Raw genomic sequence first — 72,089 nt, forward strand, 5'->3', positions numbered from 1 at the left:
TACTTTTCCAGTGAAATTTCCAGTAATTTCGGTTTTCCAAAATTGCTGGAAGACATACACAACTACAGTTACATAGGGACTGGGCCAAAAGGTTACCAAATGGTCGTCAAGTCTGGAGACTTTTTGCGATTTCTTGCTAAATTTGACCAAAAACTTTAGCCTTCAAAACCAACGCTAGCTTGGCGCTAAGGCGATATATCTATTTACCTCAATGCTAGGTTTGGTTTGGTTTGGTTTATTTAATTACGGCAAAGCACAGTAGTGCTATCTGCCTAAGGAGAGGGAAGCCTTCGTGGAGGACTTTTTAAGGGAAACTGACTCGTATACACGTTACACATGGAGAAAACCACGTAAACGCCTATGCAACCAGCCCGTTCGCGGGATTCAAAACTCGGACCGAACTACCAGTGTTCAGCGACTTTACCGCTCGGCCGCTGGTGGGCTTACCTCATTGCTAAAAAAACTTACAAAGTAACCTAATTTTTTCAGCAAACCTTCACATTTTTAGGACTTTCATATTACATTATGTAAGCAATATTGCAATTTACATATAATTTCATTAAAATTATTTACATATGCAGAAAATTCATAACAATATATATGTAATATATATTAGGCCCACCAGCGGTCGAACGGTAAAGTCGCTGAACACTGGTAGTTCGGTCCGAGGTTCGAATCCCGCAAACGGGCTGGCTGCATGGGCGTTTTAGTGGTTTTCCCCATGTGTAACGTGTATACGAGTCAGTTTCCCTTAGAAAGTCCTCTACGAAGGCATCCCTCCCCTTAGGTAGATAGCCCTCGAGGCTTTGCCATAATCACACACACACATGTAATATATATTAAAAATAATTCAAAGGGTATGCAAATATTGCAAACAGGGTAAAAATGTACCTGTATTTCATGGGGTACTTTTCCCCTGTTTTTACTAATTTTTATCGTCGGAAAATCGAGAAGGTAAAATTTTATGAATAATTTTATTTCAGAAGAAAACGGTTACACAAAGCAAGACTCAAAATAACATAATAAATGAAAAGAAGTCATGGATAAACTTCTTGTAACTGTCACAATATTATTTCTTTAAAAGAAACTTCCTTTAAGAACAAATAATTATATTACAATCACAGTATTTGACGCGTATTGATATGTGATGGTAACTGAACCAGACAGAGCGTACTGTGTAGGCTCATTTACATTCATTTACTGTAAAACCTCAGGGCAGCTCATATGAATGAGTCTTGATCACATTTCTTACGAGGAACACTGGAGAAACGAAGGAGCAGAGATGCAAACAAAAAACCCGGATTTCGAAAGATCTAACACATCAACTGTAGGCAAGGTTAAAATGAGCTTTAACGTAAATAATAGAAGTAAGGTGAAATCACGTGTTTAGCAACTTTCTTAAGTGTGGCCTGCACGTGGCAGGTGTGCAGATTCTTTGTTGAGCTGCATATTAACAAAGAATCTGCACAAAATACATTTAAAGCAATAAATGAAAGGAAAAATAAAATGGATGAAATACTACGAGTAATAGAAGAATGCAAATACAAATTTAGTATATTGAATAAAAAATAATTAATTTATCCATAAACTAGCTCCGAGAGAGAAAAATTATGTACAAAACAGAATGAGATATTTATGCGAATATTAAAAAAATTTGTAGAACCTAACGCCAAGGGGGAAAATACGGTACTCTTAAATTCTTTATGAATCGGTTGATTTTGACATAGAATGCAAAAAACAATTGTTGAACATACTAACGCAGAAAGAATCAGCGTAATTTGCATAAACTTGCGGAACTGATTTAGAAGGTTAAATAGAGCCTTTATCTTTAAGTGCAGGAGTGGAAATATATAGACATAATATTTTTATTAACATTAAACAACAGTATGCTTATATTAAATTTATATTCATTAAATAATATTGTATTACATCTACTTTTTATGTTGTGACTGATCTCGCTTCTCTAAAATCAGAGCAAGTCCACGAAACTCATTGTGGCAAGATTGCTCTGTCGTTGGCAACAGCCTTGGGGACTATACAGGTGGCAGTACGACTTTGTTCAATTCCGTCCCCAATTTCGAAGGCGAGCACCCCGGGCTGCGGATTCGAGGGATTTCCACCCCTCTTCCATTACCATCAACTTCTTGAGAGTACTTTCGGCTTGTCGTATATTTAGAGTTTCCACAATGCCACACAGATACTATGCATTTACAATCCTCCCATGCCTTCACTGAAATTCGAACCCGAGTACTTCGATGCCAAACTCAGAGTCACTAACCACTACTCCAGTTCGGCGGCAACTTTATATTTTATGAAGCATTACACATAGCTATTCTATGCCTTTGTAAAATGTAAGAATTCTGTTTTTGAAAAGCAAACGTAATGAGAGTAATTCCGTTAAAACTTGTAGAACATTTAAACTTTGTCTCGGTAAACAATCCTATTACAATTTCTGCATCCTCTGAAGAATTTCTATGAAAAATATGCTAATTAAATAGAATTAATTTAATTCGTGTTTTTAACTGATTAAATTAATAAGAATTTGAGGGTTTTGAATTAAAGAATTCCACACTTCAAAGAAATCAGCAAGCAACTTGAAGTATAGCCCAGGTGGGGCGACTTACAGGTTGTGGAAATTGTCTATACATTTTTTGCCTCTACTATCGAATAGATTTCATAAAAAAAAAAAGTAAGCTGCATTTTGTTTTTCAATTATCCAGTTTTTATATTACTAAATTATTCCTTTTACACCACATCAAAGGAAAGAGAAACATATTTTAAACGTCACTAATGATAATTGAGAGAATACTGGAAAGAGTATAAGACTATGAAAAACATTTTAATGGAAGAAAGTAGGTTTTATAAAGTAACATTTATCAGAGAAGTGTAGGTTTAAAGGAAAATATATATTTCTAGTTATCAAGCAGAATGTGATAGGTAAAAATTCTTCCGAATTCGGTGAATGTTCTGCGCAGTTGCCAGCCCCATATTTGGTTACAGAAAAGTCTGCAAGTGCTTTTTTTCCATGAGAAGTCACTATAGTTGGAAGCAGCCCAGCCATTTATCTTACTATTTCACCATATTAAGTCCATTGTAACTCGGAGCGCATTTAAAAACATAAAAAACAGTCTCCCTTTACCATTAATAAACGTGTAATTATCGTAACCGAAAGTAAGAGACACGCGTCCCTCATTTTAATGTAAAAGATAGAAACATTTGCTCTCAAAAAGCACGTTGAACGTAGAGCCAAGCCAAAAACTAAACCCTAATATCAAACAGATAACCGCCTAAGAAAGGAAAAATTATAGATTATATGTAAGGGGATTAAAAAGAATCAGCTATAAAGGCAAAGGTAGGTAGAGGGTATCAAAATAAAGAGACTTCGGAGTTTGGGTGCAGAAATGGCAATTTGAGGTGGTATAAGAACTGTTAAGCAACAGGTATAAAAAGCCTTCTAATGGAGTAAATCGCCATTCCCTCGCAATTTTCGAGCGGTATGCACCGTTACCCGAACCTCGAAGCTCACAAATAGATAGACATGGAACTCGAATATTCAAAGGAGGTACAAGTTTGGTTTGGTTGGTTTATTTTATTACATTAACAAACACAAGGATTGTCTGTCTAAGGGAGGAATGCCTTCATGGAGAACTTTATAAAAAAACTGGCTTATAGCCACGTTACACGAAAATGTTCATGTAGGCAGCCTATTCCAGGCTCGGCCTTGAGCCCGTGCCGAACTACTAGTGTTGAGCGATTTTACCGCTCGGGCACTGGTGAACTTAAAGGAGGTACAAAGAACGATTCCCGCTTACCTCTTTCTAACAGCTGTTCTGTTTCGGCCCGCAACCCCATGCATATTTGCGAGCCCTGCGTTCATGTTGCGATGTTCACAGCTCGAAACTTGCACGGAGAAGAGGATTTACGCCAGCAGAATGGTCTCAACAGTGCCTTGTACCACTCAAGGCGACGTATCCGCAAGCAAGTTCCTGCTTATCTCAATCTCCTGTGTACGTCTTTACATTTTTATCAGATATGCCGCCCAGACGTTATAGTGGTTAGAGGAGTCAACTGCGATAACAAGGAGCCTACGTTCGAATCTCAGAGAAAATATAGGTGTAATTCCCCATCCCTTCATACGAAGCAAAGTCAGTACACCTATTAGGTGCCTCGATAATAAAGTGACCACAACTTCTGGCCTTAGTAGTGGCCAAGCCGAAATCGGCTTAGGACCCGCCATTGGATTAAAAAAAAAATCTGAAAGTTTTCAGATTTTAAATTACGTCCAAAGGGGCTTTTTTTAACGTTTTGTGTGTTACCTTTACTTATTAAATATCATGTTTTTCGCACTTAAACCATAAATTTCAGTTCAACAGCAATGTCGCAAAATAATTTTAAAATGAGCCTATCTTTAGAATTTCCGATACACAGTTCCGCGCGCTGGAGATAAAAAGGTCCCCCCCCCAATAGATTGCTGCCATTGCTCGCTTTCAAATCGTTGAGTTTGTTACTCAAAAATTCGTTAAATTTTTACAAAATATGAAACCGATAATAAAACAAATTCCAAATTTCAAATTGGAGCTAGCATAATTTTTATATACACTTGTAAATTTTATAAAAATATGTTATTCTTTTTATTGAGATATCCTCTACTGTGTTCACCTGGAACCCTGCCCGTGATAACTGTACTTGCATCGGAGAAAATACCATGACCGTATTATAAATTCTTTAATGAATATTTTAGTTGATTTTACTTGCTATTTTTTACTACTAGATGTAAATTTAGTTGTATGTTGTCCTGATGATATTTGCCATGATAGAGAAAGTCTATTCAGGTATTTCAGTGACCTGATAAGGTGCGGCTGAGATCTCGTGAAGACTAATAATAAGATGGTATAAGAAGAATAAGAGTATACAACAAATACATTAAAGCTTTATGCGGAGTAAGTAGGTTATTCGTAACCGACAATAATGGCTCTTCTACAGAAAGTTCAGAATAAATAAAATGAACAATGCAGAGAGAAAAACAACCTTGTGTCTCCTTTTGTCGAGCGAATGCTTTGTGTGCCAAGCGCACAACATTTTCTGGAGACTTCGTGACAAGCTTAATTCTCAAACTAATTACACATAACTCAGAACAATCGTAATCTTCGACTCGGACAACACAGTGACGCAAAAAAATGGAATGTAAAGAAAAGGAACCGGAACATTTTCCTAGACACTCCGAAGTAATTAGTGACGTCACGTTATTCAACCAACTGCGTAAAATGCGAACTCGAAATTCGGGAATTGTGTCCTACGTTCCAGGAAAACGGGACATTTTTCCTGCTTTTCAAGTAAACTCCTTAATGGTCCTTTCTGTGAAGTCCCAGTCGACATTGTCAATTGGAATTTCGCTCGAAAAGTCGGATCGATTAGGTCTCTCACTGGCCCCTTTTTTGAATGTTTCTCTCTTCTCAGGGAAATCGAATTCTCGTGTCATGTTCAAGGGTCTCGAGTCAATGGAAATTGTATCTGGGTTTCGAGGTAGCTTTAGATCTATGCTGTTGTGATTTAGAATTCGATTATAAGTTCCAAGTATAGGTCAAAAGGAACTTTGAGTATCTGGAAAATGTGATTACTCATTTTTCACCATATTTTAGCAATTGCTTTATTACAATCGAACCCATTCATTCAACATCATTACATACTGACATAGCATTGCTTCACAAATATACATCAATCGATATTGTAATTAAAATATTATATGGAAGATCGATACTATAATCGATCTTCTTTGGGGCATCGAGTTACAATACTCCGCAATAATCAAAGTAGATTTTAAGCCAATCTGGTAAGCGGCCAAAGAAAAATACTGCGCAAAATATTCCAAAACATTTATCAAGGGTAATATAACGAAAGAAGGGGACAATATACCGTATATTCCGGCGTACAACGCGCACATTTTAATTCAAAATATAAGATCGAAATTTACTGGTGCGCGTTATAGGTCGGATGTAAAAATGATAGATTTAAAAATAAGAAAAAGATGAGCGTACAAAAATTATATTTCTACAGGTACCTAAATGCTGTTTGTTTAATAGAAATGACATTCCTTATGAACTTAAAAAATTTTCTTATCTGATAACATAAAAGTTCAACATATTCGTCTTCCGTTATATCTTCAGTTATCCGTTATATATAATTTTCTTTCATCTTCACCGTTTTTCTGTTTTTCTGATCCATTAATAAATAATCGTTAGATATCAAATAAAATAGATAAATCATTTAGCTTGTTAGATATACTACAATTTTATGACTTAATTAAAATTTATATAATTTATTTCGTTAAAATTATAATTAATTTCGGGCTTAATTTATTCCATATTTTTATAATCCACTCACACACTATTTCCAGACTGACATGAAGCATATGTCCCCCTTTTCCTTCCTTGCCTTCGATATTCACTTCAAAATCACGGCTTCAAATGACTATAGAAACAAGAAACATCTAACTGCTAATTCACCGAATTCGTTCGGGTCAGAAGGGAATTAATGTCTCCCTTTTCTCGAAACTCTAGAATAACATTTTTGTGTTCATCTGCATTGAATACAAAGCACCCTCTTATTTACTCCCTCAAGAATTATTTACTCCTTCAAGAATTTCCCCTGCACACATTTCTTCCCGTTATTGCTTTATCAATTCAGTATACCATTGTTCGAAAGCCTTTGGAAAATCTTCGAATGAATCATTTCAAAAGATAAGAGCATCGCACATGTAGCTTTCAGGTTTCTTTGTAACGAAAAGGGTGCGCTTCATACAGCTAATACGAGGGCCATCCAGGAAGTAGATTACGTTTCCGTCTGTGTCCGCTAGGAGCGGGGCTAGCGCGGCCATCTTGGGGTCAGAGCGTTGCGCAGCTCAGTCTGCATCTAGCCGTGCTAGTGAGAGGTTCGTGCTGTGCTCCGTTCAGATACTGTGACGGTTTGAAATGTCTGCGTTAATTGAAAATCCCGCGAGCTGCGAGGTGCGCTCAGTAATAAGGTTTCTGACTGCAAAAAACTGTAAACCGATAGAAATCTATCGGCAGCTTCGTGAAGTGTATGGGGACAACATTATCACTGAAGGTGGAGTGCGTCAGTGGGTCATAAGATTTCAAAATGGCCGAACCAATGTTCACGACGAAGATCGAAGTGGGAGACCCAGCATAGTGACCGCCGAACTTCTCGAAAAAGTCGATGCTAAAGTCCGTGAAAATCGAAATTTCACAATAACGGAACTTTCTTTGAGTTTTCCACAAATTTCGCGAAGTTTGTTGCACGAAATGATCAGCGAAAAGCTTGGTTACCACAAGTTTTGTGCAAGATGGATTCCAAAAATCTTGACAGAGGACCACAAAAATCAGCGAATGGCTGCAGCGTTGAACTTTTTGGACGCTTACCATAAGGATGGTGACTCTTTACTCGATCGCATCGTTACTGGTGACGAAACATGGGTGAAACATGTGAACTGTGAAACGAAATTGCAATCAATGCAGTGGGGGCACACAAGTTCTCCCCAAAAACCCAAGAAATGCATGCAAACAATGTCGGCAAGGAAGATGATGGCGTCGCTACGATAAATGCCTTAATTTGTATGGTGACTATGTAGAAAAGTAGTATTTGAGTGTGGCTTTCATCTGTATATAATAAAATTTGTTTCCTATACTTTGTTTATTTTTTTATTCCAAAACGTAATCTACTTTCTGGATAGCCCTCGTATACCTAAAAACTACAAAATATGGTGTGAAATTATAGGTGCGTGTTATACGCCGGAATATATGGTACATATAACACATTTAAGATATCATTTAAATTTAGACAAAGGAGCAACCTTAGTTTGGGGTAGATTCTGAATACGTCAATACAAATTCTGAATACGTCAATACAAATTCTGAATACGTCAATACAAATTCTGAATACGTCAATACAAATTCTGAATACGTCAATACAAATTCTGAATACGTCAATACAAATTCTGAATACGTCAATACAAATTCTGAATACGTCAATACAAATTCTGAATACGTCAATACAAATTCTGAATACGTCAATACAAATTCTGAATACGTCAATACAAATTCTGAATACGTCAATACAAATTCTGAATACGTCAATACAAATTCTGAATACGTCAATACAAATTCTGAATACGTCAATACAAATTCTGAATACGTCAATACAAATTCTGAATACGTCAATACAAATTCTGAATACGTCAATACAAATTCTGAATACGTCAATACAAATTCTGAATACGTCAATACAAATTCTGAATACGTCAATACAAATTCTGAATACGTCAATACAAATTCTGAATACGTCAATACAAATTCTGAATACGTCAATACAAATTTCGAAATACAGTTTCATCTTCTTCAGGAAAAAAATTTTTTGCTTAATTTTATTCTTTAAAGCAGAGCGTGATTTTTAATTTCCTTTCTTATCCTTTTTTTAATCTTGACTTTTTCTTTTTATATCATTTCTTTTACGGAATAAACAGCGTTTTCTTCACATTACTTCAAAGACATTTAATTCTTTCCTAAGAATCTGTTTTTATAGTCGAGAAATTTATGGCAATTATTTACCATTTAAGTATAACAACTGTCATCCCTATTTAGCTCCTGAGCCCCACCAGTGACCAAACGGTTAAAAGAGTACTGAATGCTGGTAGTTCATCCTAGGTTCGAATTCAAACAAACGCGCTGGTTTCGTGGTTGGTTTTCCTGATTTTCCTCATATGTAAAGTGATTACGAGACAGATTCTCTTTGAAAGTCCTTCATGAAGGCATCCCTGCTCGTAGGCAGATAGCCTTCGAGTACTTTGTAATACCCAAGTAAATAAGCAACCAACACAACTTAAAGAAGGCGCTGTGCCTTATCGTTTTTGGTAGAATTTTATTCAAAAATACAGCGTCTGTGTGTATTTAATTATGGCAAAGCACACTAGGGCTATCTGCCTAAGGGGAGGGATGCCTTCGTGTAGGACTTTCTAAGGGAAACTGGCTCGTATACACGTTACACATGGGGAAAACCACGGAAACACCCATGCAGCCAGCCCGTTCGCGGGATTCGAACCTCAAACCGAACTACCAGTGTTCAGCGACTTTACCGCTCGGCCGCTGGTGGGCCATACAGCGTCTGTTTACATATTTTTAGAAAGATTTCGGAGCCGTTCAATTAAGTTTTAAAATGCGAAGAGTATTTTTTAAATGTTAGATTTGATAGCCTTTTCTCTCCATTATACGTTTGCATTGTGATTTCCATGATAGAGGGGCAGATAAGTCTGCATCGTCATTTCATTTGTATGTTAATAATTGAAGAGCTGATAAGTCTGCATCGTGAGAATCATAAAATTATGATGGTGTGTGATCTCCATTTCTCTTCTACTGCTTTCTAAGAGTCCATCAATAATTTGATTGATAACATTAAACTATGAGACAAAATATACTTCAAAACAATAATTGAATTTAATTAATTTAATATAAAAATATGAAAAATCAAATAAATACCTTATTTTTCCCCTAGTATTCACCCCTCTCTAGCTTGATAGTTACCAACAGTCTGTTTATATATACAGTATACTCTTGATTATCCGGATGCGGATTGTCCACTTTGCATATTATCCGTGCGTGGCTGTACCCATGCACATACACTCAATGTTATGCATGAGAGTGCGTAAATAACAAACACACGCAATTGCAAAGTATGGAGAAAGAGTCTTCCTAACACAGAAATTTGAGATTAATCTAATTATAAAGTGTTCAAGGTAATAACTGAAGCTGTATGGCAAAAAAAAATTGAAAATGTAAAATTCTTCGAAAATGTCGATGGGGAAAACATCGAGAAATGGTGCGATTGGCGATTCGACTGAGACGAGCTTTCAATACTTGAGGGATGCGGATATAGCTTCAAATGTCACAAGAACTGAAGAGGACTAGACTGAAACTGAAAATTCAACAGAAGAAGAAAATAACGACAACTAATTGACAATGAAACTTAGTCACGAGAGAGCAATGATTTCTGTTGAAACTCTTTTGAACTTTGTCGACTAAAGGGGATTCGAATACAATGATAAAATAGCAGTTCAAAAAACAACGCAATGAAATTTCACAATATTTAAATGCTCTGAAAGACAAAATAAAATGACTAATTTTTTTTAAAAATAAACACATACAATTTGCAAGAATTTGGACAGTTTGGATTATCCGTGTTTTCCAGTTATCCGGGACCTGGTTCCCCGACATTATTTTTTTACTGTACGTATAAGAAGAAATACTAGTAACTATCCATCTAAAAAGAAACGTATACAAGGGGGTAGAAATATATATGTAAATACAGTAGATATTTTCATAGCACTTTAAATTAGTTTATGAACTGTTCATAATGTTTTAATGCAAAAGTTCATTTACGATAATTCTTTTGAAAATTATTTGGCCCATATTATACTCTTCTTTCCTCACTGAAAGAGAACTTCCCAATGTAGAATTTTTAACTAAGGCAAAAAGCAACCTTAGTTTGTCACAGATGTTTTCAGGGAAATATTTTTCCGAGAAAAAAAGAAAAAATGCTGCTCACCCTTTTCTTCTGAAGAAAACGGACTTGCATCTGACAGCCTCCAAAATTTCAAAATATACGTAAAACTAAGGTATCTTTTTTTCGAGGGGTCTTATTTTAAATGATTGACTGAAATCAAAACTAAGCTATTTCGATATTTAACCCTTTACTTGGCGATATTTTCTTTCTCACTTGGCAATTTTTATAAACTATTTTGACCTTACTTGGCAAATTTATCTTTTCTTTGACGACATTTCGAATTGCTGATCACAGTAAGCTATGTCATTTCCATGTTTTTGCTTACAAACGGACGGGGCTTCAGCAAATCGATAACAGTATCCGAATAAAATATTAGCGGCAAATCATAATAAGCGGCGTCTATTGTGTATTATATATATTACTTTTTAATTAGAGTACCCTATATTTTAATTTAGAGACTTGAGTAAGAGCTCTGCTTCATTTTGAAGAATTACTTTTGTGAATATCTTCTAATATTAATCACTGTTTTACATAAAGTTCCGTACTTCAGATCCATAAAATAAAATGTTTGTTGCTGAGAGAGCTAAATGCAAAACAAACTGTGAAAGTTTTTCTAGACATGATATCTAAACAACTTGCATAAAAAATGCTTTACCGAGAAGAGAAATTGTTTATTTCAATTACGTACTATTCCATAGTGAACTGTTCAATATTTCCTTGAAACCTTACAGATTTGACTTCCTAGAATTAATGTTTTCATGTTTACTTCATTTTTCTTGTTTCTGGTCTAGAATCATGAAATCGATATCGGTGAATAAATAATGGAGAATATCGATTTGTGGAAATATAAACTATTTTCAGTTAAAATTGAAGTTTCAGCTGATGAGAGATTAACATATTTCCTTGCGTATTTTTCCTTCTTGATTTTTAGTTGCCAGAGTCATAATTTTTTTTTAATTTTTGTTTATTTGTCCCATTTCTCAATGCATTCAAAGAATGAACTGCTCTAAATTTTAAAATGGATTCTTCCACTTAATGATTATTTTCATCTTACCTACAAAGAAAAACCCTCGCAAACTACCTGCGAAGATCACAGCGAATGTTTACCTTCTAAATAATGAAATTTGTGTCAGCCTAATACAAGAGCCTTCCAACACAGTGATGCAAACACGATCTGAGATATTCACCTTCTTGAATTATTTATGGATTTGATGCTTAAAGTGTAGCAGAGACAACAATAAGAACGGGCGAGTTTCAAGTTACAAAGAAGTAGAAATGAAGTATATTATTAGAGAATGTAATATTGATATTATTATAAATTCTTACAAGAATGTAGGTTTCTTTAAAAAAAATCTGAAAGCTTTCAGATTTTACATTACGCCAAAAGGGGCCTTTTTTTTTACGTTTTGTGGGTTACCTTTATTTATTAGCTTCTTCGCACTTAAACCACAAAATTCAGTTCAGCAGCAATATCGCAGAATAAATTTAAAATGAGCATAACTTTAGAATTTCCGATACACAGTCTCACGCGCTGGAGATAAAAATGTTTTCTTTTTCGTACAGAGTTGCCATTGACCGCTTTGAAATCGTTGAGTTTGTTAGTCAAAAATTCGTTAACGTTTTACAAAATATGAAATAGATAATAAAACAAATTCCAGATTCCAAATTTGGGCTTCCAAATGCTCATATTCGTTTGGAAATGTACATTATTCAAAATTGGATGGCTCTAGGTAGCGTTGTTTTATCATAATGCGAGAAGCATACATACATTTTCGCAGACTCTTCATTATTTAATTTCTTTAAATATAATACAGGGCTCTAATATTTGGTGGCAACAATTTGAAAAGGGAACTGACATTTATAATGAAACAACGCAAAATGCCAAAACGAACTTAATAGTCCTTCTGAGCAAATTGCCCGTTTGGCCTTACAATATTAAGAAGGTTACCCATTCCTTATTCATGACTACTTTTCTTTTGTTATTTTCTTACTGTAACCGCGTCCTTCACAAATTAAATTATTCGCATAAGTTTCTCCTCTCGATTTTCATTGGTTAAGATACATTCCGTTTTGTAGAAAACAGTTCATTCAATTTTGTAGAAATTTGTTACACTCCGTTTTGTAGAAATGAATGTAACAAACTAAATGTTTTTTACATTCAGTTTTACAGAAAAACATAGATTGAGCTTTGAAACCAATACATATACTAAGTTATTTCAGTTTGCTAATCAAATTACCAGTTTTATGACAGCGTAGTTTGTACGGAATCATCGCATTTCTTCCATACTGCACGGAACATCGATGTTTATCTGTTTTTTGGACCCGCGGCCACCACGTTTCTCGGCCGCAAGTTTTGAAAGACTACCAAAACGTTGGCAGAAAATCACAGATTTGAGTGGTGATTATTAACCGAACTAAAGGTACTGCTTTTATGCATTTTTTTCCTAACTTTATTAAGAACGTTTTCTGGAGGAAAACTTCAGTTACAACCAGATATTAATTGTAATCTTCTACATGCAACCCAGGTGGTATAATATTTAGTGACACCGACTGCCGTACTGATGGGTCCGCGTTGATATACCGAAGAAGGTTGGATATTTGTAGGTGTATAATGTCTGTGCTGCATTGGGGTGGGGAGGGCACTCAAAATACACGGCAAATCGAAAGTCTTCTCGAGAAGTTTGTGGCAAAGAAAGAAGGTGTGGGAGAATCTCAAATACACGGGATCCTCAAAATTGGAGCGGAAATTCAAAAGTTAGCTAGGGTCAGCAACACCTCAATCCCTGTGGTACAATAAAAGTGCTAGCCTAGCTTCTAGCACCTGTAGTTGTCTACGATTCTATGGCTTGCGAATAACAACAACTATTTCAGAAGTCAAACAACATAAATCAGCGTTATATTTTCAAAATTTTTGCAGGACTAGTTTCGATGATTTTACCGAACCACCATCCTCAGCTGCAAAACCGCAAATTAACAAGATAAAAATTATAATATAACAACAACTATATTATAATTTTTATTTCATTGCTTTGGTAAAGCAATACCCGCCGCTTTGTCATCGCTATTAATAGTATCATTCGGGTGTTGTTATCGAATTGCCGAAACCTCGCGTACTTGTATATGATAACAATGCATCTTTTATTGTGATCAACAAGTCGATTAATGTTATCAAAACTTTAAAGAATAAACTTTTTTAAACTAAAGTAATGTCGCTAAAAATGTCGAAATAGAGCAAAAGATCTCCAAATGACAAACATGTCTCTAAGTGAGGAATTAAGTTGCCAAGCATCTTGAGTTTGATTTAAGACAGCATTAAATTCTTGGAACCACGTCTCAGGAAAGACAATAAAAAACTGTTCTAAGCCTTCAGCCTTTTAATTAATGACAAAATAAATGAAGATGAATAATAAAAATGTCTCCAACTATAACATGGATTATGAGGAATTTAACGCTTGAATGAAAATTGATTAAAAACCTCAAGCTGAAGTTTCAGTAACAGAAAAATATATGTGCTTTTGCTTATTAAAACAAATTCAAGCACATAATATGATAAACTTTCTGAACATGATAATGACGAAATCAGTGAATTTCCTACAAATGCTGAGAGGAAGAGATGCCCCATATTTTGATTGATTACGGCAAAGCACACGAGGGCTATCTGCCAAAGGGAAGGGATGCCTTTGTGGAGGACTTTGTAAGGGAAATTGGCTCGTATGTGCATTGCACATGGGAGAAAATCACGAAAACACCCTAGACCAAACTAGCGACATTACCGTTCAGTACTCCCTGAGCAGTAAGATTAGAAGTACACCATTGTTCAAATATTCTCGAATATTATGAATAGTTCAAAAATGAAGAATTTGGTCAAGAATTCCAAATATAATCCACTCTTCGTGAATTTTTCCTGCTCATGTGAAAATAAATAGTTATATGATTCTAGTTATATTTATATTAAATTAATTAAATTCCCAGCATATTTCGAAAAATATTTTCCTTAATCTTATCGAGATAGTCATGAACAAACGTGATCACATTTATCAGTGCCCTCAACTCAGAGGATGTTTACACATGTTCAGAACAACTTCGGAGTCCTTTTATTAATGTTTAAAAAGTGTAAAGAGTATTTTTGTAAATGATTGATCTTATATACTCTAAACTCTAAGTCTGCATCTGCTGATTTTCATGAAATTTCCGAGGGTACTGATTTCCATTCCTCTTCCACTACTTTCCAGTGTCAATCAATTGCGGTGGGTTTGTACTTAGAATGAACTCTTTTCAATAGCTAGTCCATAGGTAAAATGTCATTAGACTTTACAGGGATACGCTGTAAATGTATATGTTACGGTGAAAACCGAAATCTGGAGAATGTCGACTTTCACCGGTGAATGTCAACATTCACATAGTCTTTTGGTGTATGTCCGAAATATTTTCCAAATACTCTTATTTCTGACTTAAACCGGTCAATGTCGACATTCACCATGTACTAATGGTGAACGTTAAACATATAACAATACTATATTTTCTTCTCCGTAATTTAGTCGCGAATAAACGTACTTGAAATTTGAAATAAGAACTTAAGAACATGAGAACTTAAGAACATGAGAACCTAAAACACACAATACATTCAAAATGAGAAAGGAAAATAATAGAAGTTAAAAACTTACTTAATTATACAGTACGTTCTAAATGAGAAAATAAAATAACAGTAATAAAAAACTTACTAAATTATGTGATTCAAATCTTATTTATTGCAACAACTTAAACTATTATGGCACTTTATGACCTCTCTTTTCGACTTTCACCAGAGCATATCTGTGATTGTCGGCATACACCGGTGAGGGTCCGAATATACAAGAATGTAGTACAATATTCGATCTTTCACCGACGTATTTGGTGAATGTTGATATTCTCCGGTGAAAGTCGACATTATCCAATTTCGGTCTTTCACGATAACATATACACAATACCTAAGTCGCTGATTTGTCTTGGTGAAATTTCACTCTTCGAAATTCATTGGTATAAAGAAATGGAATTCCTTCTGTAAATATCGGATGTAAAACTTCTTGATACTGGGTTGAGCTGGTTTTAACATTTTTTTCGCTCTTCTTATTTTTAATTTTTCATTCTAAGGGAAGCCCGCGACAATTATAAGCCTGTTACTTAAACTGTTTTTATATTGTCTTCTCTTCGTTTTCTATAATAAATAATCCTTTTTTGTTGTAGTCATTTAGGTAAAATCATGCTTCATAAAAGGTCACAGTATATTTCAATTTATTTCCTGATAAATAGTTTTCATGCAGTGTTCTACAAATTGTTATGCGCTGAGTCACATGCCTCGGCAAAAGCTGGTGAATATAGCTTTTCTATATCGTAAATCTTGGTTTAGGGAATTTTTCAGAGAAGAGTAAATTTAAACGTAGCAGGCGATATTTCTCATTTGAAAAAATAAATTGCCACCAGAAATTTTTATTTCAAAATAGTTGCTTTTTTTAATTCTATCGAAACCGTTCTATAAATGTGTAAACACCCTCTGTATTTCTTGGTTATTTCTGTGCAGGCTGCGAATGGCCAATGCTCATTCTACCTCATATTTAGTAATTTAGTGAGCTAGGTACGTTTGATAAAGCTAGAACTTTAAATTGATTATAGTACAGCATTATAATTTAGTGGTTCGCCGTATGGAAAAGCTGCCTTTCATGCACATAGACAATATCTAACTAAAGCCTTGCTATGCAGCTATCACTACTCACACTGTATGACAATAAATCGATTCAATCTTATGACAGAATATTATTCCTTTGCCCTTCTTCATCACCAATAATCTTGCTTTACGAACTACAGAGGGATATTGAACCTCTCTCCAAGTTAATATACGAGGTCTGTGGTCAGATATCTATTGACTTTCCTCCACTTGATGTTTACCACAAGCGCAGTTGACTTTCCGAGAGAGATGATAATATAGTGTGGAAATGAGAAAGACATATTTCATTCACATATCAGCTTCTCAGTTATAAATTGAAGTATGTTGAAGGGATTGCTTCATCTGTGTCCTCTAGATCGTAACTTATTTCCTTTAATTTATAAGGCTTAATATATTATAGGCATATACAGGCATATATAGCAGTAAGAGGTGGTAGTGGTTGTTTGGGAGATATATCGTTTTCATCCAATTAAGCGTATGGCCCAATTAACTCAATTTTAGAAAATTAAAATCAGAAAAACACTCATAAATTTAATCTTAGAATTATGCTATATTTTTAAACAAAAACGTTTTATACATTTTTAGAGGATTTGATATAGGCGTTTTAAGGAATTAAAAAAAATTTTACCCTCCCCACCCCCGATGATGGGTTTTCAACCGACTTCGGCTTGGGCACTACTAAGGCTAGGTCACTTTATTATGGAGGCACTTAATAGGTGGGCCCCCTTTGCCTCGCATGAAGGGACAGACACAACCATGCCTTTCTCCGGGATTCCAACTCGGGCTCTTTGGTATCACAGTCTGCTCCCCTAACCACTAAACCGTCCGGTGACTAGGTTACAGGTTAGGTTATTTAATTACGGCAAAGCCTCGAGGGCTATCTGCCTAAGGGGAAGAATGCCTTCGTGGAGGACTTTCTAAGGGAGACTGGCTCGTATACACGTAACACATGGATGTGGTGTGGTGTATTTAATTATGGCAAAGCACACGAGGGCTATCTGCCTAAAGGGAGGGATGCCTTTCGTGGAGGACTTTCTAAGGGAAACTGGCTCGTATACACGTTACACATGGGGAAAACCACGAAAACGCCCATGCAGCCAGCCCATTCGCGGGATTCGAACCTCAGACCGAACTACCAGTGTTCAGCGTCTTTACCGCTCGGCCGCTGGTGGGCCGTAACACATGGAAAAACCACGAAAACACCCATGCAGCCAGCCCTTTCGCGGGTTTCGAACCTCGGACCGAATTACCAGTGTTCAGCGACTTTACCGCTCAGCCGCTGGTGGGCTCCGGGCGACTAGGAATTCAAAATATTTTGAGTTAATTGAAATTGGTATGTTCAGAGTGCTTTCTATTTGTAACTGATAGGAGGATTAACCTCAAAATTTATGCCTATACTATTCAAAAGATGCGAAAACGGATTCGGCAAAGGAGATAGCCCGAAAAAATATCCTCTGCAAGGCGCTTTACAGTAAAACTTCTTAAATATATGAAATAGAGCCCAAACAATATTTTGTATATTTATTATACCTATAAACATCATAAATGAAATCAGACAAGAAAGTTCCATTTTGAAAGCTTTCATCTGTTTTTGCAGGCACATTTCATAAATTAATGTCATTAATGTTATATCCTATTGCCGCGTTAGATCCTATGTTAGATCTACTTTAAGTTAGATCCTATTATGTTGATATTAGATCCTATTACGCCATGGTACTGAGTTCTTCGTATCTCACTCTTTGTAATTTCTGATTTAAGGACCCTTCGAAAAATACTGGTTATCAGAACAAAGTGGCAATTTCGGCGGAAATAAAGGAACCTTTGTTACCACGTAGCGTGAAGCATCTCAAAGTATCATTTGCTTTCAATTGATAGACATCTTGTGATTATTATGGCAAAACTGAAAGTTTCACGAAATTGAAGCAGCGTGTGTTATTGCAGGGCGCGAAGCGTCTCTGGTGGTTATTTGCTTTCAGTTACTAGGCGTCTCGTGGGTATGATGGCGAAGTTGAAACTTTGACAAAATTGGCGAAATATATGTGTCCCCATGGTCCGAAGCATAACGTATCTTGTTCATCGATTTGGGCCAATTTAAGATGGAGAACATCCTGAGCAATTTTAAATCACTCTATATGTACATAATTCGCAATTAATTATGTGAATTACGCAGTCTCCGGGCTTATGCAAATCACATTTTAACAGCATCACTTTAAGCGATATTTCGTTCACTTTTTCTCTCAAAATACTTATAAGTGGTGCCGCAGATATTTCAAATCTCTTTTTCTAGTGCAGTGTGGTATTTCCATATACGTCCGCACTTTGAAATACATCTAGCTCGGTATACGTAGTCTTTGAACGCAAAACGTTTTGTTTGTTATACTATATTTGTTTGGAACACACCTCGGGTTCGATGAGTCACGATTGCTGGCTCTACACTTATTTACCTCATTCCAGACAATAATAAGATTGTCCATTTACATCAGTACGCCTTTTATTATCATTCAGCATACAACCCGCCCAATACTCTGAATTTTCAACTGTTTTTTGTGTTTTTCGCGTAATGTTTTTCTAAATTCATTAACAATAAATTTTGTGAAAGTTAACGAGAGGAGTCAAGCAACGAAGAAAATTTTAGGATCACCATGGAGGTTATAAAAAGAGAGAGTGAGAAAGACTGCTGAAAAATATGAAGATGTCGTACATATAAGAGACTTTGCTATCTCATACCGTATCCGAGCACCGTGGTGTCTACGACTGTGAAAAACAGAGACACTGTTAAATCGGCTAACGTTAAGAAGGGGTTGATCAGAGATGCTACAACAAGCTGAAAATTGCTTTTAATCCGATTAGCAGAAAAATATTTGTGTGCAGTATCATTTTCAGTGCTTTATTAGTATACAGTATATATTTCATTCACTGCATTTGTATTTTAATAATCACAAAAATAAGAACGGATTAATTTTTAGTTTCCCTTTATTTCCTGTTGAAAAGGTTCCTTTGATATACTGTGGCGTTTATGTTTAAATTTTACTAACGCGTTAATTTAATACTTTCCTTTATTTCTCTTTTCGCCATGAGGTTCGCTATATCCAGAAATTTTGTAGATTTTGAGTAGGAAGCAGTTTTAATAAAAAGTGTAGACTTTTATGAATAGAAGTTTTGTAAAACTAGAAGAGGTGTTTTGGCTTGCTTCAGCTGCCCTGCCGATAGCAGAAAAGACTGTTATAGCTGGATAACTTTCGGCCGAAGTTAGATCCTGCTTGATAAGTATGTGGTCGAAATTATGTCGTGGGTCTGCGTATTCTTGCAGTCTTTATTAGGTTAGATTTAAATTTTTGAATTTATATCCGGTACTTAAGTATTGATGCAACCACCTTGGCGCAATCTGGCGATTTTTTACACATGAAAAGGTAAAGGTTACTTATCGGATTCACGTTCGTGGATTTTGCACATATTTTAGAAAGATTGCCAAATTATCAACATTTATCGTTAAATCGGTAAATGTTTATCAACATATGAAAAGAAAGCATACTTTAGAAATTTAAAATTAAAATCTCAGTTATGAAATACGGATTACGTAATGTATTAAAAATAAAGCATTTACATTCTTCTTCAAATCTTTCTGCAATTTTTTGCGCTATTCTTCTCCCAAAGTACGCAACAATCTATTTTCGCTAAAAGAACATCAAAGAATTTCGGAGACTCGGCCGGAAACAGCAGCTATCGAGGGAATGCATTTTCTCTTTGTTCTCTTTAGAAAATTTTCAGCAAAATTCTGCATTCTTGCAGAAATTTTATCCGTTCCTGGCAAATTCTATAGACTCATATTTTAAAACTATGACAAAAAAATATCACGATTTGTCTGTAAAAATCGTCGGAATTTGGAATACAACAAAAAGAACGCATGCGAAAGTGGTGGCGTTGCTTGACTGAAAGACTGTTATGAGTATGGTTACCGGAAGAATGGTTATGTACACGGTTGCCCGAATTTGACACGTTCTCAAAATTTGGCGCCGTCTATAGGGTGGTTGTATTAATACATAAGTAACTTCTTAAAAGGAAGCTTTGTATTGAAACCGGGTTTACATTAGATGGTAATTTTATGTTTGTATATTTTAATTTAATCCCTCACAAGTGGTGAGGTACAATAAACTTCAAGTGTTTCAAATCCGTGTCTGTTAGTTTGATGGTTAGTTACTTTGGTGGTGATAGTCCACGACACAGATCAGTCGTGACACCTTATGTTTATGGTAATTGTCTTTAAAGTTAGTTGGAACGCACAACTATGGAAAATACGTCCAATAATTGGATTAGCGATTAGTGACGTATATCAAGGTAGTATTGCGTTTTTCATTTATTAATAAGTTTCTTTAACTCTTTTACCGTAAAATTCCCATCCATTAACATTCTTGAAGTTTTCTCACTTTTTGGCCTATCCTCCAAATCCTTTGAAGAGTACAAGCATAAAATTTAATGTCAATTCATTTATCAGTAATAGTTATAGAAATGTTCTGAACTGGCCATCATCCCCCTACATATGATAACATCGTTAATTTTATTATTAGCACATAATTTACGCTCTCTGCAAATATAACTGGGAGTCTTTTAATGAAACAAATAAACGATATTGTGGTTCTCATCAAAAGAATTTCTTTTTCCAATGTAATCATATTGCATCTTACCTCGGAGTATGCATGCTAAAAACGTTCTATTCAGGCTCTTATAAGGAGAATATATATAATACTATATGCCATATTATAACATGCAAAATTACCTTTAAAAATAATTTTAAAATTTTCCTGAAATTTTATCCCGTAAAAAACCATTTTTACTCCACGAAATGAGAAAAAGAAATAACGATTTCAGGCTCGCAGATAAACTAAATTTTGTGAAAAAAATGTTGAACTACAGCATTTCTACAAGTAAGAATCTTAACAACATTTATTCACATATTAATATTTCCAAAATATTTCATGAAAAAAAAGAACACGCATATCTCTCTTTAGCAATATTTGTGTATGGGCCTAAGGAAATTAACAAACCATAACCCGGGTAATTTTGGTTATGTGAAATTTTCCTTCTGCGTGATAAATTCTTTCGTATCGAGAATCCTTTTTTTACTATCCCGCCGACCGACCAAGTAGCGCGATTTATCGCCGACTATGGATGATGTGACCTTTAGAATTCCGCAATAAAGACTGGCTACCGTTGCTGAAATAGGAACTTAATTTATTTATTAACAAATTCATTTACCCTAGGAGAAATAACATTGATTAACATTTGCGAAGTCATAATTCGGCAATTGCTGCTGTAAAAGAATCAAATATATTGTCTCATCTTAGATACTGACGCCACATAAATTCTTCTAAATATGAATCCAAGTGTTGGCGAGCCGCTTCCCTTTGTCTTTTGTTTCGACATTCGGGTGCAGCCTCGCTATAAATAATTTTATTTTCGATGGCCATTTTTTATACTTTTCCTCAGTATACAAAATTTTGTGCTCTGGTACGAAAATCACTGCTTTTTTTAAACCAAGTTGAATATGGCTAACATTTTAGAGGAAAAATTAATAATGAAGAGTACAAAAGAATGAACGTATAATGAATTTCAAACTAATAGAAAGTCAAAAGTTGCCAACACTTAGAAGAAAATAATTAAAGATAAATATTTAATGATGTTACGCGGTCGAAAGTGATCATGAAAATAAAGTTGTAACACATTATAAATATCACAAAAATATTCTGCTTTATTTTCTAATTGATTATAAGTTAAAATGTTAAACATTTTAGAGGAAAAAAGAATTATTGAATCTATGGTATCACGAAGACAACATAGCAATCAAAACAGTCTAAAAAAATGAAATTGTTTGCAAGTTATAAATCTGATTGTTATGCTTACCAAGCTTGGCGACCGACATACTTAAAGTACCCATTTTTACTAAAATGCATTATTTGACAGATGTTTTTGCGGACTTATTCTAGTACAACTCTGATATACGCCTTAATTTCACCAAATGTGGCGATTTGTGTTCTGCGCTGGTTTTTGGCGCGATTGCGTGTTGTATGGCAACCCTGTTGACGTTGAAAAATCGGTTGATCTTTACATTATGGTAACTTGGCGATTTTTTGGCGAAAATTTGGCAACCAACTCTCCTACAGCAACCCTCTATTTTTTTTTCCCCGCCGCCATTTTGTCTTCACGAAGTAAACACATGTTTCTTTTCTCTTTATCTACTGAACACTTCTTCCAACAATCTACTAGCCGAATTACACTTATGCTAGAAATTTTATCAAACAAAACTGCTTAATCATGACAAATATTCTATGCAAAATTGGGAAAAAGTGCACAATACCATACTCCTTACGCGTTTTTCAAAATAACTGGTTTTTCAAAATAACACATAAACCATGTACACGCCGACTTATTTTTACTTAAAAAAACATCCCAGAATTGCACAAAAATGGCATTGCGCACACTCTTCACTATATCCATGTACACTGCTTTTTTCTCATGAATTAGAAAAATTTCACGAAAATACATGACAATTTTCTCAATCTTTAAACCCGGTAAAGAGAACATATATGAAATTACCTGATCGCGAAAAAGTATTTACCCTTTCCAAATATGAACATTTCCACATATAAAATAAATAAAATATCCAAAAACTTTTACCTCTAAATCATCTATTATATTATAAACGTCACCAACGAATTCATACCGCAACCATTACAAATACTTAGTGTCAGATATTTAAATTATTTCCATGCACGTTTACTTCAACTAAAACGTATACCAAATTCCTACAAACATAAAATTCACAAAATAACTATCATTTAATTAAAATATCACTAAACCATGTACACGTCGACTTATTTTTACTTAAAAAAACATCCCAGAATTGCACAAAAATGGCATTGCGCACACTCTTCACTATATCCATGTACACTGCTTTTTTCTCATAAATTAGAAAAATTTCACGAAAATACATGACAATTTTCTCAGTCTTTAAACCCGGTAAAAAGAACATATATGAAATTACCTGATCGCGAAAAAGTATTTACCCTTTCCAAATATGAACATTTCCACATATAAAATAAATAAAATATCCAAAAACTTTTACCTCTAAATCATCTATTATATTATATAAACGTCACCAACGAATTCATACCGCAACCATTACAAATACTTAGTGTCAGATATTTAAATTATTTCCATGCACGTTTACTTCAACTAAAACGTATACCAAATTCCTACAAACATAAAATTCACAAAATAACTATCATTTCATTAAAATATAATTAAATTCAAAAACACTACTTAAAATATAAATGAGCACATACATTAAATTAATAAAAATTACCGTATAATCCTAATTACTTTAAACTAAATCATTGCTAATAACAATTTTCCCAATAATACCAAATTCCTTTCCACCTTACATTTAGAACAATGCATAAAAATAATATCCTCAAATAATTAAAAATACTAACTTACCTAATCTTCTTCAGAATCTTGATTACGTGTCCGATAAACTTTTCTTCTTTCTGTTTCAGCATCTTTAAAATCATACTTATATTTCACAGAAAGGTACCAGGTAAAATAAATAACTTAATAAAACATCTTTATTTCTATCTCGCACAACCTTAAACAAACATTTATTACTACCCTTTTCAATACCACTAAATACCCATTTCGAATTCACTTTAGTTACGGCCATGGGATCCAAAAATTAACCAACACTGTTTCACACAACACAGAATAAAGCCAAATACAAAATTTCCAGATTTTTTCCCGATTTCCCCCCCCCCTTTTCCGATTAAAGAACCGTAATTCGTCCATTAATATCACATGACATATCCCATGATCTCTCATTTCCCTCACACAAAATAATGCGTAATCGGAACTGAGTACTGCTCACATTATTACCGAAGTCCCAGGTAGTAACCTTTATCGCCTCCAAAATGTCGCCAAACTACCAGTTACCATATTGTAAAGATCAACCGAAAAATCTTTCGCTGAGTTCGTTGGTTCCCGCCATGCTTTGTGTCTGAGAAGGTAGGGGGGAAAGATTTAATGGTGAAAGTTGTTGAATTGAAGTTCGGCATAAGGAAATATCGTCGTGGCCATCCTGTTGAAGGGCAATGGGTATTTGGAGTTGTGGAAAGAAGGTATGGGAGATTATTTTTAGTGGCTGTGCATGATAGAAGTAGGGATTTGTGATTATTTGTTATTTTATTTATTTGTGAACCATAGTATGAATTTTCTGGATAGTGTGTCTGGCTGTCATATAAATACGATAGTGATTACGTGGCGGCATGTTAAAGGTGGTATGAAATTGGTATTTCTGCTGTTCGAAAAAGCATTTGCAGTGTTTAAGTGCATTTTATTTTATTCTTGTTCTTATTTCGTAGAATGTTATGTTCATTGTTTTTTTAGTATGAATATCTGTCGTTATTGTTTTTTTTTTTTTTTTTTTTTTTTTTTGAATTTTTGAAATTTATTTTAGTTATTCTGTTGATTAGTGCGTACCGTCTAAATTGCGCAATTCGTAGATGTTTTTTAAAATTGAAACAGAATGCTGTGTACATGGTATTCTTTGAAATTTATTGTTGTTATGTTAATTTATTAAAGCGAGGTGTGCGTAGTTCGTAAATTTGTTCGTTACCTAGATGGTGCCATTCGTAGATGTTTTTTTAAGTTAAAACATATCGCTGTGTACATGGACTCTTGTCAAATAATTTTGGTTAGAAACTTCACGGTTTTGCTATCTAAATTTTTTGTTTTTGTTTCGGATTTTTAGCTTAAATTGTGTGTTCAGAATGTGGTTTTTGCATTCGCGAAAACCGTGTTTTTGGAGACATTTTAGGCTTAAAGTTCGAAATGTAGACAATAAATTTAGATAGCAATATGGCAGCGTGGAGTTTCTCGCCAAAAATATTTGGCGAGAAATTTGGCGGCTTGAGGGCGCATATCAGAGTAGTTCCCCTATTCTGATTTATTTTAAAAATAAAACAAGTGATCTCCGGTCAGTCCTTCGAGAGATATCATTTGCTCAATCTTTCTAAAATGCCCTATATCACTATTCATTAGGTAATCACAAACATTTAAGATTGGAACGGCTTGAATGGAATGAGCGTAATTGCGCTTCAGTTGTTGCGAATCCATGTTTTAATTATGACGTAAATAAAAGTGCGGCTGTCTTGATAAAATTTTAAGTTCCCATAGTTTAGAATTTGGCAACGTCAGAAAAATGTAATTGTTGTTATGTTTCTAAGTTTACGAAATATTTAATCAGGTAAGACTGTTTTCCTGAACATACATATTGGGAATAAATATATTTTTTATATAATATACGCCGTTTTATTGATCCAGTTCTAAAATCAGTGATGTATAATAGTAAATGAAGATATTTCGTTACTCTGCTTATTTTAGGTAGGTATCAAGTATTGCTGACATACAACTTCAAACGTTTTGACCAGTATATTAATAATGGTACCAGATTAACATTTACTTTCAAAACTAAGATGCACTATACATAAAGTGCATCATCGAACAGAGGCGGAAATACAAAATGAAAAATCATGAGTACACTAAGTAATATTAAAAGTCCTTTCAGCAGAAATGATGATGAGGGTAAAATACCGCAGTTGAATCGAATTAAACTAAAACGTTGCTAATTTATTAAAAGTTGCTAATTTAATTAAAAGTTAATACACTAAAAATCAAAACTGACGTTTGCTTATTTTACTTCACGCTATGTCAGAATCAAACAGTGTTGATCGCGTGCATATTCTAAAAATTTGAAAACATTTTTGCCAGCCCATAAAACGAATGTTGCCAATTAACCAAAGTATTCATTCATAATTACTTCTTTCATCATAAGTTGTATAAGAAAATATAATTCCTGAAATGTCCAATTTTCTGAGACATTTCACATATATGGTTTTTGCACGTTTTCTCTGCCACAATATATAAACACTCAAGTGACTTTTAACATTTACCAGCTCGAAAAGTAAGCATATTTTACGATTTTAAAATGTAATATTACCAACGAAGATATTAAATTTGCAATTTATATACGCAAAAGAAAATACATTGCATAATTTTCTGGCGCAAAGAATGTCACGTGTAAAAAGGAGCAAATGCAGAAAGTTAAACATTTATTTAATCCTTGCATAACTATTTTTTCCCTCCATTTTAAACACAAAATTATTTATTACCTAATTGCAGTTCCTTTAATAAAATTTTCCAGCCTACATCTTTAGACAAGCTTAACTTTCATATGCCAATACTTTTTTTTCAAATTTCCATATTCACCGCTAGTAAGTATTATTACTCATTCCTGCATGCTGGATTAAATTTCGTTTATTTTATACAATCTTGTTGCACACAATGTACTATTTTCCTTCATAGGAAGTTTACAAGTGTTACTGTTATTTAATGCGTAATAATGTATCTTTTAATTTTAGCTCGATAACCTACTAGTTTTCATTTCTTGTCTCTGCTTACAAGACAAACGATCCACTTAAAACCTATAGCATCTTCTACTGTCGACGAGTGTTTGCACACGTCTAACTTTTCTACATTAGATGTCGCGTAATGGGATCGCTGTTTATCATTTGAATATTGTTATCGAATTGCGGCAGTCTTGTCCTTTTGTATACGAAAACGTGGAAAATGCATCGCTTATCGTGATTAACAATTCTATTAATATTATCAATGTATTATCGAACTTCTTTTACTTATATAAAATCACCAGATAAGAGATAAAGTCGCTAAATATGGTCAAAAGAGGTTTAAAAAAATGGCTGAGTGTCAGAAAGATGTCGCCAAGTAAGTTATTAAAGTTATTATGTGTCTAAATAGTTTGTTTTCGATTTTATTCAACTATTTAAAATTAAGCAAAAAAGCAGCTTTGCTTTGGCTTAGATTTTGGTTAACTCACTGGAGTTAAAGGATGATCAGACATAGATTTCTCTTTTTCAGGAGCCAAAAAAAAAAAAAAAAATTGCACAGACTTCCCCCCTCCCCCTTGCTCCTGAAAAAAATGAAAAGTTTCCTTGAAAACTTCTACGCCAAACTACAGTTACTCTTTTGACTAACTTTAAATTTTATATGTGTGTTTTTTTTTCCCGGTGTATGAGGAATGCTCTCTGAGTGTTAAGATTAGGGCTATAGATAGTATCAGTCAAGTAATTTCAAAAATGCTCTAAACAGTTCATAAATAAATTATTGCGTCAATGATATTATGAACATTTCATAAAAAAATTTTGCATTTGCATAATTGAAATTATGTGAAAGTACTTATTTATCTATTTCTTGCTGTATTTATATTAAATTTTAAATTCCCTTGCTATTTTGAAAAATATTTTTTCTCATCATGTAAGGTTTAGCATTCGGTTAATGTTATTAAAATAGCCGGGGACAGAAGTCAAGGACGGAAGTGAGATAACCGGGGACATTAATCGAAATAAAGCAATAACAAGCCAGCTAAAATATTTAACAAAAAAATTATGGACATTAATTAAAACTGTTTCCAAAATTAAGGGTTAATCTTTAGATTATGGTAACTTGGCGATTTTTTGGCGAAAATTTGGCGACCGACCCTGCTACAGCAACCTACTACTTTTTGTTTGGACGCCATTTTGTTTTCACGAAATAAAGGCATTTTTTTTTTTTTTTTAACAATCTGCTAGCCGAATTACGCTTATGTTAGAACTTTTATGGAGCAAAAGTACTTAATCATGAGGAAGATTAGGTGCAAAATTGGGAGAAAGTGCAGAATCGCAAACTGCTTGCCGCCTTTTTAAGAATTGCACATACACGGCATCCATGTACACGTCGACCTATTTTCACTTAAAAAAAACATCTCAGAATTGCACAAAAATGATATTGCGCACACTCTTGACTTTATCCATGTACACTGCTAAAGTCCTAGCTAGTAACCTTTATCGCCTTACCAAAATGTCGCCAATCTACCTGTTACCATATACCAAAGATTAGCCAAATTAAGCTTCCTCGGGGACTTGCATAGATTATGATACCATTTTTTAATTCTGATGACAGATTTTCAGAACTTGAATGAAAAAAAAATGGTTATCTCAGAAAAAGCTCCCACGGAAACTTAATGTTAAAATTAATAATTTAAACGAACTCTAGATTCTGTGTCATCTCTCATCTAGACTATGAATTAATTAAAACGCTGTAGGTCGTGGAAAATACACACAGGGGAGCTACTGACTATTAATTGCTGAATTAATAGGATCTGACGTCTGCTGCAACGTTCTAAATAACCAACTACATTTTTATGTTTCTAGATTGCAGGTGAATCGAAGAGAAGGAATGAACTTACTAGAACTTAAAATTTAAACTATATAATTGAATAATTAAATGAGGAGGAAAGGGAATATGAGAGTTCCCTTTTTGTCTTCAAAATTTGACATAAATAACCGCATAAAGTTTCTGCAAAGATTTTGATTTTAAAGCTCTCTAGAATATTTGAACTCGCAGTTAAATTTAGAGATTTATTTTTAAAGATAGAATGCAACATTAATTTTAAAACTTCTATTAGAAACAAGCTCTTTTTTCATATATGTGTTAACGAAATAGGAAACTAATGTATTTAATCAAACACCATGATGCAAAGGAGCGATTTTAAAAGGCAAAAGTTACCTAGCAAATTTTTAGTTCAACGACGTTTTTTGGAAAGATTGCTGAACTATCGACGTTTCTCATAAAACATGCTTTAGCAATTTGTTTAATTTTTACATGATGATTACACGATACAATGAAAACATATTTTACACTGTTGTTCTTCCCCTGTACACATCAGAGTGTACAACAGAGAATTCTAAAACCTCAGCATTGCGAGCTATCTACCAAACGCATGTCATCATGGTTCTATTTAGCAATTTTGCAGCAAAATATTGATATTCCTGCAGAAATGTTACTCCGGTTTTTTCCACAGCTAACAAATTCCTTAAGCACACATTTTAAAATTGACTTTAGGCCAAAAAAAAAAAACCCAGTTGTCTATAAAAATATTTGCAACTTAAAATACATTGAAAAGGACACTTACAAAAACGGCGACGTTGCTTGACTGAAAGAATTTCGTGAGCAGGGTTGCTTGACGTATTGTTATGCGCGTGGTTGCCAGAGTTTGGCACAGTCTGAAAATCTGGCGACTTCTACTAACATGTGTGTGTGTGTGTGTGTGTGATTATGGCAAAGCCTCGAGAGCTATCTGCCTAAGAGGAGGGATGCCTTAGTGCAGAACTTTCTAAGGGAAACTGGCTCGTATACACGTTACACATGGGGAAAACTACGAAAACGCCCATGCAGCCAGCCCGTTCGCGGGATTCGAACCTCGGACCGAACTAGTGTTCAGCGACTTTACCGCTCCGCCGCTGGTGGGCACTTCTACTAACATGGTAATATTAATACGTAACTACCCTAAATAGTAAATATTTGACTATAGAGATGAAATTTCTATATTTTTTGTAAATAAGCTGAAAGTTTAATTAACTACCTCTTCGGTATTTTCTAGTTATCCGCATCCCCATGAAATTTCGCCAAAAAATATTTATATGGCAATCCAGGTAAGAGTTTGAATACACGTTGCAGTTTGAAATTCAATGGTCATTTTTATGATTAGTATTTCATTTGATTAGTATTTCATTTTCATTTGATTTCATTTTTCATTTGATTAGTGTGTCCTTTTTTATGATTAGTATTTCATTTTTATGATTAGTATTTTAGTCATTTTTTACGATTAGTATTTCATTTGCATTGAGTGTGTTTGTTTTTGCCGTAACGAATCGTAAAGGGACTGTATAATTTGCTGGAAGTATTGCCTTTCTATAGAAATATGCTGTTTTGCAAACAACAGAGAGTGCAAAAATTGGCATTCTCTGAAGTTTATACTTTTTAAACGACCTTAAAATTAGGGAAATTCATTCTGAAAATTTTGCAAAGTGCTAGAGGGTGATTTGCAAAGTGATTTGCCAGCAAAGTGATAGAGGGATTATCCCCCAATGCAATTATCGATATATGTTATTACATTAGAGAAACGTGCGTGTCTTCTATGAGAAAAGAAAGGTAAAAAGCAGACGCATGATTGAAACAGACGTCAGGTACTCAAACAAATATTATTGTACAAATCCACAAATGAATTCGTAAATGCTGTCCATTCCCAGCGAAAAGTCGCCAATCAGTTCCAGGCTTTTTGGTAGGGGAAAGTCAAAGTCAGTCATTCGATAGTCAGACGGTACCGAAACTTCTCATAGTTAATCTTATTGGCCTTTTTGTATTCATTATTTTCTCACTAAGCGTTAAGTGGCTCAGTATAAGAAAGGTTAGTAATTCGTCTTAGCGTTAGATTAGACTTTTAGAGACCTTAAACATTTAAAAGCTTTTGGACCTCCCCCCCCCATGCATTTAGCCTGTGTCCCCCCAATCCTTCTGCTCGATCTCCCTGTAATTGCACCATACATTCTATATTAAATCTTTCAATTCAAAATTTTATACTTCCGTACTGTCCCATGGGCTGTGAAACAGTCAACATACAGAGCAACTTAACGCCAGTTATAAATAAGCATTATATAACAGCACACCCATAACAAGTGTGCTTTTGTTTGATTCAATTCCGACTGGTTGTTGGTAAGCCACGTTGTTTGTTGAACAAGGACATAAATTACCTGTTATCGTTGCATCCTTTCTTGCATTTTCGAAAGCAGTTATGAAAATTTGGAACTACCTTCTGCACAATATCAAGCAGTGGGTTAGTTCAAAGTTAAGGATTTAGCATCGAGCAGCTGATTATGACCGATAAAACAGCAATAAATTGGAGCAGTTTACCTGCGGGAAGTTTGTACTCATACCATTCTAATTAAAGCATCCAGTAAAATCTTCAGAAATAGTAGAATCAATTTTAGGAAACGCTAAAATGAAGCCAGCCTACTGATTGTTATTAAATAAAGAAAATCAGTTCCTTCAGAATTTCCCAAGGAAATCTGGATCAACTTTTGGCGGGATCTCTGCGACTTTCATAGTTGGCTTTTAACCAATTTCACGGTCGGGTTTCAGGACAATACGTAAGTATCCAGCTTTTGAGGTGATCCTTTTTCTTTGAGTCATGATGCCCTTTTTTTGCAGTGTCTCCTCTCCTTGTTGCTTTCCCTCTCCATATGTTTATTATGTTTAATGGTTAATGCATATCTATGTACTAGGTTAAATTATTGCGTCTGAGTAAATTAAATGGATACATTCCTGTACTTTTGCATTATAAAATGGACATATTACTTTCTTTCAAGTTAGTAAGCTCTCCTTGGAGGCATTCTTTCCTTTAGATAAGAGCTACTGATATACTTAAAATTTGTGTTTACACTATCATAGCATTTGCCTCATAACACTGCTATTTACTTAATTTTGCAAAATAATCCACCAAATAACAGTGGATTGCTGATAATTTTTCTTCACAGATAGACTCCTAATGTGACAAGCGTTCGAGTTTCATGTTTTCTCAAATTGCTATATATTAAAATCAACACGAATTAGTTTCCTTCAGAGTCATACATGAAGGCGCATTTTCTTAACCATGTTACCTAACGCATTTTGAGGAAGTTAAATAATCTAATTTAATATATGGTGTAAGCTCATCAGTAACTAGTCTCTTTCTTTGCTACAAATCATCTCTTTTAAAGATAAAATACTTGTAGAAACGGGTACTTACATATTACCCGTCGACTGTGAAAGATGGCTACCATCGAACCATGAAAGTTGACGCAAATCCTGCCAAAATTGCGCCAATCGTTCCTGCTGAATCTGAAGAAGCTGACACGGCCTTGCCCTCTAAGCGTGAAGCCTTGCCCTCTAAGCGTGAAGCCTTGCCCTCTAAGCCGTATATATACTGCCTAGTAGAATATTTTGTGTGCTATCTGTAAGAACGTATATATACGTGCATATTAAAATACGTCAAAGAAATTAAGGCAATATATCAAAAGAAACCAAATCCAGGTATGAAATACCAGGAAAATTTTTTTACATTTAAATCAAAAAAATTATTTTTTCTCATATTAGTTTTTGGAAATTTGTGCTTTCTTAGAGAAAACCCTGGCCGCTCAGAGGGTTAACAGACAATGAGTATTCGATCTGCTGCGTTTTTCTCTGCGTTAGTAAACTTTCAATGATCTCCATTACTTTCTTAGGCCTTCGGATTTTATCGAAAGTTCTCTTTCAAACTTAGTTTCTTAGGTACAAACCTACAGCAGGTAATTAATTGTTCTAATATATTACTGCTTTGTTGACTATATCGTGTTCATTAATATACATTTTTTTAATATAAAATCCTGTAACTTTGAACATATACCATTGTTTACTGTTTTGTAGAAGGCAAGTTCAAAATTTTAATCTTTTTTTTTTTTTTTTTTCAAAAATACAAGAAAAAATACAGTAATAACAAATAAATTATATTCTTGTTCACGAAAACAAAGTGTAGATTATCAAAAATCAGTCGTGGTTACAATGGATGAAAACAAGATGCTACGAGCGTGTTGTTTCGTCATGATTATCCATAACTGGCGCTAAATCGCGCTGCTTGACCACAGTTTCACGTCTACGGGATAATAAAGTGAGTACCTAAAAATATTACCAGAATTCTTTCTTTTTGCTAGAATATCAGTAAAATTAAAGGATAAAACATAATCAGTTTCAAAGTGCTAACTTATTTTCGGTTTACCTATCTGTTTTTTTTTTTTTTTTTTTTTTTTTTCTTGTTGTTCTAAATCAATTATGATTATTAAAATTTTGGTTTTGATGAGATTTTCTTGAGAAACTAAGAGTTTGTTTTCTTCTCCATAAGGCCGTTGACAAACCTGAAAAAGGTCAATAAAATATTATGAACGGATGCAGTCCGAGACTATGTGACCATCACTGTGCTCAGGTGTGTTACCAATATGTCTGTCCCTGCGATTATGCTCCTAGTTTCACACCAAATCCCACAGAGCAGAGAGTATGCTGTCAGTGGGAATACTTCTATCCCGAAAGGTAAGAAGAAACACATTGTGATTATTTTTAACATATTTCTCAGGCAACTTTCTCATAATGGAAGAAGGAAATTCTTTCGAAAAACGTTATGTAATGACCTCGATACTCGAATCCAAAGCACTGTGGCGGCGATTGCTTACCGTGCTCGGCAAAAATTGTTTTTAGATCTTGGAGGTATCGTGGGGCATCTGTAATTAGTATATCTAATTTATAATTAAGATCGGCCATTCGCCGGAATTCAAACCCAGGTTAAACTACGAGTATTCAATGACTTAACGCTCGTCTGCTGGGCAGATAAAATATTTAAAATTATTGGAGGTACTAAAGCAACCAAAATCAGTGTAATGTTCATAAATTTAGTTTCGAAGATGTAAATGTAGAAACTTCTTCAACTGCAGGAGTGCAGATGATGAAAGAGAAGCCTGTATTCAGGCGTTAACACTAAGAGGAAGGACGTAAAGCTACTAGAACGATCTATTGATAAAAAAAGAAAATAAATAATAAATAATTTCCTTAAAAGCTGAGGGTAAATACTGATTTGGATTGGGATTGTTAACTAAAACTAAAAATTTTCTATGAATGTGAAACGCCTCTAAAAAATCTAAATCGCCAACAGAAGAAATTTTTAAATAATTTTGGCTGCAAAAAATGTAAAATGCGATTTTTTGACCAGCAATACTGGGTATCAGAGGATATATATGTTTCTGTTTTCCTAACATATGCCATGTTCCTTAATCTGAAATTTTAAGTTGCATTTAATATACATTGATTAGACTTCGGGTTTCATCAATGTATATTAAATGTGACTGACTCTGAAAGAATGTCTGTATGATGCTAACGGATTTTAATTTTATTAAAACAACTTTACTTCAAATATACTTCATCTCACATGTACTAAAACCTCTGGAAATATACCATTAGTTCTTATTTAAATAGCAACAGTAATTTCACGCAAGATTTGATTGCTTAATACCAGAAACATTTTTGCTGCCCATTTTGTTTGTTGATCACCGGAGGACCTACTTAGCTGGGCAAGAATTTGAATCCCGTGTAGAAAATGAGGACTTACAAGTGTGGTATCTAAAAAGAATAGAAGCATTTTAAAGCCTTTCAGTAAAAAACTGCACTCTAGAAATTTGTGCAATGGAACTGCAAAGCTGCGCAAAAATCGTACTGTCAACTGGAGTTGAATGATTCGCTCCGGAAATGATTCAAAGAACCAATTCACATTACTCGGCTAATGATCAAGTGGCCTCTCCAGTGTATGGAATGGTTGCATTTTTACAGTTCATGGAAAGATCTTGTTGGAATCGTGCCAGAGAGTTCGATAATCATTTTCAAGGAGAAAAGAATCTTTTCCTCTCATGTTAAATTTGAACTTATTTTTTATCATTTACCAGCGTTTTTGAAAATGATTTTATTCTTATTTCTGTGTGGAACGGAGCTTTCAGCGAATCTCAAAACTACAGTTAAAAGAAAAGTTAAGTTCAGGGAATTAGTATTTAAATGATTCTTCCATCTACTTCCTGTTTGATTATTTTACCTCTTCTCTCCATTCTCGCTAACAATTTCCGATCCCAATGCTCATTCTTTTTGTTCTTTGCTCCATCCTTGCTAATCGCTCTTGATTCACTCCTCGTTCCCGATATTTTTTATCAATAAAATCACATGGAAAGACATGGAGTGGATGCACAGACCTCCATGTTTTCCCACTTGGAACGGTGAATGTTATAGAAATTAGCATATGTATAAAACGAATAAATCGGATGTGTCAGATTGGTGATCAAGAGGAAGATTGAAAGCAGCTATTCATCTTCCTAAAGCATTCGAAACATGTTCGATAAGATTTAAGTCCGGTGATCGAGCTGGTCACTCCATTGAATTGTTTGCTGCTGAAAATAATCATCCACGATGCGAGCCCTGTACGGTCTAGCGTTGTCGTCCTGTAGCAGGAAATTATCGCCTATTTCCCGGCATAAATGCGAACATAAGCATCAAGGATGTCATCCCTATAGGCCTGAATATTCACCGTTCCATGTGGAAAGACATGGAGGTCTGGAAATGACGTGCCCATTTCAGACGTTCGCTTCTTCTATGACGTAATGTGAGCGGCATACAAATGGCTGGTCGCCTCGCGTACAAACCTCCTTCGTGAAGCCTTCTACGCGCGTTTGACATTGACACCAACTTCTCAATGGCTCCAGCAAAGGAAGATGTGAGTTGATTCGGAGTTGAGGTTCTATTCCTTTGTGCGCATAACAACAAATATCGGTCATTAGCGCTCGTCGCAGCGGTTGGCCGTCCTTGGTTGAACCTCCTGGATACCGAATATGTGGTTAGAAGTTGTTACTAAAGCCTATGAACCCCAGAAGCACTCACATTTAGCCATCTGGACACTTCTGTTTGACTTTGTCTTCCCTCTAGACTCCCAATAGCTCTTCATCTCAGTTCTTCAAGCAAATGATGCCTGGAAATCATTGTTACAAACTGCCTATCTCATATTTTTTATCTCAGTATCACAGCAAAATTTCAAGGCTTGCTCTGAAACATGAATTTATGCTTTCATAACACTCTTAAATATAAGAAGCTAATTTACTAGCATTTAATAATAAAACTTTTCAAAGTTATGCATTACTATTTAATCTTTATCATCTTGAATTAGGTTTATTCATGTGATACTAATGTTCATTTTGTTTGTAGTGGAAGGAAGTATGAAGATACAAACCAAGACAGAGACAAGGACATTTTAACTCACTACTTCGGAGTCCATAGATACTGGAGAGACATCCATGATCCACTGAGATTCACAGGAGTGAATCACATCCCTCGATGGCTCCATACAGATCTCTCTTCCTTCGACGTGGACTATTCAAATATTTTGAAAGAGCGAGAGATTATGGGAGTACGGAATGTTGATCCTGGGTTCTATCAGTTCCGCAGCATAAGACCCTACAATAAAACAAATGAAAACTGGTTGCGACTTATACCTTCACCACCAAAGTTGGATACGCAGGAAACCTTACCACCAGGAAAAGTATCTGTTCAAGCTATGCGTTACGGACAGATGCCTTTTCTAAGCTAATTTCAAATAAAACATTATAATTCTGTATTGTATTATCGACTTTTCACATTTCTAATAACATTAATGATTAGTGACCAAACTCTGCGTAGTTAAGAGCTTATATAAATAGCACATATTTTAATTCTATCTATTTTTTTTATTCTTATTTAAGAACCGATGAAGGAAAATGAAAAGAAGTAACTTATAACTTAAACAGGAGAAAAACTTTATTTATTTTAAAGAAAGGTTTTCTTGTTTATGGTATTCATGACACCTTTGATAAGCTCAGAAAAATCTCAAATTAAGAATGAAGGAATAAAAAGGTTGTTTTAGAAAAAAAAAGCTAAAGTTTAATATAGTTCAAGAGGTTAAAGGGCAAAGAGGTTTTAAGAAAATCAGTTTTTGCAAGGAAAAAAGGAAACTGTTTTTTTATTTAAGAAAATAAAGGCTTTATTCGTAAAGCAAAATAAAAAATTAAAACCAAATTAAAAGGAAAACAGTAGTAAATAAAATCAATTTATCACACAACAAAAAATACGCGTTTTTTTTAATTACCCAATTTTAATTAAATGTACTATAAAGTAAAAAATAATATTCTAACATTGTGTTATGCTTTTCTATTATTTTCTCTGCTAACGAATCGGCTGATCCACATGAGAATATACTTATCAGCTAGTTACGCCACGCGGAAGATTCTAATTTACTCTGCTTATCAAGAACATGTCCCCAGGGACTGCCAAAGTTTGCTGCGTCATCGCGACCTAGTCTTTTGCAGTGAGATACTGAGCCAGTATAGTATACAGCACTTTTGCAGTGATATACTGAGCCAGTATAGTATACAACGTAGAGGAGAACAAATTTGTGTGGCGCTTATACATCGAAACAAGAAGCATAATGATAGCACTGAGCTTAATACCGATTAGATTGCTGCGGTTCTGCAATCCTATAGATGACTTCATAAGGTGACAGCTTAAAGCTATACACAAAAATGAGAAAATTCTCGTATATATGTATACAATAGTAAAAGATAAATGATACAATATGAAGGATACAGTAGAAAACATATAATGTAAAAGATACAACATAAAAGACACAATATGAAAGATACAATATAATTAAATACAAAAGAAAAGATACTATATAAACGGTATAATATAAAAGATATAAAACAGAAGAAAATTTAAAAGAAGTACTACAGTGCACATTTTCCGAAGTATATATACAATCCCAATTTTTTTTTTTTTTCCTTTTTTTCTTTTTCTTTTTGATTTTTTGATATAGTCGCAGATTTTCGAAGGAATACTGGATTAATGTTGTTCGCGTATGGATGCGAACAAGCAATGCGATTAAGAGGTTCCCCTTGAAGACAGTTTTCTTCCTTCCTAAACTCATTAGCTTTGTTTGCAATAGGAGCTTTTTTCCCGTCACAATGGTAATTATACAGATCCTGAAACCGAATAAGCCTACTGCAACTTATCGTCCGATGAGCCTGCTATCTGAAGCAAGTAAAATCGTCGAGGTTGCAGTTCTACCTAGAATAAACTCTCTTATCGAAGAAACAATCTGATAATTCAGCATTAGTTTGGTTTTCTCCGCTGCCTTTCCACCACACATCAGCTCTACCAAGTGGCTGAACATATTGCTGAATGCCTTCAACAGGAAAGTTGATAGCGGGACTCTTCTTGGATACAGACAAAGCTTTAAATAGGATCCGGCCGGACGGCCTCATTCACAAATTACTTACCCTGCGTTTACTAGGAAACACGATGAACACCTTTAACTCCTAACAGATAGAAGCTTCGTCGTTCGCATCTCATAGCTCCTACCACTGTGTTATCCTATCCAGTGTACCCCAGGGATCGCTCCTGGAACCCACGCTTTTCAATTTGTACTGGAAAACATTTCGCAAAAACCAACACCGCACTAGTACTTTATGCTGATGACACACTGAGATCCTCTCACAAAATGTTTTTCTTCGTTCGTTACAAAACATTGCAAAAACACATCCAGCCATTTCACACCTGGCTAATTAGATGGATAGTGGAAATCAATGTAGAGCTATAGCTCGTCTACAGCTGTTCTCTTCAAAAGGAAAAAGAAGATTGATGGACATATGAAAATGTATGATTTCTCCTTGCCCTAGGCTAAAGGCGTCACCTATCTCAGAGTAATCATCGACAAAAATATCTCATAGTCCCCATACATACTACAATCTATTATCCAGAATTTCTGGATCTGTAAAGCTAAACTTTTTCCCTTAATATCTCGGAATGCCTTTTTATCTCTAGGCAACAAGTTACTGATTTACAAATCCCCACTGTGTCCCATGCTCAGTTATGCCTATTCTGTTTGGGCATACTTCTGCAAAACAAACGGGACTAACTCCAAACTGTCAGAATGGCAACATAAGACGAATCGCCTGCTGCCCATGGTTTGTCAGAAAATGCAATCCATGAAGAATTGGGCATGACACAATTCAATGCTTACATCCATCACCTGACACAGAATTTCCATTTAAATCTTAGGAATTCAAACAATAGCATCATTCCTATCTGTAATTGTGATTAGAATTCTCTCAATTAGAGGCCATCTAAGTAATAACTTGTAAGTAATTCATTATGTTTCTGTATTTTGCTCTCTGTACCATATAAGCTTTGCACTATTTGTGCCATTTCTTATTTCTTTTGCATTAATGTATGTGAATTGTTGCCTAAAATTGTTCCACTTGTTTGTGTAACTCCTACTATGTGCTTTGATATAGACTTAAAGAATTTCTAGCAGTAACCTCATATATATATATATCATCAGCTTAACAAGATCTGTTCAATTTTTACGCATGACACGATGTCCTTATATTTCGCTTAATTCTCGAATAGCTCTTTATTATCAAAAACCATATAATATTTCGTAGCAAACAATTAGTTTCGCTGGAGGTTGGACCTCAAGTCCGACCCCCAGCGAAACTAATTGATTATTACGAAACCGACCGACATTTCTCTGATAACACCGCCTCTCCTAGGAAACGCAAAAGCAGACGGTAAAAAAGACCCGGATTTGAAAAGCTCGAACACATCAGCAGTGGATATGGTTACAATGAGCTTGGACATATAGAAAAGAAGTAAGATGAAATGATATTTTTGGAAAATTTCTAAAAGTGTGAGAACACCTACCACGTCCAGGAAGCTTAATTAACAATCTGCACAAAATACATTCCAAATAATAAATGAAAGGAAAAATAAAATGGATGAAAAAAATGTAAATACAAATTGAATACACTGGATAAAAACAAAATTAAACTAGAGAATACAATTTACAATAAACTAGCCTTCGAAGGAAAAACACTATGTCCAATAGAGGAATAGGAACTTTACGCAAATAATTTTTTTAATTTTCAGAATGTAGCGCTAAGAAGCTTAGGGGAGGAATACGCGAGTAAATACGTTATATATTAAAGTACGCTTGTGCCTAATTATGAAGTTTGCATAACATCGAATAATATTTACTTAAAATAATGTTTAAAATGAGATTAGTAAACACAAAGGAACCTAAAATTACTTTTGTTGTGTATACCTAAAATGAAAGTTTAATAACACATGCATGAAAATGTATGAATTATTCTTATTTGTATTACTTATCTTTTCTAGCCATATGCGTAGACTTAGGAAAGTTTTGAGTTCTGCCTCCAATGCTATTATTTAAATGCTACCCGCATTTGGAACATAGTCTTGGTTATTCTTATCAGAATAGCTGTTACATCTATTGCTTAAACTGTCTAATTAAATTTTCCAGCCAATAAGTTTCCTCCTACTCATTCCCAAGGATTTAAATGTCACATTTATATCTGCGGAAGTACAGAGAATTACGCTGTCAAAGTTAGACAGCTTGGGAATCAAATTCCCTCTGCAAACATAACCTGCAATTGTCCAACTAAACATTCAAGTTTTGAATAACAGATTATGTTAGAAGTTTGAGTGATTAAATACTCAAATTCTGTAAATGTTGGATAATCTTTAAACAACGGCGGAGTTTTAAAATGTTTGCCAATGTTTCTGTTTATGTGATAAGCTTTAATTAATTGTTGGTCTAGAGATCATTGCTGTTGAGAATATCTTTGTTAGTTTATCACATAAATGCGTGCGTTGTAGATTCGCAGCAAAGCAAGTCTAACAAAGTATTTATTGGTTTCAAATAACATCATGAGTGAAACTTTCTTATGGTTTCACTCATGGTGTCATTTGAAACCAATAAATACAGAAGTTCTTCGCTCAGTTTTGTTCAGTATTTGACACTATAAAATAAAAATAACTAACGTGTAGTACATACGTTTGCATATACCTTTATGTTTTTAATTATTTATCCAAGTTAATCTACTAAACGATCCTTTATGCAGTATCTTGGGGAGTTTTCCTCATGATACTCCTGAGTTAGCCCTTACTTTGGCAATTTACCATTCTGAACTATTCACTAAATTCAGACGTAAATATATTAAAACTAAATATAGTTTATATTAAAACTAAATATAGTTTATTTTGACACTTTTCTTGCGTTACAATTAAAAGGAAAATGTTCAACATAAAAATCAATCAATAACCTATCGAAGATAAATAATAGAAATTTAGAAGGCTTTCATGAATTTTCTTAATGGGTACTACAGTTACAATTCTGTAGTATTGCAAACACAAGGTTTTTGATACCTCAGCATTGTATTGTTGAGCAATCTTTTAATTATATACGTATAATTAGACTTACTTTATGTATACAGTTACAAGGTTATATGCGTAGGTACTATTCATTACATACAGTGAGTATTACTGACTACGAAATTAGTATAGGATGGTTATCAAAAACACTTTTACTGTTTGAATGCAACAGCAGCTAAACTAATGAACGTAATGGAACCAAATTCCAAATATATAGTGTGAAAGGCATTAGGATATAAATTCCGAAAAAAATAATAAATAAATATACAAATTAGTATTAAAAGTCGCCGATAGGAGAAATTTTGGTGCTGTTGTTCACATTCCTATTGAGAAATTTGCCTCACTAAAAAATATTCAAAATCTAGGTAGATTATGCAAATTTCTTATAGTGTGCTTGATACAAGTACTTCTCATTTCTTTTAAAAAGCAAAACGGAACGTTAAGAAAGCAGGTCTTTCATTCACCGTTGATTTGTGCTTAATATGCGTCCTATGTTACCTAAGCGTGTATTAATCACAAACCTGTTTTACACTACACATTCTTATGCTACGGTATGTAAAAATATTTCCATTTTCTAAAAATAGAGTATTTTGCTGGGCATATTGAATCCGGCACTTTTATTGGGAGATCCTTTATAATTTAAAAAAATCTTCAGTGTGTAAATACTTTCGAAATTACATTTAAAAAGAGTCTGTCTATTACCTCTTAAATTAAGAATAAACTTAATTTTCTTTTAACGGGAAAAAACTCACCAAATAAAATAGCATGCTTCCATTTGATAGCAAATCAAACGTTAATCGCATGCCAACAAAAGTATGTGCAATTTTAGAACTGATTTTCCAGTTGCATAACCTTCCATTTATAAATTCATTTTTTTACAATTAATACTTTTGTTTATGTTGATATCGGATTTATCTATTAGTACCTTTATGTTTAAGTCTGATGAAAGACATGAAGGATATCTTTCTAAAGAAAATAATGCCTTCTTAACAGGAATGGATTCGCGTTAAACCCGCACATAGAAGAGAAACCACAAAAAGTCTATCTTTGGAAGACTATTCTTAAAAATGCAATGTAATATGTACACTTTATAAATAAAAGAATAAAATAGCTTTAGAAAACTTTTTTGTTACTTGCGCAATTACTGTGAAATTGCTAAAGATTGTTGCCAATGAAAATATCAGAATTTTTTCAGAATGCATTCCTTTATATAAGGTTCTCTTTGTTACAATGGTAAGCCATATGTTGCTGCAAAGCCAAACATACAAATTTTAAACTAAGTTGCTTAAAAGCAGCTTCTTAAACCTCACTTTCTCGTCCTTATCACTTTTCAGATGTTGCCACCATATGATATTGCCATGCGCTATTATTAAAGAAATAACATTGTCAAGGTAAATATATATATCGTAACACAAATAAAAGGATATTTCCAGTAAATATTGCTTTTATCTATTATTTTTCAAAGGAATTATGTAGCGAATGCAACAAAAAAGGAAAAACTACAGCAATATTTAACATTTTATTATGAATTTTTAAGGAAATCCGATATCAAATATTTTTAACTTCCATACGCCAGTTCTTTTCCATTCGGGCGAGTACAATATGTTTGATTTCTGCTTGCTACTGATAAAGAATTAAGCAATTTAAAAGCAATAAACGCAGTTCTTTATATCGTTTATGAATTACAAACTGAAACCATGAAATGGTAGTAGCCTGATTTTTTTAAAAGCATTATATATATATTTTTTTTTCTATTTCATAATGACTGTTTAGGCGGCTAGCTGCACCAGTGGCTAGTTTTTTGAAAAGTGAAACGAACAATAAAAGGAATGCGACGTAAAATGGAGGTTTAAGAAAAATAACCATATTGGGCTAAACAAATTATGGTAACTGTTACAGAATTGCAAAAATATTTTACTTCAAAAATATTTTGGGATTTTGCTGTTGAATTTTATGTGACGTAAATACGAAAAAAATTGTATTTAATAATAAAGTTTAAAAGGCAAAAAAGATCGTGAGAAGCAGAAATAAGTCCAAGAGCAGACAGATAAAGCATCAACGAAAGCATAAAACGAAGCTTAACAAACCCTCTAGTGCGACGTTAAATTCTAAATTCAATCACATTTTCTTTCTATATTTTTATTTTAATTTTACCTATTTATTTACTTTACCTATCTTTTTTCTTTTAGAAAGTGAAAAAAATGAAATTTTTTGGAATCACTTTCCATACACTTTTCGTTGATTCTTCTGCTAATCGCCGCGGTGTACTTTGTTGTAAGTTTAATTCATTTTCGACCACTCATATTAGAAAACATTTTTTCCAATAACACACATTTATTTATTAGCCCTGGGGGATATTTTCCTAATTTCGGAATTTATTCGAACCAAGTTCATTGCTCTTGAATATAATTTCATCGCTGATATTTAGACATGAAGAGAAACTACGTAAATGTGAATAAGAAAACATCGCATAATGAAACAAATCTCAAGTAAATATCATGTAATTAAATAAATCTCGTTTAGATAAATATGAGTTTAAATGAAATGGATGCTCTCTTCAGATACTAACCATTTAGTGCTACTTCGAAATTAGCTAAACTGAATACAATGAAAGAACTACTTTTATAATAGGATGGTATTGGTAGTAATCCTACCAATTGATCTTGTTATGAATATAAAGCAGTAGACACTCGACTTTTATATCCAGTGTGTTTTTATTTACTTCTGCGTAACTTTTTTAAGCATTGTAAATCAAAAATTGTCGAAAAACAATCTAATTTCTTATAAACAAGTGAACTGATTTTGTTTTTACGCCTTCTACATGCGTGAGATTAGTCTCAATATAATTATTAAGTAAAGACAGTTTTTCAAATGAAACATGGGATTTTTGAAGAAATCCTTAGTTACTAAAAGTCGTTGGATGTATGAATTATAGTGGGTGAGTAATCGCATTATATAAAAAGCACTGATTTTCTTATAATATGAAAAGACTCTGACTTTAAGCAGTTTCTCATAACATTTTCATATTGTTGCGAGCTATGAATTCGTGACTGTATCTTTAATAATATCTCTGTATGAGTAGAAAGAAATTGACAGTTCGTCATAAATGGTAATAAATCACAACAAAATAAACGGCTGGGAACAGATTATTGGAGGTGCTAAGGCAACAAGAAATAGCATAATTTTCATAAATTTGCAAGAGTAGTTTGGAAGGTTTAAATATAAAACCTTCTTCTTCAGTTCCTGGAACACAAAGGATGAAGGAGAAGCCTGTACTCAGGCGACAACAATAAAAAGAAGGATTTGAAAGTATTGCCGCCATCTCTTGATAAAAAATTAAAATAACCATGGAACAATTTCCTTAATAGCTGAGGGTAAGGACGAGTTGAAACTGGGATCGTTGACTAGAACTGAAAGATTTTTGTTGGAATTGGGATCGTTAACTGGAACTGAAAGAATTTTATTAATGTGCAACGCCTCTAGAAAATCTAACTCGCCAGCGAAGGATGGCTTTTGAATAATTTTTTATGCTTTTAACGCGCTGAGATGAGAATTTTTTAACTTCTCGGTCAATAATGTTACATAAAAATCCCATTTTCCATTTTTAGGCAGCTTATTAAAATACATCTTCCGCTGGCGAAGTAGATTTCATAGCGGTGTTTCCCATATCTTTCAGTTCTAGTTGAAGACCCCAGTTCCAATCCATCTTCATCCTCAACTTTTAAGGAAATTATTTCATAGCTGTTTTCGTTTCTTATCAATAGATGGTGCCAGTAGCTTCCTTCCACCGTTTGTTATCGCTTGAGCACAGGCTTCTCGTTTGCACTCCGTCAATTGCACTCTTGCAGTTCAATATTTAAACCTTCCACATAACTTTACAAATTTGTGAATATTATGCTGGTTCTTGTTGCCTTAACACTTAATTGTTATTTGGAGTGTTATTTTAACTCAGAGCTGTATATAGCTCAAGGAAAACGCATATATTGATCAATTCCTGCTTAGTACATGAAAAATATGGTCAATTTTTGCTATTGCTTACAGAATATACTCTAAAATGCAATTAAGGTAACTGTCTTTGAACCTCTCAGTCTCAGAGCTGGTTAAATATTGATTCTTCCTAGCTTTTGGAGCTGTATTTATATGACGTTTCTTCATGGCCATCTGGAAATTTCTGGAGAAATCGCTCCTGAAACTTTGAAAATGCGTTTTCCTGAATCTTCCAAAAAGTCTTCACCAAGCTGGCACGAAATCGTCACATTTCGCTGACTTGGTGACAAAGATTATCGTTATATCGCATCAGAAGCGCTTTTTTCTTTATCTCGTGTTCGTGTTGAGCTATTTTAACAGATTCAGAAGTCAAACAACAAAAATCAGCGTTAATTCACAAAATTTTCACAGGACTAGTTTCGATGGTTTTACCGAACCATCATCTTCAGCTGCAAAACCGCAAAATGATATTTCTGAATCAGTATTTATTCGGCGTGTTATTGTGTCTTAACTATTTTAACAGTTTAAAGGTTTTTGAACTCAAAATTTAAAGATCTACAATTGCGAATAAGAAGTAAGCACATTTATCAAAAACAAGCGGCTGCAAATTAAATTATACAAAAAAAAGGAATTCTAAAATGTTTTGCCATATTGAGTATCGTTCTCTTTGGTGACATAAATTAAGTATGAGATCTCTATTTAAGACGTAAGAGACCTGTCACTATGTCTTGGAAATTACAACAGAGACGATATAGTATGTAAAACTATTTAACTCAAATAAAAGATAATTTGTGGCGTAAATCCAAAATGTAATGAATTCAGATTTAACTAAGTAAAAGGTAAGTTAAGCCAGAGGCTACACAAACAGAAAACACGCACGTCGGCTCCGACCTATTATCAGCGTGACAAGCCTAATGGCGAGAATAATGCAATGCCGCAGATAAACTCTTCTCAGGCGAATTAAATGGCAAACGTGGCCTTCAGCGGGCGGAACACGCTCTGATTCTACCATCCAAAATCTTCCTTTAAATACTATCTCTTTTCTACCTCATTTGAATACGCGCGAACTAGAAATTAGGATTCTGGCAAGAAAATAGAAAGCGAGAAAGACAGAAAAGCTAATTAATATAAAATAACTGGTTAATAAAACTAAATGCATTCTCTACAGCCAAAAAGCCAAATTTAAACAAATAAATAAAATAAAAACAATACAAAACACCACAATAATACAAAAAATGCAATTGACAGGATTTTAATACTGACACAAATTAACAACAATATCATGTTCCTGTGTTTTATTAGTATGCATCAACCGAATACAACAATTAATTCAAAATGTAACAAATGCAATGCGTTTTTCACAATGCCATCGCAGTTATGCGTATACTATAATTTATTACATAGATAGCCTTTCACTGGACAGAAACTACTATTCTTGATCGAAAATTGTTCCATTCTAAGCCTTCTATACTCCGTTGTTGTTGTATTGTTGTAACTTATCTTAGTTATCTAGCAGTAACATCAGAACAAGTCTACGAAATTCATCGTGGCAAGGAGAGCAAAGATTGCCCCTGTCACTGGCAAGAGCCTTGAGCACCGCACAGATGACAGTGCGACTTCGCTCAGTTCAGCCCCCAATTTTGATGGAGAGCACCCCGGAGGGACGGCTCCGAGAGTCTCCCACCCCTCTTCCCCTGCCACCAACCTCTCGAGAGAACTTTCGGCTCGCCGCATATTAAAAGTGTCCCCATGTCTCACGGACACTATACATTTACAAAAATCTATGCCTTCTTCGGAATTCGAACTTGTGCCCTTCGGTACCGCAATACGCTCCCCTAACCACTATACCGTCTGAGCGGCTCCTCTATACTCTGCTTAAGTTTATTAGTTCCTCTATAGGTATCTTATAAATAAATTCTAAAAAATAATGTAAGTCTTGCATTACGCTTTAAAATCCTTTCAAAATAAAATTTGATAAAACAAACGCAAAAATTTAGTTTCAGTTACTTAAAAGTAGTTCCCAAATCTTACAGATAAGAAATTTAAGACTAATACATTCATGTTAAAATGTATTTTTTTTTCGCATAACCCAAACAAGAAATCTTTTTTCCTGGTTTCTTTTCTAGAATCTGATGGAACTTTTAAAAGATTGAATTAAATAAAAAGACAACTATTGAATGATATCTCTAGAGGTTTGAACAAAATCCAAAAGCTGCGATCTCTGAAGTTTTTTCTTTTCTAAGTACTTGATCGATTTTTAGTAAAAGCAGGTTTTCTATTTAGTTTTCTCACCGCATTTAAGAACGGTAGCTGATAAAAGAGGAGGTATTATGTGTGCTTTTAAATTACTATCACGTCTAAAAGTGAAATAATTATTTAAAACCACAATTAACGTAGTATCTAAGGGAATATATAATTACAATGCACTCATTTTTTTTAACTTCGTACACACTTTGCAAGGAATTTTCGTTCGGGGAAGCATGAAAAATTAACCGTGAATTTACCGGGATTCAAACCACAGGTCTTCCTCTCACTGAGTGAATATGCCTACCTCTAAATGTGCAACAATATGCATGGAGGGAAGTAATAATTCCTTACATTCTCAGCCACTTAAAAGGTAGCTGGGGAGAGGCACAAGATCTAGTCAAACAAATCCACCTCCCTCTGTTAGTTTGGGAGCCCACTATAAAAACTTTTTTCTTCGGAACCTAGAAACTGTAGCAATCAATTATACTCTCTGCGGGATTTCGACCACAATCTCTCGTATGCCAGCTGGATATGCTAACCACAAACGTCGTGTGATCCTACAAACACCAAACATATGTGGGTTATGTAGTGATTACTGAAAGTCTTCTGTGAAAATATGCCAAATTATAAAAATTCGGTCGAAAATGCAAACCTTATACTTCTCGTCGAATCAGCTCTCTGCCAACATTTTGAGTACAGTGGAGTCTAGGTAAGAGAAAGGCAAGAAAACAAGGAATCAATTTATGCGCCGTTAAATGCGCCTATTTTAGAACTTTTTACATTTTTGAAGACACAGAAACGAAGAAGAAAAGCTAATGAGATAAATTTCAATCCGGAAGCCTAGATGAAAAGGAAAAGTTATGTTTCTCAATTTTGACTTTCATTTCTGAGTTAGCTTCGTCACCGTCGTTGTGTAAAGGGCGGAAGGAAAAAGTATCTAAATTAAAAAGTTAAGGAGCTAATGAAAATTAAAGTAAAAATATTTATTAAAAACCTTCCTTGATACATGAACCCCTATCTGCCTATCCGCTCAACCAAACGAAGTAAAATTTTCAGATATTGTTATTTAAGTTATGCGCTCGAGATTGCGATGGCGCATAACTTAAATAACAATATCTGAAAATTTTACTTCGTTTGGTAACAGAGCTGTCACTGTTGCGAATACAGTGAAAATATTTTAAAATTTTGGAACGGCAACACCTATTTTTTCCTGCGCAAATTAATCATCTCATTAAAAACCATTAATGGCGTTAGAACAAACGCGTGCGACGAAAATTTCCGGCGTAAAGCATTTGTAAAGAAGAGCAATGTAAAAGGCTAGTGACAACACGAGAAGAGAAAGAGGAAAAAAACTTTTATTGCAATTACAGGTTTTCAACGTGCTTCTCTTTTGCAGATGATAACGCATTATAGGCGCGAGATTGTTGGCAACAATGACGAGCTTAGCATCGCAGGAGGAGTCTGTATAGCTTTAGCTTCATGTTTTATGGCCTCCTTCGATTTCGAAAATCTCGTGAATTCAAATTCACGAGTGTACACCTTAGATTTCAGGTAACCCTATATATTCATCCAAGCGAAACCGTAAAGTTACGGAAGATTAGTAAAGGCCTGTTGCTGTACTTGCCGAACACATTATGGCAACATATGGAAGAGCACCATCTTGGATCCATACAGCATCATTAACGATATTTCGCTGCTGTAATTCTGGAATTGCGTAATCCTGGAACATTGTTGTATACCGAGCACTTGTGATAGAGCAGGTCTTCAGACTTATGGAAAGGACCTCTACGCAGAAGTATCGAGAACGAATATACTTGCGATGCAGCATAATACAGTCACTTTGATTTCGAGTAAAGGCTATGGTGCAGCATCGTAAGGATATTCGTCAACCCTGTAAAAGCAGTTCTTGGAATTTACGTTCCCATTTGAAGATAAATACGCTTCATCCGTCCATAATATCCACAGCGACCGCCTGCTATCTTCATCATATCTGATGAGGAAAAAATTCGCAAAGTCGACACGCTATTGTTCGTCTCCAGGTCGCAACATCTGGAAGCACTGGAAACGATAAAAAAAAATTCCACGAAACATAGCGCAAAAGCCTGAGGACTGTGGTTTTTGGTGCATCCAAACTGACGCAACACTTCTTGCAGTACGAAACGGATCTCCAGTAATCGTATTATGCACTTCCGTAACAACTTCAACAGGAACTCGTGGTCGTCCGGATTGTGATCTGTCATATGTGCATAAAGTTTCTTCAAATTTTCCTACCAAATCACGTGCTGTTAAACGGAATATGGGCCTCGTCTCAAGAATTCTCCAATAAACTCGCACTGCTTCTACAGCATTCTGATGAAACAGCTTCATATATTCACCTCGTTGTTTCCCTGTAAGTGTCATCTTGTTAGCACCTAATTGAAAAAGGAACTTTTCCACGCTGCTTATTAAATGTTTTCCACAATCAATGCTTTGCATATGGTGTTCTGTGATTGGTGCATCTACTGTCTATCACTGTGAATTAGTTGGTGGAGCGAATGGGCTGCTAGAGGTTCATATACAGAGGACATTTTTTATGATACCCCCTATATGTATGTATATTTTCTTAAAAGATTTTTTTAAGAAATGATAAGACACTTTATTAATAATAATATACAAAATTATTTGTTTTTTATTATTTTTTCTGTTTTATTTTTAACTTCAGTTGTACAGAACAGTGCTTTACTTATGTTATGTTGACCCAAAATCAATGTGGCATCACAGCTAATAAATACCACTATGCGTTTTTTAATTACACAAGGAAAAAAATGCCTGTAATCGAAGCGCAAGAAGAAAAATGCCATTCACAAGAAAAATGCCTTTTGCAAGCAAAAAACAAATGTCGTAAGTTGTGGGTTTCTACCCTTTTATCTAACAGCTGAATGTGTAGGAACCTCCGCTTAGTTCAGGAAATGAGACGTAAACTCAAGGAGGGTTAATTACCCTTTATTTCTCAAAATAAGTAAATTATCAAAATTCTAAGTAGTTGGGCCCCTAAATATCGAATAAGATAGCGAAGCTATTAAGGGCCTATAATACGGCCCATCGTAGTAACAGCTTAGCAAGAAACATAGCTAAAAGGCGAATGGTAGGAAATAGTAAGCTGAAATTACGAAGGACAGGAAAGTAGGTTTAATTAAAATTAACTGTTAGAAACTTAGGATAAATTGTACAAAGTAATGTATTCTCGCATATGAATTCATTACCTTAAGATAGTCTACAAAGAAAGTTATTAAAAAAACTAAATACTTCACCTGTCAGAAAGGGTAAGCAAATATTCTTCGTTTAACCTAAAATTTTTAAGGAAAGAAGCATAAAAAATGCGCTTGGTTTTGAAAAGGGTGGTTTAAGAAAAAAGTCACCCCCTCATATTCTTACAAGTACGACATAAAGTATGCTTCTTGTGCTTAAAACCACTATACGGATTACCTGAAAGAAAAGAAAATATACTCCAAAAATAAATATTGCGACTCTTGTAGATCATTTTAATAACTAAGGCCAGATAAGTAAGATACTTTATTAAAATAAATAACAACACATAGCCAAAGCAAACAGCTGTAAATAACGCAAGAATAAAAGAGATTAGGTAGATTCTCTTAAATAGGTAAATTATACCTCAGATCACTGATATTGCTTACAGAATTAACTTTAAAGCAATATTCCAATATAATCGCACAATCCAGAACTGATGATTCGATTGACTGTGAGCAGTGTTCCCATGGTATTTTCAAAAATAAATAAAACCGCCACATAAGATTAAAATAGATTATAAAAACTACCAAGTGTCAGAAAAATATTGCGAAGTAAGGGATTATGTTTGTTTTTGGTTCTGAAGTGAGGTATTACATTCCAAACACCTTGTTTTCGATTTTAATCAACCATTTAAATTTAGGCAAAGAAAAACCTTAGTTTGGCTTAGATTTTGAGGCGGATCAGACACAGGCCTCTTTCTCCAGGAGGGGAAAAATGTTTAAATCTTTCTTTCGTTCATCTTTAAAAAATTCTTACTTTAATCGTTCCTTCTTTATAAAAATATTGCCTGGAAACATCCACTTCAAACTAAAGTTGATTTTTTGCCTAATTTTAAATGCTACGTTTGCATGTTCCCTTCCGGGGAATGAGGAATACCTTTCCAGTAGACGTATAGCATTGGTCAAATAATTTTCTGAAATGTTATGAATAGTTCATTAGCGAACTATTGCTATTAACTAAGATACTATTAACAGATTACAAACACATTTTTCATTTAGCTAATTAAAATTCTGCGAAACTATTTATTATTATATGTTGTGTTTATATTAAATTCTACTGTGCACAAATATGATCCCATTAAGCGGCGCCTACTGTAAAACACAAGATGCATTCGTTGGAAATTCTGTACTTATATGCGGTACACTCATAGTTTCTGATAATCAAACCTTATCATTGAACGCAATTCTCTGTTAAAGCTAAAGATTGCGCAAGACTTTATTACATTACATTTCTGTTTCTAATATGTTAGCGAATAAATTGAGACTCCTAGGTTGCGCTGTTAATATTTGTTTTCTTCATTAAGTGAGTGACGTTGAATGGAGATTGCTTTTCAGTGAATAGTCTAACAAATCTCATCATGTCAAAACTTAATGATTCCCATTTCATAGGTTGCACAATTTGCTTGTTTTCTTCACTAAGTGATTGGGGTTAAATGGAGATTGGTTCTCAGTAAATGGTGTAACAAACATCCTTTTGTCAAAATTAAATGATTCCTATTTCGTAACGAAGATACTATTGATTCGTAACTATGGATTCATTATAGATTTTCACAAAATATTCATGGTTATCTAGGTACGGAAAATGGACGACATTCAAATCTTTCATTAGTCCTTTTCAGTAAAGAAATTTTAATTTCTTTAATGACTAAACATTTCTTTTTACATAGTTGATTTAAAATGCATTCCTATCACCAATAAAATTAGTTTCATCGAAGTAAAGTAATTTATCTGCATTATTTTCTATCGGCTTTACGTTAAAATAATGATTCTTAGGTAATTAAAATTCTTGATCGCCTAAAAGATTCCTTTATCTTTGTCATTCCAAATCATTTGATTGGTAAAATATGCCTTTATTTTAATTCTGGAAGATTTGGTCCTGCAGGAAGTTACATATATATGTAAGATAAAAAGTATGTACATCAAAATTATAATTTAAATTAACGGTAAACACTTTAATTCCTCCTCTCGGTTCTAAAAATCGTAATAACTTCTCTGGATTGCGTCATTTCTAGATCATTCTATGGCCTGCGAAGCTCTGATGACGTAATAATTGGGAACCAAAACTTTTCTCTTCTGTGCTTCCATATTGCATAACTTCGCCCTTCAGCTTCTGCCTCTGCTCTTCTTGGACGTAATTTCGCTATGCTGCTTCCTATTACAATAATATCAAAAATGTAAATGTTCTTGAACAGGCACAGAGTGCCAAGCAAACTGTGGCCACACATATAAATTGCAAATAAAAATGGAATTAAAACTGCCTCGACTGCCAAGTTTTTTAGATTTTACCAAGTCAACACATTAGCATACTGCGCAACGAGAATTCTTCAATATAGATCTAAGTGCGCATCAACAGTGTTCCGTCTTTCCTTGTGTTGTTATTGCAATTAGTCGACAGGATTCGAAATTGAAGAATTCTGATTGCGCAGTAAGCTAACGTGTTGACGTGGTAATATCTAAAAAAACTTGGAAATCGAGGCAGTTTTAATTCCATTTTAATTTGCAATTGATATTTGTGGCCACAGTTTGCTTGGCTCTCTAGCTGTGCTTGTTCAAGAGCATTTACATTTTTGATAGTATTGCAATAGGAAGCAGCATAGCGAAATTACCTTCAAGCAGAGCAGAGGCAGAAGCTGAAGTGCGTAGTTATGCAATATTCAAGCATGGGAAGAGAAATGTTTTGGTCCCCAATTATTATGTCATCAGAGCTGCGCAGGCCTTAGAATGATCTAGAAATGACGCAATCCAGAGAAGTTATTACGATTTTTAGAACCGAGAGGAAGACTTACAGAATTTACCGTTAGTTTAAATTATATTTTTGATTCGCATATTTTTTATCTTATATATATATAAGTATATACATGTGTATGTGTTTATGTGTGATGCTACAGTTTTTGCGGAATATGTAAGCCAATTCAATCCTTGGACATGGTTGAGAAGACTATTGCTTAGATGACGACTGGGACGAAAATCACAACAGGCTTAGTTGTTAAAACATCATTTATATTTTTCATAGAAATAATTATTCATAAGCATATTTTTGCTCAAGTTGGTACAGCACTAGGGTTGCTAAACGCGCCCCAAAGTTTCTATACATGAAATTTGCAGGTTAAACAATAGAGAAGGAAGGCGAAGCGAAAGATGTAATTCACTCAAGCAGCAGCAAGCGAAGAAAAGTAATACGTTGATCGTGGATCGACATTCATATAAGACGTCTTCGACCCCTGAGGGCCTTTACCAATTCATTTCATATTTCCCCTAAGGTTTAAAAGTTGAAAACGTTTAATTTCAGACAGAGTGGAGAGACTTGTGTGCCTTTGCGCAGTAGTCTCTTTGGAGAAGTAACGTAAATATGTAACAATTAAAATTTGTAATGAAAAAAACTTCTATCACACATTTTAAGCAATTATAAGCATTTCAGGCTATCTCGAATAATAATACTCTAATAATTCTTGAATATACAATAGAAGAAATAAAATTAAATAACATTTACAAGTTGCCGCTATATTTTACGTTCGGCTGGGATCGAACTTGTACAAAAACTCCTCCTAAACGGAGCCTTGCTAACACCTCTCTGCTACTGAGCTCGCTGAGAAAAATACTACCTAAAAGCCGTGAGTGACTAAGAATTACTTCTCGATCCACCTGTTGGTCCTGCTATGGAAGGATAGACAATTTACATCCATGGCCTTCTCCTGGATTCAAATTCGGACGCTTCGGTACGCCGTGCTAACTTCAATCGTATTTATGGCGGAAAGGTCTTTGTGTTAATCGTGAACAGCGATTGGGCTAAAGATATTGCAGTGCAGAGAAACTGCAGGAAAATAGTGACGTAATATGAGGTATAGTGACACAAGATGGTGCAAAGCGAATCTTTGAAGTGGAGATATGTTTAATTTCAATTTATGAATTTGAAGGTCTATTGTCAGTTGTTTCCAATTAAGTTTAATAATTTTGTTTCATATTGTAAAGATATATATATTTTGAGTTACTTTTGTTAATAAATATAATTTTAATGCTATTTCTTCATTTAGATCATCAATTAAATTTCTTTTTAGCAAAAATTAACATCTTAATTTCAGCTGTTATATCAAATATTGATTTCAGGTGCTATATCGAAGATATACTAAAGACTTTTTTTTTCTTCAAGTTATTCATTTGCTGCTTCATTCCGATTTGCATTATTTTATTGCAAAGTGAAGTTAAGCGCAGCTTTAATACTCTCGCTAGTCTCACCGCTTTAGAAATAATAGCAAATGAATAAAGAACGAATAACATATCAATTATACTTTCAATGTAGATTTGATTGGCGTGGACTGTGTCTACACGATTTCTTATCGTAATTTATCATTCATCTACACCTATAATATAGGCAGAGGTAATTGCAAAAGATATGATCTCTCTCTCTCCAAGCCAGTTAATGTTGGAGCTTTACTGACAACAGCAACAAGATATACTAGAAATACATAATAGCAATCATCAGTGGTATGCGAAAAAAGAGGTTTTTCACGGTTGTGTAAGGATAGGAACTCCTGTTTCTAAGAATGAAAATATCTGCCAAATAAGATTGTCAATGCAACAGATCGCATGTTAGTTTAAGCTGGAATTGCTCAAGCTAACTGTCAGTACATCAGAATATAACGTTCAACGAATTTGGTAATAGTCAGAAGAACACAGATATTTTTATTTATATAATTCGTTAGATATACCGGGTAATGTAGTCCTTTGGTTTTTACCTTTTGTTGCGGGTTGCATATTCAAATCAAGTACTTTCGCATGAGGATAATATCGTAGACATAATCATCGCATGATGATAACATTGCGGACATGTGTTTTTAGTCTTTAAAAGTTTTAAAGGCCTATCCGCATAAAAACTTGCGAGCACAAAAGAAAAGAAAGCATGTTTTTGCTTCTCTATTTCATAATTTTGAATAAATTTCAGATCATAATTTTTCATAATTTTGAATAAATTTCGAATAATTTTTTATCGAAAAATCACAAAGACTTAAATATTCAAAATTTGAAAATGTATAGAAATTAAGCTAAGTATGACAATTAAAAGTCTTCTAAACTTACGCGTATATTTAACAATTAAAAAATCATTATTTAATTAGTATCTTTTATTAAGTTGTATTAATACTTTTTTACGAAAGACAGAGTATAAAAGAGCTTAAGAAAAAAAAAAAAAAAAGATAAGTATTTGCTGTGATGATGTGAGTACCTATGACTGCTTTGTTTTTTTACCACGATATTTTATAAGATGATGTTTTAAAACTGCGAAAGTTTTTAACTGCTTTATTTTCTACGACAGTGTTTTACAGCTGCAAAATTTTCTTCTTGTTTTCTTTCTTCTCACGATGTTTTGAACGATGATGTTTTCATTGTTGCGTTTTTTTCTACACGACGTTTTCGTGCACGATGCTTTTGCCGCGATTTTGACTTCAAGAAATACCAAAACGGTTTGAGTCACTATTAAACGCTAGTGTACCAACGGAATATGAAGTCGAAAAACTTGACTCCTTCAAGAAAATTTGCCTTAAATTGTTAAAATCAGTTTGTAAAGAAAACTAGTTTGCATGAGGAGAGCCACAGAAAATCTTCATATGAAAAGAATTTTTTTACAAAATTTATATTTTACAAAATTTACTCCTCCGAAAAAACATTTTGTAGCGGTATAAGTACTAACCTCAAAACAGAACAATCTGAATAATATTCTGATGTAAGTTTTAATTCTGATTCCTTTTTATGTAACGTTTTAATTATGCATAATTCTGATGTGATTTCTATTTTTAATAACATTAATTTAAAAAAATCTTAAATTCATGTCATTCTACACAGTAACGTTCTTTTCTTCGATAAGAATGCAATCTTGGCTTAGCTGAATGGAATTTTCTTGGTTTTTTCCCTAGCTAATCCGAGGGCTAATTAGTTTTCCTCAGAAAATCCTCCTTGAAAATATCTCTTCTATTGCAGTGATCCTCCGAATGCATTACAGAGTAATCTATAACTCTCTTAAATGAATGCAGAGCAAATCATCGATAAATGACGGAAAACCTAAAATTAAATGACAAGTGAAAAACAATGATAAACAGAGTTTTCACCGATCAATTAAAATATAAGATGTTTTAGTAATACATTCGATGTTCAGTAATTCAGTAATATATTCGAAATAATTACAAAAGGGCAAAACCTTCTTCTCTATATCTTATGTTATATAAGATGCTGGGAATTCGTTTAAATATAATTCTAGAATTTCACTTATTTCTTAATTTAAATAATAATAACAGCCTAAGGATTCCTAAAAAACAATGATAAAGTGCATTAATTTCTAAATGGAGCTGCACAGCTGCAACTAAAGCTTATCAAACTAATAAACTATTGACTAGAGCATTAGTATTTTTCTACATAATTCAGAAAAAAAATTAGCATGTTCCTCATGCAATCAGATTGAATTTCATGTTTATAAATGGATTTCTACGATGAAAACGTAGACTTGATTGCCTTCGTATAAATTTACAATTTTATAAAATACTCGATTGGAAAATTGAGATGAAATGCTCCTTTTTCTGCTTAGTAAAATTGCATTTCAGCAAACGATAGTGAAAGAAGAAATGAAAAACGCAAAAGATGTATTTTAAATAAAATAACTTTTCCACTGTAGATAAAAGTTTAGACGTTCTACTTGAAACTAAATATTTGTATATGCATTTTACCAGGAAATTCGAGAATTTAAAAGGAAAAAAGGAAAACGTTTTTATAACTACATTTCTTGAGGAAATATAAATCTTACTGCCAGTAGAACTGTATCGTTGCTAAAAGATTTTTTATAATATCAGGAAAAGAAATTTAACGTTTTTAAGACGGTTCACAGAAAAAATGCAGTATTTTCCTTTTTACTTTTTTTCATTTGAAGAATGCAATTTCTTTAGCTAAATTAACTACAAAATAAAGTAACTCTGAGAGTTCCTTATGTGATATTTGTCACTAAATGACAGTTGTCTCTTGTTCTGAATCTGGTAAAAACAAATTTTTAAAAAAGAATTGTTCAGAAAATATCCACTTTGGAGTGATTTTAAACGTCTTCTTTAATACTCTTATGTGTTCCGTGCCTTTAATGTTTGTTCATCACAATAATCTTCTAGTCAGAAATTAAGTTAAATGTATTATTATTATTATTATTATTATTATTATTATTATTGAGCTTCAGAAAAATTTCTTTTTATATTTGCAAATAACGTGTGTTATACGTTAGAAATAGTATTCTAGTCATCATTCTTGTCTCTTCTAATATTAAAATTATTAGTAGAATTCTCCGTAAACCTTAATTCCATAGTAATACTAACTGCTCGCTCAATAAAATCAGTGGTTTACTTTTTAAATGCCTCATATAATATTTAAAATTTCAGGTGACTTCTAATCTTCCTTGTCAGTGTGATTTAACACGTACTGGTTAAAGAAAGACATTTATTTTAAATCAAGAGTTGAAATGGTTAAAAGTCGGACACTATCATTTTCATATTTTATAAACAATTTTTAACTTGAGAATAATCTGGATAAATTGTGAAATAGACTTTACAAAAACTTTCGAATACATATTGATTTATTTTAGTAAATGGAAAAGTTATCCACCATTAATTTAAAAATATGTTTTTAACTTATAGAGCGAAAACTAGTCTCAAACTAAGAGTGGGATAGCTTTAATTTTGTGACTTTTCTCATTTAAAACGCTAAATTTTCAGTATTTTCCACGAGTTTCCTGTTAGCTATCAGTTTAATTTGTTCTTTGCTTCATTTTTATGATTAATAATCAGAAGGTAATCTGGTATAACGTCTTTGGAAATTCGTAATCTTACAATAAAGACTTTAAAGATGGGTTAACAACAAGAATCGTAAAATGATGGCCTTCAACTCTACAAGATATAAGCAAGTACCTAAGACAAAAAACACAATCGAAAATAAATCGAAACCAAGCCAACAAAAGATTTTTACAAATCCTAAAAGAGCGTTAGATTGTAGGAGAAGGGGGGAAAATACCTAAAATTAAATGCTCCCAGATTGTCAGTTGAAGCAAAAAAAACATTTGGGGGGGTGAGCTAATCCAGAAGCTACGAGTTACTATAAGAAAAAAAAATTCAGTGACAGTTGCTAGAAGTGTCCTTCGTGAGGAAGGTCAGTTGTTTGAAAAGTTTGCAAAACTTCATAAAAGTAAACAATTTTTTATTTTGGAGTACAGATTTATTTAGAGATGAATATACGTAAATTTAATACCTTTCGTTCGGATGGGAAAATATATAATTACTTGTGTACGAGTTCGTAATGGATTGAATGCACATAGAACCGATGATAGAATGATTAAAAAAATTATTTTCCTGAAAGAAGCACTTTACAGCTCTGGAACTTTCCACAAAATACTGTACAGCTCTTTTTGGTGTAACAAAGCACAATCAGTAGCTGCCACTTCAAACTGCTAAGAAAGTTGAACGCAAGACAATACAAACAACTCAAATGTGTAAGCTGGCGCAGGAATAACTCAATACTCTGAGCTATACTCTGAATTCAACCTTGAGCTAAACTGAACTAAACTGAAAACTGCTGCTTTCTCTGGCCTTATGTAGTTTTCATCCGTTCACAGAGAAATTTCTAGTAGCTTAATTTCTCGAATTTGCTGGAGGTATACACAGTTACGGTTTCATAGGGCCGGACACGATTGCAGTTACACAGAGACTGGACACAAATTGGACCAAAATACTGCCAAATAGTAGCCAAGTCTGTTGACTTTTGGCAATTTTTCGCCAAACTCGGTGTAAAAAAATAGTCACCAAAAGCATGGCCAGTTTGGCGTTTTCTCGCCAATTTGGTGGAGAGATAGTCATTTACCTCAACGTTAAATGGAACCTTATAACTCTGTTTTTCCGGCAATGCATGAGCCTTTCATGTTACATTAAATAAGTGATACTATAATTTGCAAATAATTTCCGAAAATTATTTAAATATATACAAAATTCGTAACAATGTATTGGGAGAAAGTCGAATGAAGAGTGCACAGCAAAAAAATATCAAAACCTACCATTAGAAACGAAAGTGAATCGATAATTATAAGGTAAACCGCTGGACCAGGTAACCTTCATGTCACTGATGGAAATAGCGGATCAAAATTAGCATTTACAAATTCTGAAAGAAAATATTAAAGAGAGGGCTTAAAGATTGTTTCCATTTTTATCAAGACAACGATCGGAAGCATGAAGCTTTAAACTACAATAGAAAATTTATGGGCATATTTGGAAAAAAAAATTTTTTTTAATCATGCCATGTACAATCCAAAAGGCATTAGAATAAGAACCGCCAAAAACACTTTCAAATATTGCTGAAAAAAATACTCCATTCAATACCAAACAGACTGAAAAATGTTATAGGAAATAAAGGCTTACCAGCCAAATACTAAATTTCGCTTAAATAATTCAAATTGGCAATAATTATGTCCGACTTTGATTTTGAGATTGCTTTTCATGTTTTTTTTAACTTTCATTTTTTCAAATTTAATGCAAAAAGTTTTTGCTTTATTCCTTTATTCCTTTTTTTAATATATATGTACGGTTACTTTAAAAGATTAAATAAAAATAATTTATAATTACGTTTAATTTTTTTTAATTTTATTATAAGCTTTTATAACTGCGGTTGGAATTTTATCCTCGATTTTTAACCTGCTTCCTGCTAAGCTATTGAATTCAACTTTTGCACACAAACTGTTTGTCGATGGCAGTGTAATGTAGTAGCGAATTTTTCAAAATTAGGTTTCAACTTCTTTTATTTAATTTTAAATTATTTTACGCACATATTTTCGTTCAGAAGCATAAAACATCACAATTTCACCATTAAATAAAAGGCAAAAAAATTTTTTAAATGAAACTTCTATGAAAACTGAAACTTCAAATTTCTTAGTATTTGGCAAATTTTCGAAATTGCTCGTTTTTATCCCCCATTTGATGTCATAGAATTGTTGGAAGTAAATGAGTGATTTTTCGTAACTGAAAAATGATTTTTCAATTGAATAATTTAATTGACAATGCTTTGTTGATAGTAAAAAGGTAAAATTAAATTATGTAAAAAAATTTATTTGACGCAATAAATAAAATAATGATATCACGCAATAACAATAAAAACACTGGCACCTAAAATAATCAAGTGAGATGATCCAATCCATGTCAAAAACATAAGGCATTCTTTTTTATAAATTTATCAAGGAGTCCTACCCTTTTATTATTTTTGATATAAAATTGGAATTTTGTAAAGCGAATAAATTATGTAATCTCTTGTTCCCATAAAAATCTATGATATGATAAATAAAATTCCATACGATCCTATGATATACCATGATATCTATGATGTCCTTCTATGATAAATTATATTTCTTCTTTTAATTCTTTAATTATTTACGAGATTTTTTTTAAAAAAAAAGCTTTCTTTATAAAAACATTTCTTTTTACCAAAATGTATTTTAAATTATTTCACGAAGTGTAAAAAAAAATAGATGGTCAAATTTTACTTTGACCCACTTCAAATATAAATATTTCTTTAAATCAGAAAATAAATATTAAGATTTCTTGCGTTTTTATCTCCTAAATGAAATAGCATTATTTCGGAGATATAATAGCAACTAGCGTGACATAATTCCTTCTAAATGATTGCGTTACATAATACAGTCCTTGAGATTCTGAAAGGTTACCAATTCGTGGCATCATTGGCTATGCAGTAATCTCTTCTGACATAAACAGGTGATATCAACAGACGGGCGCCGAGAACCAGGAACAGAAGGGAACATCACGTCTCAAGGTCACGAACAACACTCCTGGGAGTCTTCTCTAATACCGCACGGCATCGATGGTAACGATAATCGATAGTGCTATCCAGCGCCTGGAAACGAACCACAAATTGGAGGAGAAATGTTGGCAACAAAGAGAAAGCCTTGTTGTTCTTACTTTGCGCTCGGATTGTCTTCCTTTTCCTTCTTATCTTCCTGTCTCTACATAACATTCTTTCGCTTATTTCCCAAAGGAAAGTCAACATTGTTTATACTGGAAGCATTCCATTTACTCTTATCTGATAACAGCTTACATTACTTTGAGGTACAGTCTGGTAAATACCAAGTTGGAAAGCTTAGAGGCTATTGAAAAGTTTAAGGAAGAATGAATAAGAAATATTGTTGCGTGCGTACGGGTTCGTTATGAAATGAATGCACAAGTCCGATGAAAAATGAACAAAAATTTATTATTATCACAACAAAAATGCTTAAATTTTCTCAAATTATCATGCAGTATTACAATATCTCACAGTAGTTTTCTTTTAACTACTCAAATGTCCAATAGAACGTAATTCAAAACAGCTAAAGAACGCTAATCCGCGAATTCGCTACAATCAACAACAGTAGTTTTCTAAACAACAACAAACTAAGCAACTACTACAAACTGAGATGTTTTCCTCCTTTTATAAGATTTTAAAATCACGCGCTAGAATTTTCCAGTACTTTCTCGAAATCAAAAAGAGATATTTATTTATTTAATGCACGCGCTCTTGTATTTTCAATTTTCCGGCTTAGCTTTCTTTTAATATTCGTCACGCGCTGCACTGCGCGAGAAATAAAACCATTTAATTTCTAATTGAACTAACACTAGCTTTTTAAATACCAAATTCGTAACAATATTTATGCTATCAAAATATCAGAGTCATGGGTAGGATGATCAGACCTTATTGACTCTAGTGCAAAGAAAAGAAATGGACAATTGAAGGTTAAAAAAAAAAAAAAAAAAAAAAGGAAGAAAAAGAAAACTGAGCTGTAAATTAAAGAGTTTCGTAACAGATGATTATTTTATAAACTAGACCAGCGAAATCATAAAAGAAGGAAAATTTAAGGATTTAGATTTTAACGTCGCATAGAGGGTTTGTTAAGGTTTTTTTATGCTCCCCTTTAGCATCGCAAGTTACCAGTCTCCTCCTGCTCTCGTCTTTTTAGCCAATTTTTGTTCTTTTTAGCTTCATTGTTTAAGCATCGCTTTCTTCGCACTTACGCCGCATACAATTGCAGCAGTTTTCTTAATAAGATGAATTGCAAAACTTTTTTTTATCTTTCTATTGTCAACTTATTGGGTGTTTAAAATATCACTTCTTCGCATTTATGCCACAAAAAAAATTCAACAACAAAATTACAAAATATTTAGAAACAGCGAATGTTTAGATTCCCAACAGAGTGTTAGGGTTACCATTATTTTATATATATACATATATATATATATATATATATAATTACCATTATTTACCATTATTACCATTATTTATATATATATATATATATATAACAACCACATACATTTTATATATATAATATATATATATATATATATATATATATATATAAATTGAAAAAGAAAAAGTAAAGCGAACTGGTAACATTTCGTGGAGCTACAGCTCCTGGTAACTTTTGAACAAGGCCTAGCCTAACTTTGGCCTAGCTGGACTGCAGTCTGTCTATTCCTCCTATCGTACTGCAAAATTATCTAAAATGTAATCTTTTTGGAATAGGCACAATTAATGTGCCAACTTGTTTGTGGCCGCAAAGTTATCTAAAATGTAATCTTTTTGGAATAGGCACAATTAATGTGCCAACTTGTTTGTGGCCGGGCCACAAACAAGTTGGCACATTAATTGTGCCTATTCCAAAAAGATTACATTTTAGATAATTTTGCAGTACGAAAGGAGGAATAGACAGACTGCAGTCCAGCTAGGCCAGAGTGTAGAAAGCAAGTTATGTTCAGGGTGAAATCTTAATTCAGACCGAATTAGTTTTGGTTCTCAATGCATTTTGATTAGACAGTTAATATTACTGTAAAATTATTATTGAATGTCTGAGTTTTAGTTCCATTTACATCATCAGAATTACGTACGAATCATATGACGTAGAATAGTTTCGAAATGACGTAGTGCCAATAGAGGTTACTATTTTTAGAATTGAGAAGGAAAATTTACGTTGCTAATTTAATCTTTTACATATTCTTTATTTTTCTTTATATATACATATTCGCTACATTATTTCTTTGAAAACTAACCGTTCGTGCGATTAGCCACCTAAAATAGTTGTCATGAAAAAGAAAAAAAGTACGTAGTAATTTTAATGAGTCCAGCAAGTATATTTCCCCAAAATATTTAGTAGTTCTGATTAGATATATCATGATTTTAATAACTTTACATTTAAATCAATCATATTTAAAAGTAGAAAAATTATTCTTTAGAAATGTGTTTATTGCTTTTATATCGTTAGTTTGTTACTCAATAAACTTTCAGATTAAATCCGAAAGTCTTAGGCTTTACTGAATGGCAACACAACGAGGGAAGGATGGAAATAAAAGTCTTTTATTTCCGGCTGTGTCAACACACAGTGCTTTCAAAAAGTTGAGTTTGTTGATTAAAACTGAAAGCCAATCATCTTAAAATTTGCCAAATGGCAACAGTCTGGAGATAAAAATGTTTCATTTCGAACAGTGTTCTCGCTTTCAAATCACTGAGTATGTTAATCAAAAATTTGTCAAATTTTCAGAAAATATGAAATAAATAAAATGCAAATTCGCAATTCAAAATTTGCTTTTTGATATGCCCATGTTCGAATAGAAGATTACTTGTATTAAAATGTTTTGGCTCTAGAAGCCGTCGTTTTTTCACTGTGCCAGGAACATACCTACATGCATTCACATTCTTCGTTATTTAATTTCTTTTTAAATAATACATGGCGATACCTGTGTTGGCAACAGTTTAAAAAGTAAATCAGACACAAAAGTAATACGGACAAAAAAAATTAGTTTCGAGATTAATGCTAAAATGTGCTAAAAAGATAAAAAGAAAGAGAAAGTCGTTTGAAATGCAATGCACTTTTCCCAGAGGATTAATTTAGCACTTGTTATTTATATTAACAAAACATGGAAGTAATTTGTTAATCAGAAACTGTTGCATTATATAAAGTTTTGCCTAATACTTGTTGTTCGAATGTTGCTTTTTTCAAGAACTCTTTCTTTCTCTTTATTAGCTGATTGCTTTTTCTTCAACAGTGTATATTCTCTGATTACCACAGCCTTCAAAATGTGGCCCTTAATTTGTTTTCCTGTATGGATATCATGGAAAATCCTTTATTCTGTTACTACAATACATTCGTTGTAATTTGTTAGCACATACATAAAGTCCGTTATTGATTTTATAGATTTGAAAAAATTATAATTTCTCTGAAAGGGGAAAAAATCTATGCCTGCTTCAATTTTAGTTTTATTTTCGGTCCACGACGGAATTTTTTCAGATCTGTTAAAATATTCTTCAGCATAAAATTCTTTTGAATAAATTATTAGGAAGTAACATTCCTCTCGGCAATTTTCAGTTTATTCATAATTCCTAGAAACATTTTAAAAATGAGTAGTAAATAAACAAAATAACCGATATAAAGTTTTTGATTCTAAAATATAGGGTGTCCTAAGAAAAATATTGTATTTAATATGCACAAAATATATTTTATTTTTAGAAAATAGAAAATACTTTTACATACTTTCAAGAGGGAAATGTTTCGATTAAAGAACTTCGAGTTTGATTTCACGTGGCAGCGCCGGCATTTTATCGCTGTCAGTTCGTTTCACAGTTTCGCTGCAGCTTAGCCGACATGGAGCGCTAAATAAAGGAATAGCGATTTCTGATCGTGAAACCTCATTACAAGAATGACAAGTGTTATGCACAAACTGTTAGAAAACTTCGTGCAATCTTTGGACGTAAAAGCGCAGCTAATGAAATAACTTTCGCAGATTTAAAAAGAAATTTCAGACCCCAGGCTCGACAGCAAACATTAAAGCACTACTCTCTCCATCCAGCCGGCATCGTTATTGTGTGTGACCGTGTTATTGCAATTCCCCCAAAAATCCGAACTTAAAGAGAAACAACAAAAGAACAGGAAATGGAATGTGTCATTAGCCACCTCGATAGACAGATGTGTGAAAAAGTTATTACGAATTTCATCGAGAGAGCGCCGTGCTGCAGAGCAGGTCGTTGAGAACTTACGACAGACCTTATTTCTCATTCTTACATCGGAACATTTACCTGTTATTAAATATGTTAAAGTATTTTCAATTTTCTAAAAGTAAAATATTTCATTCAACATAATAAATTCAGAGTTTTTGTTACGGCAGTCTAAGGGAAACTCACACCTTCGCTGATACTGCAGATATTTATTTTTTATATATGAACATGGAACTGTTAGAAGAAAGAACGCGAAGCCCGGTACACCTAGCGAGTGAATCTCGCCCTGTAGCTGCAAAGGGCAGGGTACATTCCAACAACAAACGTGGACGACTATGGATCCAGCCATATCTCAGCAAAATAAATCACGTAAGCATTAGGACGGTATTAAAGCATAGCAAAAAATTCCTATTTCAAAGCAATTAGGTTTGCTTTGGTTTAACCGCGCATGCACATTTGATGAAAGAGGCAACTAGAATAAATAAAGTGCTCGCATCCTTTAGTTGTTGTGTGAAATATTTAGTTCTAAAACTCTTAAGAACTGCTTTATAAATGTTGGTTAGAAAATACAGTTTGAAGGTCAGAAATACTAAAATAATTATAACAATTAATAAAAATATTGGATAAATTGATGGTCAAAATGGATAAGAAAAAATGAAAGACTGGGACCCAAAGATAAAAAAGAATTTAAAAAAGTCAGAATGAAGGAAACAAACTTTCAAAATTAGGCAAGTTTTTTATTAAAACGTCATACCCAAAAATTGATTCTTGAATAGATATAAGTATGTAAAGTTCCAGTAAGTTTGAACAACCTGAATAAATAAACTGTATTATCGGCTGAAATCGTCTCGTATAAGGCTGACAATAAACAAACAGAAGAAACAGATACATGCACACCAGCAGACATAGATACTGAAATACACTGAAGAGCCAAAATATTATGACTTTCTTATTCAGTAATGCATCACGCGACCTTTCGTTTGCAAAACAGCTGCAACTTATCTTGGCATGGATGTCAAAAGCTCTTGGTGGATGACTGGAGACAGGTTGTACTAAATATCTAAGCAGCCGTCTCGCAGAGTTGAGATATTCCGACATGATGGCGTTGAGCTGTGTTCCATCGGACTAAGGTCCGCTGAGTTAGATGGCTAGGACATTTATTGGAATTCAATCTTATGCGCCTCGAACACTCCAACACAATTCGAGTCCTGTGACGTGAGGTGTTGTCCTACTGGAAGATTCCATTTCCAGTTGGGCAGATAGACGCCATGTAAGGGTGCAACTGATCCGCAGTTAAATTCAGATAGTCCGTAGCTATCATTTTTTGCTCTACTAAAACTGCTAGAGCCGCCCATGAGAATATCCTCCAAATCATACTACCACCCTCTCCTTAAGCAGATAGCCCTAGTATGCTTTGCCGTAATCTCAATAACTAAACTAATCATCGCCAACACCAGCCTGTGTGAGACCTGCTGTACAGGGGGGAAGCAACTGTTCGCCTGGAAGACGGAGTACCCTGACACGACCATCGACGTGATGAATAAAACATCGTGATTTATCCGACCAGGCAACTGTCTTACACTTATCCATGGTCCAATTTCGATGTTCCCAGGCCCACTGTAGGCGTAGTTGACAATGACGCTTGATCAACAGAGGCACATGAATAGGACGTCTTCCGACACTGTAGGATATGCGCAATCCCATATCCTACAGTGTCCGCTGAATTGTATGTTCCGAAACTCTTGCATTTGAACTTGCATTGTATTGGGCTGTCAGACTATCAGCTGCCTGTCTGGGGCCGATTTTGCTCTACCAAGCAGGACAGTCTCCGAAGTCGTGTTTTTTTTTTTTTTTTTTTTTTCCCTTTGATGACTCGTCACCGTCATTTATCCACTTTGCATAAATATTAACAACGACAGATCGTGAATAACCTACTAGTCGTGTAGTTTCGAAGATACTCGTTACGAGTCTTCAGGCCATTACATCTGCTTTCTATCAAATTCGCTTAGATCAGCATCCTTTCCTATCACTCGCAAAAAAAATGTAAGAATCATTTCTTACCTTCTCCAGCAGCAATTAAATAAACTTTCCACTTAATTACGTGCCCTCCACGTCATCCAGACGAGTTCGTTTAAAAATGCCTGGATAATTATAATGTTTTGGCTCGTCAGTGTATATTATTTGTGATATGAGGAAATTCTAATTACTTGTGATGAACCTGAAGAAAAACCTAGAAGCCCATCTTCAAAAGACACTAAAGAAGGAAACGGGTTTTTTAGTCTAGTATTTTTATTACATATCCATGACGAAGTACGGACAAGTGCCATGACATTGGTTGTGTTACTTGTTGGTCGGTTTCGTATTCTGTTAGTAGTTGGCATTCTGGGTATAATAGATTGCAAAAATTTAAGGTTAAAAAATTAAAATCCCCCAGTTCTTCCAAATCATGTATAGAAGAGAACTCTATGTATGAAGCATGGAGAGAAATATGACTATTGATAAAGACCTCGAAGATTAAATTCTATAGGACGCAAATTTAAAAGAGAGGGTTTAGAACTGTTATTTAACACTGCAGTTATGCTGTCAAGAAATGCGTTAGCCTTCGTAGGCATAATGAAGATATCAATGCTAGTTATAATGGCAATTTTTATCGCAGGTTAAATTAACTAAATATGACAATGTTATGAAACATTTTTTTTTTAAAATGCCAGTACGAAGTGTGCGATATTGCCGCCCAGCCGGTATAGTGGTTAGTGACACGGACTGCCGTAGCGATGGTCCGGGGTTTCAAACGCGGAGAAGGTATGGTTGTAACTGTCCTTCCTTTCATTGGAGGCAACAGTGGACACCTTGTAGAGACATTAGGTTATTTTCAAGTTGGAAATGGGGAAAATGAGCAATTCCCTCGCCGGTATATGTAAGTTTCTCCCGCCTTCTTAGCATGCCTTCGTGGTGTAGTGGTCAGCTCACTCGGCGGGTATTCGAGTGGTCCGTGGTTCGAGTTCCGTCGAGAGCATTCCTCATATTTCATGTTTCATATTTCAAAATAACCTAATGTCTCTACATTGGCGCCCGAACTATAAAAGGTGGTGAATGATGATTCTTCACCGCCAGAATTTGGCCGACGGGGTCCCCTGATCCCCAGTCGCCGTTTAAAGAGGGAGAGTATATAAGGTCTCCCGCCTTCTTAGCATACCTTTGGGGTGTAATGGTCAGCACATTCGGCCCGTATTCGAGAGGTCCAAGGTTCGAGTCCCGGGGAGGGAATTGCTCATTTTTCACATCTCTCAGCATCAAAAAAATCCTGTCTCTACAACCTATTAGGCCCTTCCATAATGAAATGGCCACCACTTCCTTTCCTTGTAGAGGCACAAGGCTAATCATTATGAAATAAAGCATCCAGCCATTAAAAAAAGTGTGCAACATTTGACTACTCAAGACGGATCAAATAAGTCTCGTTTTAAGGCATGTTCATATAACAAAAGATGATAATTCGGAACCCATAAACTTTATAATTAATTAAAGAAACATTTTTCGGAATTTATATTGCAAAAGGTAATTCTTCCGAAGAATTGAAAGAACTCATTCTCAGCTGCTTGAATAAAAAAGGAATTTCAATGAAAAAGCGTTATAGATAAGTAAATGACGATTCTTGTGTTATGAGTACAGAATACATAATACTAGTACAGAATACTAGATACAGAATATGTACACGCTCGTTTCATAACTTAAAACCTCGTCAGGAATGGCGCTGTAAGTAGTTGTAAAGGAATTACATTATATTTTTATACATAACAATATATTTGTATCTATTCTGTAGTAAAAGTAAAGACTGATGGGATTTGTCAACAAATTTTACAGCCGAATCAGAAATACGTTTAAATGCAAGTTGAAATAATTATAGTTAGTTACATTATAAAAATTTGGAAATTAGTAATGATTATTCAAAATAAGTAATGGGTGCATAAATGTTTTATAAATGTGATATTATGTGTAAAGTTTTGAAAAGCCTTCTCCGAAAAAATATGATTATGTGATCGCAAAACACAAAGACTTCTCAATAAATTTTTTTATATGACAATAAATTATTATCAAAGTTTATACAGTGTAATTATTTAAAGAACTATTTGATCAAATCTTAAGATTCGTATTTTTCGAATTATTTCTCTTCATTTGTTAATGCTTTAATGCTTTATCTTTTGAACTGGCTTTTCTGTCACCAAGTCTTTTTCTCTTTGAAAAGGGGGGAAGGAGGATATGTTAGATAAAACGTATGTAAATCAAAATTATAAGTTAAACCTCTTAATTCCTCCTCTCTGCTTTAAAAATAGTAATGCCTTTTTATGGACTGCGTCACTTCTAGATCGCTCCATGTCCTGTGACTTGCATAACGCTAATGACATAGCTAATTTGGAAATTGAACTCAGAATTTTGAGAACTGAAACCTTTATCTTGATGAGCTTCCATGTCGGATAACTGGGTATTTATGCTTCTAGCTCTCAAACCGTTAAGATGTTAGCGTTCTATTTTTCTTCCTATCGCAATAGTTTCAAAAATGTAAATGTTCAAAAATGTATAAATTCAACAGGCACGATTAAAGTTTTAAATGAATTGTGGCCGCAAACGTTAATTGAAATAAAGATGAATATTTAACATGCCTCGGATGCCAAATTTACTTTTCAATATGGATCACTTTCTATGCCCTTTGCTATATCGTTTTTGAATATATACATACAGGGGTTGGAAAAAAATATGGAAACACCTTTAAAAAAGCATGTTTCTTTGCTTAACATGATAATTTTTTAATTTATTATATACTTCTAAAATCATGTTACATTTACTAATGTAAAGTAAATATAACACAGTCATGCGAAATTTAAAAACAAAATTTGTTTCATAAGCTTTCTGACGAAATAATTATAAAATTTCTCCAGTTTTAAGTCTCATATTCTAACTTATGTATTTATTTCACTACAATTTCTTGTTATTAAGTATAAATTCAAAAACGCACTTTTGATCCATCCTCTTTGTTCCAAATTTATAGTTTCAGGAATATGTAAATAAAATATAGCCTATGTAACAGTGGGAGGGTTATAAATTATTAAAATTTTCTAACAGCAATCTCTTATTAACTGCGAGCAAGATGAACTTTTTGCGCATAACTTTAATTTTAATATATGCATCTAACATTGCTTAAAAGTTTGAACGAATGAAGTAAAATGCAAATTAAATTTCTAAAGAACTGAATTTTAATTTTAACAGATTTTTGCTTTTTTTATTAGAATTCTGTTCAAAGAAGGAGAAATTCAATCTTAAATTCGGGGAATCCCCCACGTTATGTTGACATCTTGATTTCATAAAAATAATTTTATGTATTTTAAAAAACACTAACAAAAGTTCTTCTCCTTCGAGATGCTAACTATTAAATCTAGTATTATAAACTCATTCTGCTACTCCTGTTTATGTAGTCTACAATTTATGATCTGAGAAATGAGTTAAATAGTTAGCGAATCTTTGTTTGGTTAAAGATATCGGTTAATGTTTAAACATTCGAATTCGTTATAAAAAAAATCCTGTTAGTTTTAATTTTAAAAAAATTATCGTCCTTTATATCTACAGGTACAAATATAAGTGGGCGAGACACTAAAATTTTCCCCCAGTTGTCATGTAGGTATAGTAGTCTCGCAGAACTAACTGTGCTGCTTCGCCCAATTTTGAGAGAGGACACTCTGGAGGTGGTCTGATAGTCTTCTACCCCTCTTTTCCTTTCAACAACCTCTACAGGAGACGTCTGGCTTACTGTGTATTTTGAATATTCCTTTGCCGCACAGGCACTATTACAAATATCTATGCCTTCTCCGGAATTCCAGTCCAGGCCCATCGGCAAGTTGGAGTTACTAACCACTCCGCCAGCTGGGCAGGCATGCACATGTATGTATTATTCAGAAGCAATTAAAATTAATTTAGCTGATCCTAACTGCTCAAAACGGTGACAATTAACCCATCAGCAGCCGAGCATGGTTCGTTTTCATGCGAACGGGCTGGCTGCACAGGCGTTGTGTTTTTTCCCGTGTTTAACCTGTATACAAGACAGTTTCCTTTAGGAAGTCATCTACAAAGGCATCCATTTCAATAGGCAGATAGCCATAGCCTGCATAATGAAATTAAGCAAGAAACCAGACGAAGACAATTAACGACTGATCGCTTACTAGTTCGACTAAAATCTTAGTTGTCAAATTCTTAGTTTCCTTTTTTTTTACCGTATGAATTATGTATTCAAAAACTAAAGGGAATGGTTATTTAAACAATGTCCTATGCAGTATAATATGCGTTCTTGTACGATTTTAAAAGCATTAAACTGTAAATATAAAATGGTTTTCCTGAAATATTTGCTGCCAGCTTTATTTACAGATTCGTACAGATCACTTCAGTAAGTACACCAGATGAGCCGGAAGAAACGAGTACTTTATTGCAACAGA

The 72,089-nt window shown here is 33.9% G+C and overlaps 1 protein-coding gene across 2 annotated transcripts; it reads left to right on the forward strand.

The window, feature by feature from the left end:
• The first annotated feature begins 24,288 nt into the window (after positions 1-24,288).
• LOC118191380 (uncharacterized) lies at positions 24,289-36,401 on the forward strand. Of its 2 annotated transcripts, none has more exons than XM_035362182.2 (3): positions 24,289-24,420; positions 33,111-33,295; positions 35,996-36,401. In XM_035362182.2, exons 2-3 carry the CDS (start codon positions 33,147-33,149, stop codon positions 36,375-36,377), a joined length of 531 nt encoding a protein of 176 aa, XP_035218073.1. In that variant the 5' UTR covers positions 24,289-24,420; positions 33,111-33,146; the 3' UTR covers positions 36,378-36,401. The 2 variants fall into 2 exon arrangements, with proteins under 2 accessions (XP_035218073.1, XP_085679054.1); XM_085822928.1 differs by lacking the exon at positions 24,289-24,420 and adding an exon at positions 26,438-26,574.
• The last annotated feature ends 35,688 nt before the right edge of the window (positions 36,402-72,089 follow it).

Source organism: Stegodyphus dumicola, chromosome 8, assembly GCF_044657685.1.
Source record: "Stegodyphus dumicola isolate Sdum_Otavi_A_Nest chromosome 8, ASM4465768v1".
Lineage (NCBI taxonomy): Eukaryota > Metazoa > Arthropoda > Arachnida > Araneae > Eresidae > Stegodyphus > Stegodyphus dumicola.

What these genes read in the sequence shown, in the direction of transcription:
- LOC118191380 (XM_035362182.2), top strand. Translation starts at nt 33,147, where the DNA reads ATGAACGGATGCAGTCCGAGACTATGTGACCATCACTGTGCTCAGGTG. An exon ending in GAATACTTCTATCCCGAAAG is followed by an intron (nt 33,296 to 35,995) that starts GTAAGAAGAAAC and finishes TTTTGTTTGTAG; the next exon opens with TGGAAGGAAGTATGAAGATA.